This window comes from Hevea brasiliensis, chromosome 17 (assembly GCF_030052815.1).
Source record: "Hevea brasiliensis isolate MT/VB/25A 57/8 chromosome 17, ASM3005281v1, whole genome shotgun sequence".
Classification (NCBI taxonomy): Eukaryota; Viridiplantae; Streptophyta; class Magnoliopsida; order Malpighiales; family Euphorbiaceae; genus Hevea; species Hevea brasiliensis.
In genome coordinates this window covers 20,215,198-20,287,286 of record NC_079509.1, presented here as the reverse complement: position 1 = coordinate 20,287,286, position 72,089 = coordinate 20,215,198, and the positions used below count along the sequence as shown (strand labels likewise).

The 72,089-nt window shown below is 29.1% G+C and overlaps 5 protein-coding genes across 5 annotated transcripts; 3 read left to right on the top strand and 2 right to left on the bottom strand.

Annotated features, from left to right (window-relative positions):
- Positions 1 to 11,565: 11,565 nt before the first annotated feature.
- Positions 11,566 to 14,953, bottom strand: LOC110649771 (heat shock cognate protein 80). Its single transcript, XM_021804466.2, has 3 exons — positions 14,638 to 14,953; positions 13,680 to 13,821; positions 11,566 to 13,569 (listed from the first exon to the last, which is right to left on the bottom strand). Exons 1-3 carry the CDS (start codon positions 14,758 to 14,760, stop codon positions 11,729 to 11,731), a joined length of 2,106 nt encoding a protein of 701 aa, XP_021660158.2. The 5' UTR covers positions 14,761 to 14,953; the 3' UTR covers positions 11,566 to 11,728.
- Positions 14,954 to 34,857: 19,904 nt separating this feature from the next.
- LOC110649770 (calmodulin-like protein 3) lies at positions 34,858 to 36,010 on the top strand. The gene has a single exon (XM_021804465.2). The coding sequence runs from the start codon at positions 34,874 to 34,876 to the stop codon at positions 35,630 to 35,632; it is 759 nt and encodes a 252-aa protein (XP_021660157.2). The 5' UTR covers positions 34,858 to 34,873; the 3' UTR covers positions 35,633 to 36,010.
- Positions 36,011 to 43,672: 7,662 nt separating this feature from the next.
- On the bottom strand, positions 43,673 to 47,124 carry LOC110647600 (uncharacterized). The gene is made up of 5 exons (XM_021801518.2): positions 46,394 to 47,124; positions 45,818 to 45,965; positions 44,503 to 44,723; positions 44,163 to 44,336; positions 43,673 to 43,997 (listed from the first exon to the last, which is right to left on the bottom strand). Exons 1-5 carry the CDS (start codon positions 46,610 to 46,612, stop codon positions 43,911 to 43,913), a joined length of 849 nt encoding a protein of 282 aa, XP_021657210.2. The 5' UTR covers positions 46,613 to 47,124; the 3' UTR covers positions 43,673 to 43,910.
- Positions 47,125 to 50,246: 3,122 nt separating this feature from the next.
- Positions 50,247 to 51,490, top strand: LOC131175260 (uncharacterized). Its single transcript, XM_058138969.1, has 3 exons — positions 50,247 to 50,660; positions 50,819 to 50,969; positions 51,063 to 51,490. The coding sequence occupies exons 1-3, from the start codon at positions 50,247 to 50,249 to the stop codon at positions 51,488 to 51,490; spliced, it is 993 nt and encodes a 330-aa protein (XP_057994952.1).
- Positions 51,491 to 61,240: 9,750 nt separating this feature from the next.
- On the top strand, positions 61,241 to 64,843 carry LOC110647601 (serine/threonine-protein kinase PBL34). Its single transcript, XM_021801519.2, has 6 exons — positions 61,241 to 61,718; positions 62,378 to 62,697; positions 62,813 to 62,948; positions 63,423 to 63,556; positions 63,640 to 63,763; positions 64,084 to 64,843. The coding sequence occupies exons 1-6, from the start codon at positions 61,598 to 61,600 to the stop codon at positions 64,536 to 64,538; spliced, it is 1,290 nt and encodes a 429-aa protein (XP_021657211.1). The 5' UTR covers positions 61,241 to 61,597; the 3' UTR covers positions 64,539 to 64,843.
- Positions 64,844 to 72,089: the final 7,246 nt, after the last annotated feature.

The following is a 72,089-nucleotide window of genomic DNA, read 5'->3' as shown; positions in this document are numbered from 1 at the left end:
CTCTTAGGTTTCCAGAACAGTTTGGCTCATCCCATTTGGGATTTCCTAGCGGAAGACATGGTCTAAACACTGTTCTAGGATCAAGTGGTCACTTAGACAATTTTCAAGATTTGTATGCTAACTTTACCTAGCCAATTGACCTAGTTCTCTTAATTTCTGAGTTTTGGTCAAAATACCAATATTGTAGATCTATGTCTTTTAGAAAATTTTTCACTGGTTTCATGGAATTTGGATTTTTTTGGACCAAGTTATGGTGATTTTGCCAAAAATTGGTCGGGTAGGCTTATGTCCAGAAAATTCTGGGCAAAATGGATTCTGGTCAGTTTGGTGACCTCACTTAGGCCAGCAATTTCATTTGATTAGAGGCATTTCTGGGCTTGGTGTTCTCAATGAGAGTTATAGTCCTATATCTAAGCTTTTCAATGGTATAAAATTCAGGTCATTTGGATCTGTCTAGAGGGAGTTATGGCCAAATGAACATGTACTGTTCATTTGGTCATTTTTCTGGGTTTAGTGTATGGATATCCGAATTGGAACAGTAAAGTGGTCAAGATTTGGACAGATTTTGGGCATTATTTCTTCATAAAAAAATGAGGTATTTTGAGTATAGTTTCACCTCTAATTGGCCTCATACCAATTGGAGTCATACAATTTCAGTTATAACTCAAAGAAAACACTGGACTCATAGGTTTGAATTTCCTACAAAGAACATGCGCTCCCTATATTCATTACTCCTTACTCCCAAACTACAATTTGTTATTCATAGCACTTTAATTAAGTAACAATCAGTCTCAATTTGATCAATTTCAAGCACATAACATAAAAGCCCTAATAGTTAAGTCAAACCCTAACTCAATTGTCCAACTTATGCAACACACTTCATTCAACTTCTAATACACTTAATATCATTAATCATCATCACTAAACAAGTAAAGTAAATCAAAATAATCAAGATCTTATGGTCACCAAGGCTGCCGAAAATTTAAATTCCCAAATACTCAAAATTTTCTTTTAATTTCATAAAAATTATACTTAATTTAGCACGCTTCAACTAGTTAAGGAAGAAAGGAAGGATGTTTAGTGCACTAACCTTGATCAAGAAAATTCCAAACTCTCAAAACTTCAAAATTTTCACTTCTTTTTTGGTACTAGTAAACTCTTCAAGGTGTGAGGATGAATTTTTATGAATGACAATTAGGGTTTTGGGGTGAAGAAAGGAGAGATTTCAAGCTTTGAAAAGCTTGAAAATGGGAGAGCTTCTTTCCATGGAGTTTCGGCCACCTTAAAGAAAATGAAGAAGATGGCTTTTTAATTGTTAATTTGTCTCTTTCAACTCTTTCTTATCTCTTTATATGTATTTGTTGAATTTTCATTGGTCAAACTTTTTAATTTTTTTATATTTATGACATCATAAATCTTATTTCTTTTCTTTTCTTTTACTTTTTTTACCATCATTCATCATTTTAATTTATTTTATATATTTTTTTTAATTTCTCTCATTTTAATTGACATTTAGGTCAAAATTCAACTCTAGGGTTAAAATAACCAAAATGCCCCTTATTATACTTATCAAATTATAATTATCTGTACTGAATAATTAAATTTTCTTTAATTTTTTTCTTGGCATTTTTATTACCTTTTAAACCTCCTAAAGCCTTCAATTTAGTCATATTATTTATCTTACAGGGTTTTCCTACAAGTCTGGGGTCGGCAACTATCTTCGCTTCCCGACAAAGTCACCTATCGTTGTGACCTCGGCTCGTTTAACTCCTTTGCAATTCATTTCTTTTATTTTTTCTTAATTTTTCTTGGTCTTTATTCAGTTAATTTATGCCTCTTCACTCTAGTTGAAGTGTAGTTTCAGACATTCTAACTGTTCGGACAAACATTAGTCGTCGAAATAGTAGAATGTTCGGACTACCTAAAGTGAGGGCGTCACACCTTGTGATAGATAGGCACGCCACTTAGCCCCAAATTGACATAAACACAATATTTCATGGAGTATGTATCCCCACGGCGGACCTCAACATGTCTGCTAGCTCTAGTTCACATCACTATGTACTCTACGAAAATCGAGATACTAAACTGAAGCACTCTTACACTACCCAGGAATAATGCAAAATCTAGAAACAAGGAATCATAGAAGAAAATGAAACAGGATCCTATACTCCGTATGTGACAACTCTAGGCATACACTTTCCCATGAATCTAAAGCCTATGCTCTGATACTAATTTTGTCACGACCCAAATTCTGGGCCGGGCCAATACTAGGACTTGGGTCAGCATAAGGCCCCCAAAACCTATAGTAAGCCTAATTATTCCTAGCCCAACCATAAAGCCCATCACTGTAGTCTAAATCTAAGAAAACAAACGGATAGAGTTCGACCATAAATTGGGTTATCCAACGAGGAGCAATAGCTCACCCGATCTGTAATCACAATGTATCTCAATTTGGGGAGCTCAGCTCACCCTCACAATCCTCAAATAATACATATAATCCAATGGGAGCTCAGTTTCCTCATCCAAGCACAACCACATAATAACCTTTACAACATCCACCAGAAAAAGTTATCAGTAAATGTACGAGAAAGAAAGCAGGTTAAACTCAAAGAGCTCTCCTGTTACCTAAGGAAAGTTAATTGAACAGAAGTAAGCGTTTGACTCATAAAGTAAGATATTGATTTTTAAATACAATTTCTATAACTATCTAAACCTAGTGTATTCCTATGTATGAAATACAATATACACATATAATACCAAACAAGTCAAATAATATTCACACAAAAGATCATTTGGAGCACTTACACACCCGTGTGTCACATTAATCATATATATATATATATATGAAAGCTAATCCCCTACACAGCTTTCTTAATTCCAACCTCTGCCAGAGAGATTAACTTGAGCCAGACTTTCTCTTAATAATCTAAATGCGAGGGTCAGCGAGATTAACTCAAAGCTGTACTCATCCCGACTTATCCACAAAAAGGATCGGGTACCAACAAGTCAAGCTCCAGCCATTCTACCTGTCCTACCCATATACTTGTCCTAAGATTTAGCTATATATATATATATATATATATATATATATATATATATAAATGAATGCATGGACAAGCCTTGAATATATAATAATATTAAAATTATAAATAAAATTAATATCTACTCACAGATTATCCAAATATCATTAGAGCCATTGAGAAGATAAGGAAGGTTGACTCGGATCACCTAAACAATCATATTCAAGAAATTTATCAATATAAACTCAAAATAAAGAACTAAAGAGTAATAGAATTTTCCCTGTACCTAGGACCTACCCAACTTGCAAAATAACTCAACTGACACTTCTCAATCCAAAAGGCCTCAGGCCCATAACACAACGACACAATGCCCTTCCTAGGTCTGGTAAATTAGTTAATTCCCATATAAAATAATTATTTTAAAATCCAGGACGTTACAGTTATTGCAATATATTGATGCTCCTAAATTTTAATGTCATGGCAAAAAATTCAACCTAAACAGCAAAAATAAAAATCGTAATTAATAAATTTTATTTCACATAAAAAAAAATTATTCAAAGGTTTAAAACGCTTAACCCTTGTTGATCCAAATCTTCTCACTTCCAACCTAAAATCTAATTAAAGCAGCATTAATTTTTAGATTTTGCTAATTATGATTTTATTTAAGATTTTTAAATTTTTGTCTACTCTTTTAGTTTAATTTTATGTCAATTTAATTTTTTTTAGAACTTGAGACTGTTTACTACCTCAAACGAGGCCAGTGACGTTTTATGGTCAAAGAAAACTGTTTAGAGTCTTGCTTGACAATATTAATTATTCTAATAGTTGTTAATTATTTCGTAGCTGTTAGCTGCTTTATTAACTATTAGTTGTTAGATATTAGCCATTAGTAATTAGTTATTTATATAGCGATTCAAAATAGAAATATTTGGTCAAAATAAATGTTAGATTAGCTGTTTGATGTATAATAGTTGTATTATCTTGTTAACCCTAGTCAAAATCCCTTAACTTCTAAAATTTAGAAAGGAAACTTTTTATGAGATACTCTCCCAACGTACTACTATAAACATTATACTACTAAATAGTATAAATAAAAGAGATAATTTTTTTATTAAGATCAAAATATTAAACATTATATTAAAAACTGTTATCGAATAAAGTTTAAATTTCAACATAGTTATAGGACTAAACTATGAAACTAGCAATGTATAATAACTTAAAACTAGAATATGAATGGACCACAATTTCATTACCAAGAACTAAATGTAATTCTATCCGATAATTAAGGCTTGGTTTATTTTGCATAAAATATTTTCCTGAAAAATATATTTTTATATTTTTTAATATTTGAGTTACTTAGTAAATGGGTCAATGAAAAATATTTTATTAATTAAAGGAAAAATTAAGTCTTTTTTTTAAGCAAAATGACTTCTCCTCTTCAAAAGATGAAGTCATTTTTTAGACTTTAATAATCTTATTAAAATATAAAAATACTTATACATATATATCATAAACACTTATCATTAGTTTAATGTTACAATCAAATAATAGAAAATATTTTCATATTTTTTTAAAAAACAATTTTCAAATAAAATATTTTTTATGTATAATTTATTTGCTAAGAAATAAACGGAATCTTAATGTAATAAGGAAAACATTCTTTCTATCTATACCAAAAAAAAGATTGATTACAACTCTACCAAAAAAAAAAAAAATTAAATTCCCAGCATCATATTCATCCACAACTACCCTATCTAATAATAAAGATGTGCATGGTTCTTGGTCCTAAACCAAATTGATAAAAATTGTATCAAATTAAACTTATTTTAATGCTTTGATTCAATTTTATTTCTTCACTAGCAGGCAAATTGGAACTTTAACAAAACTAATTCATATCATACCAAACTATAAGAACCAAACTTATATATATGTTTTTCTATTATTTTGTTTGATGTATTATATACTTTCAATACCGAATATTATATTTCCTTTTTCTATGTTTTCTTAATAATTTTAATTATAAATATATTATATTACTTTATAATTCTTAATTATAAGTATACTATTATATATTATATATACTTAATTCATAATTATATTTGTTTCTTATGGTTAAAAATTACATAATTAATGAATAACTAAAAAAATTATATTATATGATATATTTGTACTATTATATTAAATAATATGCTCAATTTTAAAATTATATATTTTTCTTATAGTTAAATATTATATAATTTGAAAATGGAGAAAAGATATATTATATAATATCCTATGTATTAGTTAATAACCTACTCCAGAACTTAAAATGTTAATTAAATATGACTTTTGATGGTAAAGATTGTATAAAATTATTTTAAGAACTAAAAATCGAATTCACAATCGTATTGAATTAGAACTCAAATAAATAAAAATTGAATTGGAATCATACCAAAATTTCAATTCGATTTTGATTCTTAGGTAGACTCTGAATCGGAACCAAAATCAGACACCCCTATTAAATTAAAGCAATCATTGTTAGGATAATCTAACCACGATGAAAGGAGGCTACAAAAAACAAATAATTTACAACTGACTGAAACCGGTTGCTATTAGCAATTAATTTGTGATTTCAAAATTTTTTTTAATAAAGTAGTTATTTTTAAAAAAATTTAATGCCCGATTCAATGGCAATTGAATTATAATAAGTTGCTAAATGATAGGTTACTAATCGATATTAGAAAAAATTTGAATATATGATTAGCAACCAACTAAAAAATCGATTGCTAAATTATAAAACTTTCTTAATTCCCCTCTAAAAATTGACAACCGATTCGCAATCAATTACAAAGTTTAATTATCATTAACAACTGATTTAATTCGGTTACCGAGCAATGGATTGCGAACCGGTTGCAAAATTTTGAGCTTTTATAGAAAGCTCTAAACTTAGCAATAGATAAGGAATTGGTTGCAAATTTAAAAGCTCTAAAACTCTCTTAATTCCCCTCTAAAAATTGACAACTGATTCACAATCACTTGCAAAATTTGATTATCATTAATAACTGATTTAATTCAATTACCAAGCAAGGGATTGTGAACCGGTTGCAAAATTTTGAGCTTTTTATAGAAAGCTCTAAATTTAGCAATAGATAAGGAATTGGTTACAAATTTAAAAGCTCTAAATTTACAATCGATTCTCCATCAGTTATTAATAGCAATTTATTTTTGCAACTGACTTGTAAATTGATTGCTAAATTTTAGGGGGGAATTTTCCACTAAATTTTTTTTATTTGTAACTGATTTGAGAATCTATTACTAACAGCAACTAATTTTTAAAATCGAATAAAATCGGTTACTATTAACAACTACAATTTTTGTGAATATACAACACATCTATATCTATACAAAAAGCAAGAAGATATTTCTAAGAGAATGTCATGCGGCACTTTCCTTGAAGAGCTTGCCACGTGTTACCCTCCATAAATAAATTTTTTTATTATTTAATTCTTTTTTTTTAATTATCATTATTATTGACAATACTATTTTAACATTTCTAATTTAAATTATTGTTTTCTTCAAAATTTGATTTTTAAAAGTTAAGACCTTTTGTGATTAAATATAATATTTAAAAAATTATTTATATTATTTTTTTTAAAATTTCATATGTCACCCTTCATAATAATAATAATAATAATAATAATAATAATAATAATAATAAAATGTTACTGATGGCCATTAATTAAAAAAAAATTCATTAATTTATAATCTCATAATCAACTGTTATGTCATTTAATAATCTTTAAATTATTTTGTATATTTAATAAATATTTTTATTATATAATTATATTTTCTATTATTTTTATTATGAAATCTTTATTAAAAGTATAGTTTTCATAAAAAGTTATAGAAATAAATTATAGAGATTTGACTAATTTATAAATAGCATGTATTATTTGTATGCTAATAATTTAATATATATATTTTTTATTTTTCTAAGATTAATTAATACTTATTATTATTATTATTATTATTATTATTATTATTATTATTATTATTACCATTAAATTGAAATGATCAAGTAAATAAGAAACATTTTATTGTTATAAAAATTGAATTTGAATGCTTTGTTATCATTTTTCAATTAAAATATATTGTAACTTACCTTATAATAATAGCTACTTATTATAATATTAAGAGAGTAACTATTAAATAATTTATATTTTACATATACATAATTAGAAAATTAATAACTTAGTTATAATTTAAAACAATTGAATAACTAATTAATAAAAAATAAAAGAAATTTAATAAAATAAAAAAATTGTATTTTATAAATAAATTGTGAATATATATATATATATATATATATATATATATATATATATATATATATATGAACGTTAAATAAAATTATTATTATTATTATATCTAAAATTTAGCTATAAGCAAAAATAATTAAAAAAAATTTAAGTTACAATATCAAAATTATAGGTTGTGTCTTTTGAAAAATAGTATATATTTTTAATATTTATTATATTAATAAAAAATGGTGGTATTTTAAAATTTTAATTTTTATGAAATGTAAATATTTTATATCATAAATTTATGTATAGTGATAATCATTTTTATAAAAGAGTTAGTTTATAAAAAAAAATCAGATTAATAAAAAAAATTACACTTTACAAAAATTTAAAAATATAATATTTTAAAAAAATAATATAAAAAAAATGTTATTTTTAATTAATAATAATGTTTTTCATTATCATTAAAATTAAATAATTTAATTCCTTATTAGTAATTTAATATATTTTTTTATTATGTTAATAATAAAAAAATTATATTATATATTTTTAAAATAACATTATTTTTTTATTAGTCTAATATATTTTTCATAATCTAAAAAAATATTAATTTACATAAAATATAAGATAAAATATAAAAAAATTTATGAAACCTAAATTTTTTTTGAATAAAATAATTTTATTATATTTTAAAGAAAATAACCATGAAAATTAATATTAATATCTGTATAAAAAATAAATTGATATTTTAATTAATTACACCATAAATTAATTAAAATTCATTATTATAACAGGTAAAAATTTATTTTTATTAAATTAAATTAGAGAAAAATTTTAATTAAAAAGTAATTTAATAATAATAATTTATTTTTATTTAAAATACAATTTAAAATTAAATTTAAAAATAAAAATAATAAATTATTCATACATAATATTAGCATTATGCTTGTTTAAAAACTAAATGCAGACAATAACTTGACAGTGTCTTTGAAAGGGCCTAAATTAGTCTCTCGAATGCAACCTGCCATTGGTTCACAGCACAAGGGAAAATAAGAATCCATGTTTGCAGCTAGTCAAGCACCAAATGAATGCAAATACTCACAATCCGGGCGGAGCTAGAAATTTATGATTGAGGTCAAAATTTTAATATTATAAGAAAATTAAATGAAATTTTGATAAAATATAAAACATTAACAGAAAAAAATAAGATAATATTAAAAAATATAAATAAAAATGTAGAGACTAAAACAAAAATAAAATTATTAAGAAGGCCAATGATAATTTTTTAAAAATGCCCTAAAAATTATAGGTAAAATTTTCAATTTTAAAAATACTGGCACAAACAGTAATTTTAAAAAAATATTAAATTTTATGGGCAAGGGGGGGGGGGGCGCCGCGCATGACCCCTCATTTGAAATTTTAACCACTCCATTTATATTAATTAAATCGAATTAAAATTGAGAAAAAATTAAATTTAATTGAATTAATTATTAATTATAATTGAATTAACTAAAAAACATAATATATATTTATATTATTAATTAATTATCAATAAAAATACATTTTAAATATTTTTTACTTATTAAAATAATAAATAAGATTTATTATCAGTAAAAAATATTAAAAATTAAATATTATTAATAAAATTATAAAAAAATAATTATAAATAATATATTATTAATAAAAATATAATTAATATATTAACTAATATAAATATAGTTATTTCAACTGATTAGATTACTAAATTAAAATTAACTGAACCGATAATCAATCGTAAACTGAAAATTATTAAAATTATTAAATAAAAACTAAATTAAATGATACTAAATTTATTTTTATTAAAATAATTAAATTTTATTAATTTAATTTAATTATTTAATTATAATTAAATAATGCACTACTCGCGGGGACATATAGCTCCGTCCTGCTCACAGTGTGATGGGATCTTACCTATTCCATAATAGACAATGGTTTTTGGCTAGAAGACATCTGGGTGGAAACGGCCAGGGATTTGTTGAGCCTGATTCAGGAGCATTGTCAATGTACAGTTGTTCAGCTGATAGATCATTGCATCAAAAAAGAGTCATTGCAAACAGAGTTTAGAAATTGGAGGGTTATAAACCATAGAAAAATCAAAGCTACTTCGCTATCAGTGGAAAAGAAAAACGAAGAACTTTCCACCAAAAGCTTAGATTATACAAAAATTTCCCCCATGTACGACCCAAACTGGCGTTAATTTATATTATACCCGGAGTTTCATCCCCATTCGATAATATCCGTCAGCATAACAAGCTATAAAATCAATAATTTTTTTAAAAAAATAATAATTTTATTAATTATAATCATTTATTATTAAACTCAATTCGAAAATTAAATTGATGAAGAGATAAGATAAATGATTTAGCGGCTCAATTATTTAATCAGTGAGTTATTAAAAATTTATTAAATATAACACATATTTATATAAATAAATATAATTAATTAAATTTTAATTATCTAAAATAAAACTTTAATATTTATTAAGTTCTATTTAGTGAATTTTAATAATATTTTTAAATTTTATATAAAAGTATTAAGTAATATGATCTATAAAATTTTTTATAAATGTATAATTTTTTTTAGTATTTATGAAATATTAAGTATATCTTATAAAAATATATTGAAATAAAAAATACATAATTACTAAATTAATTCAATTAATTATGATTTTAAATACTTTTTATAAGGTTTTGAGTTTTATTTTTCATATTAACACTAAAAAAAAAAGATTTTATTAAATAATAGAATTTACCTAGGAATGACAATGAGTCAAGTCAGGACATTCCCCATCGGTGAGCAGGAAGGGACGGGTTTTTTGTAGGATTTTTTTTTATTTTAATTTATTAATATATAATATAAATTTATCTATTAAAAAATAAAATATATATTTTAATAATATATTTACGTATTTTATTAAAATTATAATATTTAAATATATAAATATATAATAAAAATTATTTTTAATAAAAAATAATAATATATTATTGTGCGAATGCTGGTTACGGGATTTCGTAGTAGAGGGAAAGTTATCATCCCCTCCCCGCATAAATCGGGATCGGAAAAAATTGATTGAGTTCGGAGCAGGATGAGTCGAGTTTAGAAATTTTTGTTATCCCTAAATTGACTGGATCAACTGGGTCACACTGATTTAACTATCTGATCAATTGGGTCACACTAAATCTCTTTCTTATCTAATTTAATTACAAATTCGAACTAATTTGAGTGCCAATTTACCAATTCAACCATCAGCTTCAATCCGAATTTAATAATTATAATTTTTACTTGATTCTGTGGGTCCCATCAAAAGACGAGTTAAAAAAATTATATATTATGAATTGTCAGTTAAATATTAATAATGTTTGATCATAGAGCATAAAAATGCCATAAAAAATCACAAATTACAAATAATAAAAACTTAAACACAGAACACTTCTTCATATTTTTACTTAAATGGATCTATGAAAAAATTTTAATAACAGTAGAAGTTTGGATAACACAAACCTCTAGTGAAAGCCGAAGCAAATATCATTCAATAGAATAATAATAATGACATAACAAATTAATGAATGGTTAGGAAGCCACTTATCAAGAGATGAACTAATCATGATATGTGGCTAAATTTTAATATTAGCTAAACTCAACTTATTATATATGCCAATTCATCCATACACTAAATAATAAAACTATTTTATATAATCACAATTCAATAAAAATTTAAGATGAATAACATATTTTTCAATAATTATATTCTTTTACATTATTTATATTTTAAAATTAATTAAAAATACATCACACATTCATCTGTCAATTTTCACGATTAAGGTCAAGCTCTAGAGATGTCGAGATACCTGGAGATGAAGAGTTTCAATATGAAATCATCTGTCCGTCTTCGAGTTCTTGCCGCCATCATCTCCCAACTTCTCTATTTCTGATTGCTCAAACTTTGGGGATCAAAGCAATATTTGCTTTAAGCTGTTTCGTAACGTCAAATACAAAACCAGAAGCCAGTGGCGTGGCTAGTATTCTCACATTTGTACCTCTGTTACGCTTACTTTAAATTGTTTATTCTAAAGGCCCGACTTTGTTTTTTTTTTTTTTAGCTACAGCCCACACCCCTTGTAAAGGATGTGCTGGGAATTTAGCCCTTTTGATGCAAATCAATTGCAATTGCAAAAAATAAAACAATAAAAAAAGACTAGACTTGACTGACAAGCAGTAGAAATTCGCTGACAAGGAGTAGAAATTCGCTGACCTTACTGCATAACAAGAGATAATATTTCAAATAAAAAAAAAGTCCAAACCATCTAAATAAGTTCCAAAACACTATCAGAATCAGTACCAAAACATAATCATATAAATTAAAAAGTTGATCGAAGTAAGGCTAAACTCTTAATCAACTTCCTCCATCTTGGAACCCTCAGCATCAGCATCAGCATCAGCTTCCTCCAGGGCTGGCATGTCAGCATCTCCCTCACCAGCATCCTCGTCGATGCTCAATCCCAGCTTCAACATCCTATGGATTCTGTTGCCGAAGGTATTGGGGTCATCAAGGCTGAAACCAGAAGTGAGAAGGGCAGTCTCGAATAGCAGCAGCACAAGATCCTTGACTGACTTGTCATTCTTGTCAGCATCTGCTCTCTTCCTCAGTTCATCCATGATAGGATTTTCAGGATTGATCTCCATGGTCTTCTTGCTTGACATGTACCCAGCCATGCTGTTGTCCCTTAGAGCTTGTGCTCTCATAATTCTTTCCATGTTGGCAGTCCACCCATATTCACCAGTGACCAAACAGCAGGGAGAATCAACAACACGGTCTGAGACCACAACCTTTTCTACCTTGTCTCCCAGCACATCCTTGATTACCTTGCAGAGACCCTCAAACTTCTGCTTCAGTTCTTCCTTCTTTTGCTTCTCATCTTCACTTTCATCAATTTTCAAACCTTCCTTGGTGGCAGAAACAAGCTTCTTGCCCTCAAACTCCTTGAGCTGACCAACAGCATACTCATCTATGGCATCAACCATGAAGAGGACTTCATAACCCTTCTTCTTCAACTTTTCAAGGAATGGAGAATTTTCAACTGCTTTCTTGCTTTCACCAGTGATGTAGTAAATATCGTTTTGGCCCTCCTTCATTCTGGTCACATAGTCCTTGAGACTAGTCAACTCATCACCACTCTTGGTGGAGTGGTACCGAAGCAATTCAGCAAGCTTTGACTTGTTTTGGGAGTCTTCATGGATGCCAAGCTTGAGGTTCTTAGAGAATGCCTCGTAGAATTTGTTGTAATCTTCCTTGTTCTCAGCAATCTCAAAGAAGAGTTCAATGCACTTCTTCACCAAGTTCTTGCGGATAACTTTGAGGATCTTGTTCTGTTGCAACATCTCTCTTGAGATGTTGAGGGGAAGGTCCTCAGAATCAACAATACCCTTCACAAATCCAAGATACTCGGGAATCAACTCCTCACAGTTGTCCATGATGAAAACACGCCGCACATAGAGCTTGATGTTGTTAGGCTTCTTCCTTGTGTCAAACAGATCAAAAGGAGCCCTCTTGGGAGCAAAAAGGATGGCCTTGAACTCAAGTTGGCCCTCCACTGAGAAGTGCTTCACAGCCAAATGCTCCTCCCAATCATTGGTAAGGCTCTTGTAGAAAGCAGCATACTCTTCCTTTGAGATTTCCTCTGGCTTCCTCATCCAGATTGGTTTCTGCTTGTTCACCAATGACCACTCATGGGACACCTCCTTGATCTTTTTCTTCTTCTTCTCTTCCTTCTCTTTCTCCTCATCAACATCCTCAACTTTCCCTTCCTCATCCTTCTTCTCCTCCTCATCCTCATCATCAGATATCTCCTTCTCAGTAGTCTTCTCAATCCAGAGAGAGATTGGATAGCTAATAAACTCAGAGTGCTTCTTGATCAGGTCCTTAAGGCGGCGCTCCTCAAGGTACTCAAGTTGGTCTTCCTTGAGGAATAGAGTAATTTTTGTACCTCTACCAAGGTTCTCGCCAGAAGTATCTCTGGTGACAGTGAATGACCCTCCAGCCTGGGACTCCCAGACATACTGTTCATCATCATTGTGCTTGGTGGTAACAATGACCTTCTCAGCAACCAAGTATGCTGAGTAGAAACCAACACCAAACTGCCCAATCATACTAACATCTGCTCCAGCAGCCAAGGCCTCCATAAATTCTTTGGTACCAGACCTGGCGATGGTACCAAGATTGTTTACCAAATCTAACAGGACAACATATTGAAACAATTAGCGACAGTAATTATCAGGCAATTATCTACAAGTGACAAAATCAATACATATAGAAACAGATAATGCCACCAGCAACACCTACCAGCCTTTGTCATGCCAATACCACTGTCAATGATGGACAATGTATTGTTACTTTTGTCAGGGACAATATGGATGAAGAGCTCAGGTTGAGCATCAAGCTTGCTTTTGTCTGTCAAGCTCTCAAATCTGATTTTATCCAGAGCCTGAAACGAAGGGAGAAAATACAAAGAATAACATTAGCAAATGATAATAACAAATTTACATAACTATTGATCTCTCTAATCAATCAACCAAACAAACTTCAACATTCAAAATCCACTTACATATTTGTATTTGTATCTAACAACGGCAAAAAATCAAAATGAAGAAATACTTGGTTAAATGAACACATAATTGGCCAAAGAGATATAGAAATGACATAAATCTCATCATGAACAGTTAAGAAATATTCTTAAATACCATAAACCAAATATATATATATATATATATATATATATATATATATATATATATATATAACCTTGTCTATTCACAGCTCAAAGATAATAACAATTTACTCTAAATGGCTTCAGATGACTTGAAAATCCTAATTCTTTAAACTCTATAAAAATATTAAAAATAAAAGCGAACAGAATAGTCATAAAACTCGACTACAAACCACAAAAACGCAGCGTACTATTTGATTTATTTTTTAAATTAAGAAAAATATCCAGCAAACGAAACTTCTGCATTTCCGGGACAAATTAAAGGACTCATCAGCATATTTAAATTAAAACCGAAGGTACAGAAACAACCATTCACAGATCCTGATAAAGAAAATACATATAAAGAACCAAACCCTGAGAAAATATAAAGTCGACAAACAGTCTATTCAATTTAAAAAAAAAGAAAAGAAAAACAAACAGATAATCATATTCATCACCACTAAAGTCTATAACTGAATTAGAAGCATATAAACGAAAACAAATCAAAGATCCAGAGAGAGGGCGAGAGAGAGAGAGAGAGAGAAGAAGCCTTACATCGGAGGCATTACTGATAAGCTCACGGAGAAAGATCTCCTTGTTGCTGTAGAAGGTGTTGATGATCAAACTGAGCAACTGATTGATCTCGGCCTGGAAAGCAAACGTCTCTGTCTCCGCCATTGCTGATCGATTACAGTATCCTACAGATCTAAAATCACAGACCTTTCAAGGGCAAGAGACGGAAAATCTAAGAGAGGCACAGAGACTGAGTCTGCAGAAATGGAGAAAGTGGGGCTTTTATACAGGGTTTCGCTAGGGTTTCTAGATCCTTCCATTTCTCCGTATTTTTTCTTCCGTTTTTCTTAATTTTTAAATTTTAGGGGATTTGTTGGGGTTTGATTAGGTGAGCCGCAGGAGGATGCCGGGATTGGAAGAGACTATGACACGTGGATGTGGGAACGGGAAGATAGGTGACGATTCGAGCCTTTTCCTGGGGTTTTCGTTGGCCAATCAGATTGTCTGGTTGACAAATTTTTATTATTATTTGTCCGTTGACAAATCGAGTGAATCTATTGAGAGAGCAGTGTTATTAAACCCGCCAGAAGTTAACTCAGTGCGGGGAAGAGATGGATAGCTCAGCAATTCCATAAGCAGATGAATAGTTTAATCAGCGAGTTATTAAGATATATATAATAATTAAAAATTAATTAAAATGTAACACAAGCTAATATAAATAAACATAATTAATTAATTTTCAATATTTATTAAATTATATTTAATATAAATTTTAATAGTATTTTTAAAGTATTTAATTTTAATTCTTATTATTATTGTTATATTTATAAGTAATAAATAATTTTTTTATAAATGTATAATTATATTTTTAATATTTATAAATTATTAACTATATATTGAAAAATAAATAAAACATATTATTTTATAAAATTTATTATCCTATCATAGAATAAGAGATATACATATACTTTTTGGATTAAAAAATATTTAATTATCAAACTAGCTCAACCAATTGTAGGTTTAAAAACTTTTTATGAGGTCTAGGGTTCAACTCCCTTCACCACCACTAAAAAAAAAAAAAAAATTTGGTCTCTTAATTGGCTGAACTGGCCTGGTTCACTGATCTGACTGGCTGATTCATTTAAGTCAAAGCAAATAAGCTCTTGATCTGATTAAACTACAAGTTTGAGGGAGTCTTTTTTTTTTTCATTAAAAGATAAATCTCGATTCAAGATTGATATACAAGGCCCACTAGCCAAATATAATATATCTACTAACAAAGTACTCTAAATACCCAAATCCCATAATGAGCCCATTAAAGAAGAGAGGATATGGCCCACTTAAAAAAACTTAGGGCAATAATGGATATTTGACCCGAAGAATTCCTCCATTACTCGGTAAACAAATGCAAACCCTCAACACACACCACAGCCAAGCCAATCCTTCAGCCATTGAGACATTTCCAACATATAGAGTAGCGCTAGAGAAGACTCTACGAAACACAAACAGCAACCATACACTCATTTGTGCCTGTCCATGCTCGGAGAAAGTTTTTCTTCTAGTCACGTCCCAAGAGCTTCCAGGTAGTCAAACAAGGAAGAAAATTCAAAAATTCCATTGCATGCAGCCAGATAGAATTAACAAGCACAAAGGATTAGCAAAGATTATGTTCTTTAGCATCCCACTTATGCCTTCCAAGCCAACCATGTTACCAAATCCCTATGAACAACCCATCACAGTTCATCCTCATAACCTACATCACCAAATCTTAACGCTTGCAAAAAGTAACAAGCAAGCAAACCCGACAAAAGAATAGAAATAGGTCACTCATGCAACCTTCTCCCTAAAGATCTAAGACCTATAAGCCTGAAACCAAATAATAATAATAATAATAATAATAATAATAATAATAATAATAATAATAATAATAATAATAATAATAATAATAAAAGCTATATACACTCTACACTGATGAGGGGAGGATTAACCCACAACCAGGGTATAGAGGAGGAGCTCCCCTCTGCTTGGTGGGGCAAAGGGAAACCATACATTGACGACAAAGAAAAGAGAAGCACTCTTAAAAGAAAGGCATTCCTAGAGAAAGTCCTCTCTCTAAAAAGCTTGAGAGAGACCCCAAGTTGGATTATAGATCAATATTCAACGGGTGAGTCCTCTCTAAAAAGTATTATATATATAAAAGACATATATAAAGCAGGCAAATTTTTATATATGGTGCTGCCATGTAACATTTTCCATGAAAAGATTATAGCATAGGATAGGATTATGAATTTATGTCAAGTGTCAAATTTTTTTCTCTCTCTTATTTGGCTCTCTCTATATTGATTATGCCTATTTTCTTAATTTTGATAGAATATATTGTAACACCCCTTATCTGTATACAGTGTAGTCAAACAAGGTATGCTAAATTCGGTGTCGGAGCACCCTATCATGTCTTGCCGTGTACAATATTAATTTAATTATATTATCTTAAGTGTAAATTTTTTTTTATCACATTTTATTTTTGTAGAGACCCAAACAGAGCCTCCTCTGTTTTATTAGTGCATGGCGGGTTCTATAATTTACTTGTTAAAATCTTATATCATTTTTCATAAATTATGTCATGTCCTCATAATACTCATAACCATTTCAAGTAAATAAAATACTTCATTTCATTCATATAAAATTTAGATACGATAATTTACAAATTATTTACAATCACAAAATGATTTACATCTTTTACTTATATACAATAATCAAAATGCAAAATCTAACTATACAAGAGCCCTACCAAAATAACTGACGAGGTAACACTCTACACTGTAGCAGATCTAACCAAAATCTTGTCTAAGCTCTGCGGCTACTGCTGTTGCTGTGGGTCCCCTGTACCTACGTGATAGAAAAACCAACGCTCTAAGCATAACGCTTAGTGGTGCATATATAAAGAAATATAACTAAACAATTTAAAAATAATTATTTTAAGTATAACCTTATAAGGTAACATACAATTATATGAATTTACAGCTCTTTTTTTTTTTCATGCTTATCAAACTTTAGAAGCAATTATATTAATCGGGATCTTTTCATTCATGTAATTTATATTCGGTCTTATATACTTTATATTAATGGATCTCTCATGTACTTGTTTGAATTTAAAATTTTATTTCTCATAACTGTGCCCAAGAAACCTATAACAGACTATAAAGACTGGATACACAAGAGTATACTAGTTAGACATCCGTATGTCTGCCCAGTATACAACGGTCATATCAGGCACAAGGCCAGCGGGTAGGCAAAAGCTAGAAATAATGAAAATTGGCACTATGGCCATCAGGCAGGTATAAAGCCAGTAGAACAATCATCTTAGACATATTTTGTTTGTCAATTATTATTTCTGTGGGCAGTACTATAATTTGTAGTCCCTAATTGGTATACCAATTGATCCAAGCTGTATAAATGAGTCTAGATGTACTTTGGGCAGAATAATATTATTACGTATTTATAATTTCATTAATTCATGTTATTTTTATATTTAACAATTTATTCTAATTCATTTCATCTCATATACTCAATTATTTTATGGACCTTTCTCAAGGTCTAGATTTAGTGTCTTCAATTCATCTAACCAATTGGCTAAGATGTAGCCACTGTTTGGTTATACTTCACTCATGGAAGTTGTCCCTCTATGTCTTGTCTTTGTTTTCCTTCTTGAATCATGTCATTTGAAGATTTAGAACTTAAGTTATGGTTAAATAACCATAACTGGTTTACTGTCTCTTTCTGGGTCTAGAATTAGGCAGATTCTGAAGTCTGTTTTGGTCTAATTGATTGGACATGTTACAGTAATTTTTAGGCCAAATATTCTTCATAAAAGTTATTACCCTATGTCTTGTGGTCACTCAAAAATTTTAATTATAATTTTTCAAATTTTGTAGAATTAGTTATGGCCAAATCACTGGCCTGGACTCAGGTACCCTGTGTCCTCAGGGTCCAGGTTCAGGTCAGTAAATTTGACCTCCATTTTAGGGTTTTTATGTTCATATTTTGAAGACCATATCTAAAACAAAGTTAGAGCCCTGTTTCTTAGAGTTCCAGATCAGTATGGCTCATCCTAATTGGAGTCTTCTAGTAGTAGATATGACTGAATAAGTGTTCTGGGGTCAAATGGTCACTTAGGTAATTTCCAGAATTCATATACTGACTTAACCTAGTAAGTTGACCTAGTTTCCTTAGTTTCTGGGTTTTGATAAAATCATCAATGTTGTAGATCTATGTCTTGTAGAAATTTTACCACTAGTTTCATTAGATTTGGGTTTTTATAGATCAAGTTATGGCCATTTTGCCAAAAACTGATCGGGTAGTCTATGTCCAGGAAATTCTGGACTAAATTGATTCTGGTCAGTTTGGTGACCTAATTTGGGTCAGTAATTTTATTCAATTAGAGGCATTTCTGGGTTTGGTGTTCTCAATAAAAGTTGTAGTCCTATGTCTAAGCTTTTCAACGATATAAAATTCAGGTCATTTGGACCTGTCTAGAGGGAGTTATGGCCAAATGAACATGTTCATTTGGTCATTTTTCTAGGTTTAGTGTATAGATATCTGGATTGGGACAGTAAATTGGTCAATTTATGGACAGAATTTGAGCATGGTTTTTTCATGAAAATTGGGGTATTTTGAGTCTAATTTCACCTCCAATTGGCCTCAGACCAATTAGAGTCATACAATTTCAATTATAGCTCAAAAAAGACAATGGACTCATAGGTCCGAATTTCTTGCAAAGAACATGCACTCCCAATATTCATTCCTCCTTACTCCCAAACTATAATTTTTCATTCATAGCACTTCAATTAAGCAATAATCAGTCTCAATTTGATCAATTCCAAACAATTCCACAAAAACCCTAATAGTTACGTTAACCTAACTCAAAGTCCAATTTTCAATCATATTCATGCAAATTTCACTTCCCTTGTATGTAAACATATCAATTAACCTGACTACTCAAGTTTAGGTAGACCAAAATTATCAAACTCCTAAATCTTTCAAGGCTGCCTAAAATTTTCTTTTATTTTCTTAAGAATTATTCTTCATTTAGCATACTTCAACTAGTTAAAGAAGAAAGAAGGTTGTTTAGTGCACTAACCTCTTTAATCACTTTCTCGGCTTGTTAAAACTTTGAGTTTTCTACTTCTTGTGGCTGCCTAAAGTTGCCTTGTGATGTGGGGATGAAATTTAGTGAAAGGATATTAGGATTTTATGGTGGGATTTAAGGAGAAATTTAGCTAAATTGAAAGAACAATGGAGGAAGACACTTTTTGAGGGGTGCCGGCCATGGGAGAAAAAAAATGAGGAAGATGACATTTTTTTTTATTAATTTGGTCTAATTTTATATATCCCTTATCCCTTTATAAGTGCTTGTTAATTTCTTATTGGCTATCACTTTTTATGATGTCATTATGACATCATACATATGCAATATATATATTATTTCTTTTCTTTTCTTTTCTTTTCTCATTTTTTCATTACATAATTCATGTTTTAATTTATTTTTAATATTTTGTTCTCTCTCATTTCACTTGGCATTTAGGTCAAAATTCATCACTAAGGGTGAATTGACCAAAATGTCATTCGTTGGACTTACCGGGTTATATTTGTCTGTACTGATTAATTAAATTCTCCTAGATTTTTTTTTGACATTTTTAATGTCATTTATACTTAAATAAATCTTTAATTAAGTTCTAAAAATTATTTCTTAGGGCTTCTCATGGCTCTAGAGTCAGCAATTGTCTTCACATTCGCTTCTCGTTAGGTCACCCATCGCTATGACCCCGGCTCGTTTAACTCATTTGAAATTCATTTCTTTTATTTTTTCTTTATTTTTCTTAGTCTTTATTCAGTCAATTTATGCCTCCTCACTCTAGTTTGAATGTAGTTCCAGACATTCTGACTGCCCGAACAGACGTTAGTCACCGAAACAGTAGAATGTACGGACTACCTAAAGTGAGGGCATTACATATATAGTGTAATTTTTTTTTCTCTTTCTCTTTTTTTTTTTTAAATTAGACATTTCATCAAATATCCTCTATTTTTTTAGTAATTAATTTTCTAATTGTTTTAAATTATGATAGAATTATTAATGCTCCAATTGTATCAATGTAAATTATAAATATTTAATTATTATTCTCTTAATACTATAATAACTAGCCATTATGGCTAGGTAAATTGCAATTTTCTTGTTATTATATACCCATGCAATATCATTAATAAAAAAAAATGTCTAGACTAGATAGAGTATAAATTAATTATAATGATCATTAGTTTTAAAACTACTGTTTGACCAAATAAAAGACTATATTATCCTAATAACTTTTAAAAATATCAACACTATTCTCATTCTGACAATTATAACACTCAATTACATATATATAATAAAATGAATAAAAATAATAAAATGAAAATAATAATAATAATATAAGTGTAAATAAAATTAATAAAAAATAAAATAATAATAATAATAATAATAATAATAATAATAATAATAATAATAATAATAAAAGACATATATATAAACATATATGATTACTTGTATCTTTCTTGCACTAAAAGAAATTTGATTTGAGATAAGAATTCTCTGATATAGAAAATAACATATATCATGGATTGGACTTATTATGAGGATTACTCATAGAAACAGATTTGAGAAACCAAAATCGCCAATAGGCCAATAAGCGTAAGAAAACCCGCTTTGACCAAAGTGTATAGCTAGCTGCATGAACTCCACTGATAAGTGATATAGCATGACCCAAATTTTGAACTAAAGGGCAAGCAGTTTGGTTCCTTAAGTTTGGAAAGGGATTGAGTATCCATAAAGATAAAGTAATCGATTATGAGACGAAGTATTATGATAAGATATCTAGTGCTCGGATAGGTCACAAGGTGTTTGGATGAAATAATTGCTTGAATAAAGGATGGGTATTCAGTAAGTGTTCGGACAAAGAAAATGATCAGGTCTGTCTTAAGAATCAGTTACATGCTAAAAGTATGCCCCGGAAATATAGAACATATTAAGTGGAACCTTCATAAAATATAGGAGGAAATGAGCTAATATGAGCTGGTCAAATCCTAATTAGAACTGTAACATCTCAAATATTTAAATAATTATTTTATGTGTAAATTTTGATATTTTAATGTATTAAATATTATGGTAGTTAATTTGAATTTTTCTAGGTTTTTGAAACCAGGTTTTATTTTTCAAGATAATTAAATTTAATAATTTTTAAAAATTAATTTAAACACTACGTCATAAGTTTAAAAATATATTTGGACTCAAAATTTTTTCTTTGAGTTTTCAGTAATTTTTTCAAAATTTTTGGGTCTCATTTTGGGTCTCATGGCCTAAATCGAATCGGCTGAATCGGACTGACCATTTTCTTTTCCCCTCCCTCTCCTTCACGTGATAGACCTCTCCTCTCTCTCTCTCTCTCTCTCTCTCTCTCTCTCTCTCTCTCTCTCTCTCTCTCTCTCTCTTCTTTTTCTCTTTCCTCCCTCAACACCATTGCTTGCCATTACTTCCCCCTCCTTCCTCCCTCCCTCGCTAGTGCACAACCGACCACCCTTCCCGCCACTGCTGCTTCTCCCTCTGGCCAGAATCACAGCCCAAAGTTTCCCTTCCTTCACGCACACCTTTTTATCTTCCTTCACCGTTTTTGGCGATTCCAGCTACCAATTGGATCGGGTCTTATCCCCATTATGTTATAATCCTCAAGAGTTTTCCATAGACACTAATTTTATTAATTTTCATCTAGCAGTTTGTGCAAATCAAGTCTGGAAAATTTTAGCTCTTTTCTAGATTTCTCCCAAACCATGAATGCCACTGAAATTCTGAGACCACCATTGCGTTCTACTCGTTGAGAGCTTTCCAATTACATCAATTTGAATTTTTCTAAAATAAAAAATTTGGTGAGTCCCATGAACTTGCCAGTGATTTTTCAAGTCTTAGATGAGTCTTTTTAATTAAATAAAAATTATATTCTAACTTTTGGTATTGTGGGTTTCGTGTAGGTATTTTCATTTAGAGAAAATTCCACCGGTGATTGGGATTGCAATTTCAGAGCAGACAATCGGTTGTTGGACTCACTTCAGAAGTGGGCCAATATTACAACACTTCTTACTATTTTTAGATGCCCCAGATGCATTTCAAGTGTTAAAATTGACATAGGTAAATCCGAACTCCAAATGTCCCATTTTACCTAAGGGTGAGTTTAGAATAAAAATTCATAAAATGTTTGTGAGCGGCTAGAAAATTATGATTCCAATCATATTAGTATAATAACATTGCTAAGGATTGTGGAGCATAATTATATAATTTTTGGGTAGTTTGAATAGTTTTTGCAAAATGTTAGTTTTAAACCTAATAGCTGAATAGTGTGAATATGTGAGATTTAGTTGTTTGGGCAGGCCCAGAAGGGGCATTATGATGTTGTTGTATTGTGGGCCTAAGGCCTTTGGATTAGAAAGTACTATTTGAGTTGTTTTGCAGGTTGGATAAGTCCTAGGTACGGGGAAAACTCCGTTGAATTTCTGGCATAAAATTTAGGGTGTCTTTAACTCTTTAAGTTCTTGTTTTGTTTTAATATTGATAAATTCATGAATATAATTGTTTAGGTGATCCGAGTTAACCTTCCTCCTCTTCTCAGCCACCTCAGTGATCTTCGTTAATTTGTGAGTTGATACTGATTTTATTTGTAATTTCAATATTATTAATTTATATTCCAGGCATGCTCATGCATTCACTTATAAATAAATATATATATATATATATATATATATATATATATATATATATATATATATATATAGTTAAATATTAGGCACATTCCTGTGTTACATATGTTAATGAACTTATTTGTGAATGTCGCCTTAAGGTAATTTGGAGCTGTGTATATGTGTTGGCGTGAGTACGGTATGGATATGGGTATGATAGGACATGTAGTCGCGATCAGAGCTTGACTCATTGGAACCCGATCCTTATATATATGGATATGTCAGGGTGAGTACAGCTTTGAGTTGATCTCGCTGTATTTGAGTACAGCATAAAATTATCTTTTGTGCGAATATTGTTTGAATTATTTAAAATTATGTGAATATGTTACATTTCATATATAGGAATGCATTAGGTTTAGATAGTTATAGAAATTATATTTAAAATCAATATCTTTCTCTATGAGTCGAACGCTCACCCATGTTTAACTATTTTTTCTTAAGTGACAGGTGGACTTATTGAGAATAACCTGCTTTCTTTTTTCGCAAGTTTGACTAGAAAAGTTTAGTTTTATTTTTATTATCTTTTGTTGAATTCTAGAACTCTGCATGAATCAGTTATTGTATTATTTTTATATGGGGTTGTAACAACTTAGTTTTTTTGAGTTGTAAACTTATTTTTGTAAAATTACTTGGATGCATGTGATATATATATATATATATATATATATATATATATATATATATATATATATATATATATATGGGGTTGTAACAACTTAGTTTTTTTGAGTTGTAAACTTATTTTTGTAAAATTACTTGGATGCATGTGATATATATATATATAACTATGGATGGAAGGAGCTGAGCTCCCAATGTTTATTTATTTATTTTTGAGGATTGTGAGGGTGAGCTGAGCTCCCTAGAATATTGATATTATGTGTTATAAGTTGAGTGAGTTAGTGCTCCCCGTTGGATAATCTAATTTATTATCACACTCTGTCCATTTATTTTCTTGAAGTTGGGCTACTTCCATGGGTTTAAGGTTTGGGTTAGAATAGTTAGGCTTAGTACGGACTTCGATAGCCTTATGCTGATCCAAGTCCTAGTGCCAGTCCTGCCCAAAAATCAAGTCCTGAAAAGAACAAAAAATGTGCCATCCTTTATAAAGGTAACATCTCTAGGATAGCAGCTCTTTTGAAATGGTTGACTCGAAAGAATGTCCCATTTTTCTAATTAGATGAGTGTGAGGAAAGCTTTTAAAAGCTGAAGGACTATTTAACTTTAACTCTTGTGTTAGCCTTACCTGTGAGTGGAGAATGATATACGGTATACTATGATGCTTTTAGAGTTAAGTTGGGGTGTGTTTTTATACAGCATGGTAAAGTGGGCTTATGCTTCTAGACAATTGAAGAAGCACGAGCAGAATTATCCCACTCATAATCTAGAAATGGCGGTTGTTGCCTTTGCACTAAAATTTAGAGGCACTACCTGTATGGTGAAACGTGCGAGATATACACTGAACATAAAAGCTTGAAGTGTATCTTTCAGCAGAGACATTTAAATTTGAGACAGATGAGATGGATAAAGCTTTTGAAGAACTATGACTGCACTATATAGTATCACCTTGGTAAAGCAAATGTGGCGACAGATGCTTTAAGCAGGAAGTCTTCTAGTAGCCTGGCTCATATAACAGCAGAGAGGAGGCCATTGATACAAGAGTTGCATGACCTAATGGATCAGGGTTTGATTTTGGATATAAGTTCTTCGAGTGCACTTTTGGCACATTTCAGAGTACGACCGGATTTAAAGGATAGAATTAGAGTTTCTTAGCATAGGGACCCACAATTAATGCGAATTGTGAAAAGGGTGCAACAGGGAGAAGATTGTGAATTTGGATTTGATAAAGATGGTACTCTTTAGGGGAGAGTGGATTTCGGTTTAAATCGAAAAATCGAATCGAATCGAGTCAATTCGGTTTGATTTATAAATTTTAATAATTTCGGATAATCGGTTCGATTTGGTTATTTTCATAAAAAATTAAAAAAAATCAAACGGAACCAAAATTACTATATATATATATAAAGGAAACCCTAAGATTTTTCAGTTTTGATTTCTAAGTTTTTTTTTATGTTTTTGTTATTGAGATTTAATATTGAAAATATAAAATTTTACAAAATTTGGTTTGATCAGTTTAAAACCGAATCGAATCGATATATATCGGTTTGGTTCGGTTTGGTTTTCTCTTAATAATCGGTTTGGTTAAGTTTTTAAAATTTTTTATTTTCGGTTTTCAGTTTTATTAGTTCAGTTCGGTTCGAAACCGAACCAACCATTTGCACACCCCTAGTACTCTTATGCAAGACTCCAAGTTATCTGTGCCTGATGTGGACAACTTAAAGAATGAGATTATGTAGGAGGCACACTCTACACCTTACAGTATTCACCCAGGATCTACAAAGATGTACTATGATATGAAGGATAGGTACTGGTGGAATGGTATGAAGAGGGACATAGCAGACTTTATGTCCTAGTGCTTGACTTGTCAAAGTAAAGTTTGAGCATCAGAAGTTGTCAAGGAAGTTGCAGGAGATTTCCATTCTAGAGTGAAAGTGGATAATCACTATGGACTTTGTGACTGGGTTGCCTCATATCACCCAAGGATATAATTCCATATGGGTAATTATGGACTGTTTGACCAAGTCAACTCACTTTTTGCCTGTACGGACCACCTTCTCTGTTACTCAGTACGCAAGGTTGTACATCCATTAGATAGTCAGATTGCATGGGGTTCCTATTTCGATAATATCTGATAGAGGGCCCTAATTCACTTCTCAGTTTTGGAGAAGCTACAAGAAGCACTTGGCAGAATTTTAGCACAACTTTTCACACACAGATAGATGGGTAGTCAGAAAAAACAATACAAACATTGGAAGATATGCTTCGTATGTGTGTCACAAATTTTGGTGGTCAGTGGGATGATCAGCTACCGTTGGTGGAGTTTACTTATAATAACAGCTATCATTCTAATATTAGAATGGCACCCTATGAAGCAATGTATGGCAGCAAGTGTGGATCCCCTCTATGTTGGATAGAAGTTAGAGAGGCGAGAGTACATGATGTAGATCTATTGTAGTACACTTCAAATATAGTTCTTTTGATTCGAGAACATTTAAGAACAACTTTTAGCCGACATAAAAGTTATGCAGACTCAAGGAGGAAAGATGTAGAATTTGCAGTGGATGATTAAGCGTTCTTAAATATTTCTCCTATGAAGGAGGTTATGAGATTTACAAAGAAAGGTAAGTTGGCACTCCATTACATATGACCTTTTGAGATCACAGATAGAGTGAGAGCAATTGCCTACTGGTTGGAGTTACCACCAAACCTTTCTTATGTCCACTTAGTGTTTCATATTTCTATGCTTAGGAAATATGTTCCCAACCCTTCTCATGTACTACAACCAGACACGGTGGAGTTAAATGAGAACTTGACCTTTGAGGAGCAACCAGTGGCTATAGTGGATTATCAAATGAGACAACTACGATCAAAATAAATCTCTATGGTTAAAGTTCTGTGGAGAAGTTAGTCTGTAAAGGAATGCACCTGGGAGTTAGAGCGGGATATGCGCAACAAGTACCTATACTTGTTTAGTATGTAAAGCACATCTCTTGAAGTTATGTAACTCAGTGATTTTGTTCTGCCTTATATAAAAAAAAATTTTGAGGATGAATTTTCTATAAGGAGGGAAGAATGTATTGTTCCGAATTTTTAAATAATTATTTTATGTGTAAATTTTGATATTTAATGTATTAAATATTGTGGTATATTAATCTTAATTTTCTAGGTTTTAAAATCAGGTTTTTATTTTTCAAGGTAATTAATTTTAATGATTTTTAAAAATTAATTTAAAGATCATGTGGCAAGATTGAAAATATTTTTAGATTTCATAAATTTTTCTGAGTTTTTTTGTAATTTTTTCAGAATTTTTGGGCTCATTTTGGGTCTCAGGGTAGTATAAAAATTAAATTTCGAGTATCCTGAATTAAACCGGTCCAAATCAAATCGACCGAATATAATCAACCTTTTTTTTTCTTCCTTCCCTCTTCCTTATGCACCCAATCACCCCTCCTTCTCTCTTCCTTTTCTCTCTCCTCCCTTTCCCCCACTGTCGGCCACCACTTCCCCCTTCCTCCCACGCCAGCTCACCTCTGGCACCCTTCTCCAGCCGCTAATGCCCCTTTTTCTAACTAGAAAATGCACCCCAACTTTTACCCCTTTCATGCGCACCGTTTCACCTTTTTTTGTCATTTTCAGCAATTCTGGCCACCAATCAGATTGGATCTTGTCTCCTTTTTGTTCTACACCTTGTAAGCTTCTAATAGACACCAATTTCATGAATTTTCATTGGGCGGTTTGTGCGAATTGAGCCCAGGAAGTTTTAGCCATTTTCAACTTTTGGGTCAGATTTCTCCCAAACCATAAATTCTACTAAAAATCCAAGACTACCAACATGTCCTACATGTCAAGAGCTTTGCAATGATACCAATTTTAAATTTATCCTACACCAAAAATTTGATAGGTCCCACTAGCTTGCCAGTGATTTTTTGGGTCTTTAAAGAGTGTTTTTAATTGAATAAGAATTATATTCTAACTCTTGGTGTTGTGGACTTCACGTAGGTGTTTTTGTTTCAAAGAAATTCCACCAACGATCGGGACTATAATTTCAAATCAGACACGCAGGCTGTGTAACACCCCTATGTTCGGTGGTGCGTTCTACTGTTCCAGTAACCATGTTGTCCGGACAGTTAGGATGCCTAGAACTACACTTTGATACGAGTGAGGAGACATAAAATAATGAAATACAAGAAAAGAAAATACAAGAAAAATAAAGGAAAAATCATAGCAATGAAATGTAACCAAGTTAAACGAGCAGAGAACCCTAGCGATGGGTGACCGCACCGGGAAGTCGCGGCGTGGACCGTTGACTAGCCCTAGACCGCGGGGAACCCTGGAAAATATTTTTAGGACTTAAATAAATGTCTATTGAAGTATAAATATCATTAGAAATATCAAAGAAAAATTAATTAATTAGTACAAAGAAAAGTGAGAAATCGAAAAACGGACAAAACCCAGTGTTACCGAAAAATCGAGAATGCAACCCGAACAGGGGCATTGTAGTCATTTGACACTCGAGTTGTCTTTTGACCTAAATGTCCATTAAAAATATATGATATTACACTTGGAAAATATCATAAAAAATTAAATTAGTGGTACCTAATTCAATTAGCAAAAATTAGGAGCTTAATGTGGGAATATGGAAAGTTTAACATTTATTTATTATTAAACTATGTTAGTGGACCATTATACAACATATTATATCATAAGTGGACAGAAATATCCACTAACAATCTGCAATCCATCTTCTTCACTTGAAAAGTTCCATTAGCCGCATGGAAGCTCTCAAACCTCTCCCATGGCCGCCCACCTTTAAGCCATTAAAACTCCATGATCAAGCCATCTTTTTCCACACTTGTCTTTATTAAAGTTTATCCTCACCTTGCAAGGAAGAGTTTGATAGCAATTTTAAGAAGTTTTGGTGAGGTTTTGAAGAATTTCCAAAGTGGTAAGTTTGTGTTTTTTATTATTGTTTCATTAAAGTTTGTAAGAATGTTATGGGTACTTGAATTGTGGAGAGATTTTTGAGGTTTGATGTTTAAAGGGAGATGTGTACTTTTGGCAGCCATGGAAACTCCTTGAGGACAGTTTATTCTTGCTTGTAAATGGTAGATTAAAGGGTTGATTAAATGTTTATGTGTGTAGGAATTAATTTGGGTGATGTATACTTAGTATATGTGAATGTGTACTTGAATTTGGAAGCTTGGAAATTAATGGAGAGATGTGTATGAATCGACAGCTTGATTTGGTGAACCATAAAAATGTTATTTCATGTTTGGTTTATGGAATATTAATGTTGAATTGTGGTACTTGTTATGGCAGCTTTTGTGTATGTATGATGGTGTGAGGTTGGACATATAAATGAGCTGGGTTAGGTGATTGAATTGTTGTAATTTGAGTTTGAAAAATTCTGTACTATATGGTTCATATTGAGTGTGATTGTAAGCTACCAAAATGACCAACAATATGTTGTGAATTGTGTTTAGGTTATGGTACAAACCAGAATTGGCATGAATGTGTAGTTTGGTAAGTGTTAAAAGTGTACTTTGATGAGTAATGAAAAAATTACAATAGGGTAGTTTATGTTTTGGGCCTAGAACCTTAAGTGTGTGGCTCCAATTGGTATGAGACCAATTGAAGGTAAAACTAGGCACAAAATGTGCCAACTTTTATGAGGGAAACTTACCAAAATTCTGCTTGTAAGGTAACTTGAAAAGTGACCAAATCTGGATTAGTGCAATTAAGGCCTGAAAATTGACTATTTGGGCAGCAGTTAGTGTTTAGGACATAACTCACTCAAAACAGGTCCAATTGACTTGAAATTTTGACCATGAATATTTAAGACCTATATCTACAAGTCTTTTGAAGACACCAAAGCCCATAAATGACCATAAGCAAGTCAAAAAGCTTGCACAAGTTTGGGTCCAAAAACTGGCCGAACCTAAAATGACCTAAAATGACCTAAAGTGACCAATTTTGATGCACTTTGACCAGCAATAGTAAAATGACCATAACTTGGTCTAGTAAACTCAGAATGACCTGAAATTTTGCCCTACGTGCAATAAGACATAGATCTACAAGTTTGTAGTTTCGACCGAAACCCAAAAATCGAGGGAATTAGGTCGTTCGGCTAGGTCAAATTAGTATACCGGGATCCGACAAATTGCAATAAAACGCAATATACATGGAAATGAATTTGGTAACATGTACCAACCCTAAAAGGCTACAAATGTGACATATTAGTAACACTAACACCTAATTTACCTAGAATGCATCGAAGGTCGACATATTAGGTTGACTAAGTAAATAACAGAATTCAATGAATTAATTATCAAGCATTATCATTAGAGACAGTTTAAATGAGTACTGAAACACTTCAAATTGTGTTTCTCAGTTAGCAAAGACTCAGGGAAAGGGAAGGAAACACTGAGTCAAGGCCAGAGACGATTATCGAGGTTTGTGCACTGTGATTATTTCTTTTGAATTTTTCAATTGAAATAAATTATGACTATTTGTATATTATTATTTTCAATTATGAAAATATGTTTGAATGGATACTTATTGCTTGAAAAGCATTGTAAATGGTTTGAAACTGTGAAAAATTATTTGAATGATATTTGATGGATACTTATTGATTGAAAAGCATTGTAAATGGTTTGAAACCACAGCGATCATGTATATTGATTGTATTCCTCGCTAGCTTATCTAGTGGGACGAATTGAATTCCCTCTCTAGCTGAAGTATTGAGGTGTGTGCCTGTTGAGGACGAATAGAATGAGTACTCATATTTTTGCTAGCTAGCTATGTTATACCTCATTAGCCATCGGCTTTTGGGACGAATTGAATACCTCATTAGCCATCAGCTCTTGGGACGAATTGAACTTTGGAACATGATTAAGTTGTGTGTGATATATTGAGATTCATTGTGATATTGTGAAATGGACTTTAAATTCTTATTGACATCCACTGTCTTTTGAATTTAATCATGTTTTGATTATTGAGATTTATTGTGATATTGTAAAATGGAGTTTAAATGCTTTATGACATTCATTGTCTTGAATTTAACTATGGTTTAAGTATCCACTCTTTATATGACTTATCATTTGTGATTTAAAATTTTATTTGGTTAATGTTGTGCATCACTGAGACATTGTCTCAGCGATAGCTTTATTCTTTGTCAGTAGGCGGTGATAGAGGCGTGAGACTAGGCTGCTAGTGCATTCAGCGAGAGATCACTGGGTATATTGAGTATACCATATTTTGCATTTTGTATTGTAATGTATGTTCACTGTATGTATATAGTATTCTTGGTTTTGAGCAGTTGTAATTTAAAATTGTACATTGAAGTTGTAAAAATAAATTATGAGTTATTTTGGTTTGTAAAATTTGTACTGTATTTCTTTTATCTTAGCCTTTGAAAAATTATTGTGGATTTGAGTTGAGAAACATATTGTGTTGAATTATGTTGAAGTTTGAGATTGAGAAATATATTTGAAGTGTTTTTTACAGGTTTTTGAAAAACTGTTTTATTCAAAATACAGAGGACACTCCACCAAAATTTTTACAGAAATTACCACTAATTCAAATGTATTAGCTGTTTCACTTCAGTTAAAAAAAAATTTAACATCTGTAAATAGTGCTCACCACTGTAAAAAGAAGTAAGAAAAGTTTTAAAATCCCTTGTAGTGTATTTAATGGATTATCAGTAGACGAAGTTGGTAATTCATTAGGTATACTACGGGATTATGTTATGTCTTATAGAGGGGTAGGGCGTGACAGGCTGCCAAGCCCATTTCAGAAGTGGGTCAATATTATAATGCTTCTCACTATTTTCAGATGCCTCGGACACGTTCCAAGTGTCAAAATTGGTGTAAGTAAATCCAAACTCCAAATTTCTCTTTTTACCTAATGTTGAGCTTAGAATAGAAATTCATAGAATATTTGTGAGTAGTTAGAAAATTTTAATTCCAATTGCAATAGTAGAATGACATTGTTAAGAATTGCAGGGAATAATTATAGAATTTTTGGGATGAATTTGGATAGTTTTTTCAAAATATTAACTTTAAACTTAATAGCTAAATTGTGTAATTATGTGTGAATTGGCTGGTTTGGTAGGCCCAAAAGGGGCATTGTGTTGTGATCGTGTTGTAGGCCTGAGGCCTTAGATTTAGAAGTGCTAGTTGAGTTACTTTGTAGGTTGAGTAGGTCCTAGGTACAGAAAAAACTGTATCAGATTTCCATTATAAACTTAGGATGCTTTAAACTCTTTAGTTCTTTGATTGGAGTTAATATTGATAAATTTCTTGAATATGATTATTTAGGTAATTAGAGTCAACCTTCCTCATCTTCTCAGCCGCCCTAGTGACATTTGGATAATTTGTGAGTTTGATGTTGATTTTATTTGTAATTTCAATATTATTAATTTATATTCAAGGCATACTTATACATTCACTTATATGTATATATATTATTAGTTAAATGCTAGGCATGCTCCTTTGCTACATATATTGTTGAAATTATTTGTGGATGTCGCCCTAAGATAACTTGGTGCTCTGTGTGTTTGTTGGCGTGAGTATGATATGTATATGGATATGGGTAGGATGAGTAGTCGCAGCTAGAGCTTGCCTTACTGGGACCCAATTCTTATACATGGATAAGTCAAGGTGAGCATGGCTTTAAGTTGATCTCACTAGCCCCCGCATTTGGATTATTAAGCGAAAGTCTAATTTGAGTTGACCTCGCTAGCAATGATTGGATTAAGAGAGCTATAAAGGGGATCAGCTCCCATATATGTATTGATGTGACATATAAGTATGTGCAGGCTCCAAATTATCTTTTGTACGAATATTGGTTGAATTGTTTTGAGCTATGTGAATGTGCTGTATTTCATATATAGGAATACATTAGTTTTAGATAGTTATAGAAATTATATTTAAAATCAATATCTTACTCTTTGAGTCGAACGCTCACCCCAGTTCAACTTTTTTTTCTCAGGTAACTTATGGCATATTTGAAAATTAACTTGCTTTCTTTCCTAGCAGATTTAAGCAGAAAACATTTTATTTGACCTTTATTGTCTTTTATTTAAATTTTAGAACTCCGCATGGACCAATAGTTGTATTTTTTTAATTTTAGTTGGATTTTATAACTTAATTCTGGAGTTGTAAAACTAATTATGTGAGATGTTTATTATTGATGATGGAGGGAGCTGAGCTCCCAGTATTACTATATGTGATTTGAATATTATGAGGGTGAACTAAGCTCCTTATATTGTTGATTTTATTTGTTTATAGGTCGGGTAAGTTAATATTCCCCGTTGGATAGTCCAATTATGGTCGAACTCTATCAATTTATTTTCTTAAAATTGGACTACCTTGTTGGGCTTTATAATCCGGTTAGAAATAGTTATGCTTACTACCAACTTCGAGGGCCATATGTTGACCCAAATCCTAGTATTAGTCTGGCTCAAAAATAGGATCGTGACAAGGTGTTTGGATGAAATAATTGCTCAAATAAAGGATGAGTGTTCAGTAAGTGTTCAGACAAAAAAGAATGATCAAGTCAGTCTTAAGAATCGGTTACATACTAAAAGTATGCCTTATATTTCCACCAGGAATGTAGAACATATTAAGTTGCACTTCTGCAAAATATGAAGGGAAATGAGCTGGTATAAGCTGGTGAAATCTCAATTAAAACGGAAAAGGTACCATCCTTTATAAATATGACTCATAACAATACTTAATTATTTTATTCTTCTTTTACTATTTGTTGGTATTTGCTCTCTCTCTTTAACATTTACTAACTTGAGCATCGGAGTGGCCTAGTTTAGGCAACCGACCTCATCTTTTTTCTCTGGTTACATGTAGTATTTCGATCATTCACTGACCCAAAAACTTCAGGCAACATCGATAGGACATTTTCCTCATATAATCATACCAAACAACTAATCACCTCCAACTAAACTCCGAAGCATACGCGTCAAGTCTTTTACTACGGATTTAGTTGGTCACATATAAGAATAGTTCCTAACAAATTAAAGGAACCTAATTAATTTCCATGAACTATCCTAGTATTAGGCTAGCAGATAGTTATTATTCAGAAATAGTCCATGTACCTGGAAGGCGATAGCTAGACGAATCACTGATGGAATCCTTAGGTATAAATACTATCAAATTGGTTTCCAAAACACAGTGCAAGAGAAATCCATTGTGGATTAAAACATTTTGAGGTCTCAAAGTCATTTTAAGTCCACACATAGTGATTCACGTGAACTCTGTGTGTTGTGATGGATAGGAAGAATATCTGTACGGCCACTTTGGCGAAGACAAATGTAGCATTTGGTTTAGCAAATTAAGCAAGCAATAGCAAAGCCTATAAATGGAATTTAGTGCAAGGGACTCTTCTTGGTGAGGCCTATAATTATCTTCCTTTCTTCTTTTTCCTTTTCTTTTTGTTTTTCCCCCGGTTGGAAGCACTATTCAAGCATAAAGGACATCAAGGTGCAACATTTTACATCATTTTGTCTCGGTCCTATTATTATTATTATTATTATTCGGTGCACGCAATCATTATACAACTATGCCATGCCGATCTGTAACAGGATGTTTCAACAGTTGAATATAATTTTTTTTAATTAAATTATTATGATTTATCTTTTTATTTTTTTTGTCTGAAATTAATATAAGTTGGACAAGTGTCACATAAATATCTAAAAACATGAAATTTTAATGTAACCTGATGTACTAGAGCAAATTTAATTAATAAAGTTTTACTGTTAATCTAATTCACGCGGTTTGTGGGGATATAAAAATACACCAAATACCGCGTTCTTCCGCCTTTAACCTAAATGCTCTACTACCTTTATTTGTCCTTTCTCGTTTCTCTCTTCTCTATCTTTATTCTTCCATTTCATCCAAACATGGTCTCATCAGCTGCTATGCTCTTACTTTTACTTCTTCCCTTCCTTGCTGGTCTTCTCAATATTTACTTCTATGCTGCTTCCAAGAAGCTGTATTCTTGGCTCCAGTCTTTTCTCTTCAAGAATCCTGCAGCTTCTTCGAAAGTCTCTCCACAGGTGGATATGAATACTACTTCTTGTAATAGCAAGAACAACGGAGAGCTGAAGAGTGTGTTTACTACCTTTGACAAGAATGGCGATGGGTTTATAACAAAGCAAGAACTGAGAGAGTCGCTCAAGAACGTGAGAATCTTCATGACGGAGAAGGAAGTTGAAGAAATGGTGGCAAAGGTTGATTCTAATGGAGATGGGTTGATAGATTATGAAGAGTTTTGCCTCTTGTGCGAGGACTTCATTGGATGTGGCGGTCAAGAATTGGGGGATGAAGGTGGGAATAATGGAAGAGCAGAAGGGGAGGGAGATTTGAAGGAAGCATTTGATGTGTTTGATAGAAATAAAGATGGGTTGATATCAATGGAAGAACTTGGATTGGTGTTGTCTTCTTTGGGATTAAACGAAGGAAAAAGAATAGAAGATTGCAAAGAAATGATTAGAAAGGTTGATATGGATGGAGATGGAATGGTTAATTTTAATGAATTTAAGAGGATGATGAGGAATGGAAGCACCAAGCTTATACCTGTCTGCTAATAACTACTTCTTTTCTCCAATTTCTCCATGCACACTTCCATGAAATTCCCTGGTAAGTCTATTAATTAAATTTCTCTGCATATATTCGTACTTTAATGAAACAGGAGCTAAGCTAGCTTAAATATGACTGCTTCCTGCCTAATTAACCAACCTCAGTTCAGCTACAAAGGCAAGGCATATAAATCATGTGTGTATGCATGAAGGTTCTTCTTCTGATCTAACCTCAACCAGAAGGAAATTTTTTTAATCAAACATCAGCTGTAAAGATACAGCAAGCTTGAAGCTTTTCATGTAGTGGTAGTAGATTAATATTATTGGACATTTATATATTTCACTTGTGCGTGCCTTTATATGCTCAATGTTTTTCCCTTTTGTAAATATTTCATTTGCGAGAAATTAAGACCATAATGTGATGTAATTAAAGGTATAATATTATTTAGCTAGTTATTTTATTCGCGCAAATGTGTGAATTATTTATTATTTTATTAATATAAATTATATGTATTTTTGTATTTTATATTTTTAAAATTATATTATAAAATTTTATTAATATAAAATTTTTAATTAATTATAATTTTATTTCAAATGTGAATAAATAAATAAGTTGATTAATATATTATTTTTAATTGTGAATAGAAGTTAGTATGATTTTTATGTTTTCTAGATATTAAATGATTTTACACTCTAAATCTTTTATAGGAGCATCTATTTTTTGAAGCATAATATGTGCTTATGCATATAAATAGATGAGATTTGACACACAGTTTATCAAATATAAATATTAAAATTTTGAAAATAAATAAATAAAAAAATATAATTATAAAAAGAACAATTAAATTATCAAAATCAAAGAATGAAAAAGGGAGATTTTAATAAATACTATATTTAATATCTAACAGAAGTGAGAATTGAATATATTTTCTAGTATTAATAAATCTTATTAAATTTGAAATTTAATAAATACTGGATTATTTATATTTTTTAATTAGTTCATTTATACTCATTATCGGATAGAAGAAGCAAAATTAATATTCAATATCATTTATTTGAAATTTAATAAATAATAGATTATTGGTATTTTTTAGTTAGTTCATATATACATATTATTGGATATAAAAAAGTAAAATTAATATTTAATATCTTTCTTTAGTCTGAATTTTAAAATTTAAAAAGATAAATTGACTCAAGTAAATTTTAAATAATCATCATATCTATAATAAATTAACTCAAGTAAATTTTAAATAATTATTATCTCTATATTATTCATATGAATTAATTAATATCTTTTACCGCATGACATATTAGTTAATTAATATCTTTTGCCAAATGGTATTCTTTGCTAGTTAGACTTATATAAATAAGCAGAAGACAATAATAATTGGCTAACAAATGGATTATTTTTAAGTTAGTTTCTTAAATAGGTTACATTCATTTGTAAGTTTATGTGTATGCTTCAACTTTAATATGTGTGTATTGATTATTTTATTTGACAACATAAAAAAAAATTATTCTTATTAATGTAATTAATTACACTTTATGCATAATGTAATAATCATTACATATATATCAAAATGAATATAATTATAATTATTTATTTTAGTTTATTTTATTAGTTGTCAACAATATTATTGTCACTGTAATTATCACTTGACCACCACTACCACCACCACCCATCGGCTACTACCACTCAATCACTATCACTTGACCACCACCACTACCATTATCTGCCTATTGCCACTATTATCTTAATCCCTACCATCCTCACATAGCTACAATCGTCAATATTATCACCACTCAGCCTCCACCACTATTATATATCCAATCACTAATCATTACTGTCATTATCACTTATTATTAATATAAAAAATAGACTAAATATTAAAATAAAATAAAATTTATCAATGCATTACTTACATTTTTATTCTATAATCAAATATAGAAATGTAACGATAATTACATTATAAAGCCTAAATTTTGAGTTTAATCGAATTAATTTCTATATTTTGAAATTCATGCTTAGCCAATAGTAGTATCCAAGTAAAGTCCTCTTAATAAATATAACTCTGGGATTTGAATTCTGAACCTCTCAGGTGAAATTTATTTGGGATCAACTCTATGCCACTAATCAAGCCACTGATCTAACTACTTGTTATTATCAATATTACATAGTAAATTTACATATTATTCATAAAATATTTATGGGGTAGGAAAAATAGATAGAAAGTCTATTTGTAGGCCAGGAGAAATGCTAAGAGGTATATATAAGTAGTGAGTAGGAATATTATCTGGGAATCAAGGACGAGGAAATTTTAGCATCCATAGAAAAAGTCTTCAAAGAATAATGCCTTGTGAAGGAAGCGCAGTTGTGTGGGCAAGTAATTAAAAAGCTCGCACGTGTAATGTGTCGTGTGGTGAGAAAATTCCCTGCTCCACAGGGAAATTATACTTCTGCATTTGCTGTCATCAAAACGACTGTGGATCCCACCATAAAAAGCATCCTTACTTGCGTAGAAAACAGAATTCACGTATTAGTATTTTTTCAATTTTACACAGAAAGTAATTTTATGATTTCAATTCTTGATGTCAAATTTAAAACTAATCGTGAATGATTTTGAAAGTGAATTAATGTGAAGATGTTGTTTGGTCTAAATTTTATAAATTTAAAATTTTAGACTTTATTTATTTTATAAAAAATAATTTATATATAAAAAATATTTTATTTTTTGTAAAAAAATAAAATATTTTTATTATTTAATTATAATATTAAAATAATAATATATATTTATTTTATATATATATAAATATTTTTATATTTTAATAAAATTATCAAAATTTAAAAAATTAAAATTACTTTCTCTTTTATAAAAAGAAAAAAAATTAATTTTTTAAAAAATGGCTTAATTTTTTCTTTGCTCAGGTGTTGATTAATTTTTTACATATTTCAAATATTAAAAAAATATAAAAAATAATTTTTATAAAACAAACGAAACCTAAATACCTAATTTAAATAAAAATCTATTTACAATTTTTATTTATATGTAACATTATAAAAATAGAATCTCGTTGCCTCTCTCTCTCCCTACGTATAATTCTAGTTGTATTTAAGATTTGAAATCTCACATTTTTTAATTATTCATTTTAATTTTTAATTAAATATTAAAAGTAACTTTGAATATTTTAAAAGTGCATTCATGTTAAGTAGTATGATTTTATTTATTTGTAATATTACAGCAAATAGAATGGTTGCCGCAATGGAGATGGAACAGCTAAAAATCCTGTCATTTCAATAATTCTGAACTACTAAAAATATATTTTCCCAATTTAATAACAATATATAAGAACATTTATAATTTCTATCTTCTAAATATAAATAAAATAAATATATTTTAAAAATTATATTGCATTCCATTTTCAGATCCAACCATGCATAACATAATATTAGTAATTTGGTGGAGGAAAAAAAATTGTAAAGAGAAAAAAAAATTGTAAAGAGGGTGAAATAAACATTATTTACCACATACCACCATAATAATAATAATAATAATAATAATAATAATAATAATAATAATAATAATAATCACTGATAACCATTAATTTAAAGAAAATTAGTGATTAATTATGATATTACATTCTTAAAATTAATACATATAGTAACATATATAATTAATAATTATTTTTGTCATAATATTAATTGTCATTCAATTATTATAATTATTGTTATCATTTAAAATAAAAATAATTTAGTTTAATATTATAATTATAGCTAAAATTTATAAAATATATAACTATATTTATTCAATTAAATTTAAATATTTTTAGGATTATTTATCTATTGGTACTTTTATATTTTTAACCTTTTTTATTTATTTATTTTTATAAATGATTATATATTTAAATTACTTATATTAACTAATTTTATTGAAATTTAAATTGAATATATAAATATTAAAAATAAAGTATTAAAGTGAGAGTATTATAATTACATTATGTAAATATTAATAATCAAAGTATCAAAAAATATTAAATAATTTTAATAAAAAATAAAATAATAAAATTTTAATCAGATGTATAGAAAGTTAATTTTTATTGAATTTGTGCAAAGTACAATTGTTAGATATGTTGCAAAGATTCAAATATATCCTTATTATTAATATTATTATCTTAATTTTTATTATTTAAATTATTATTTTATTTAAAAATTAATTTTTAAAAATTAAAACTTTTGCGAATAAATGTATTATTGAAAATTTTTTATATTATTTTTTTATAAATTTATTTATAAAAAATATTATGTGTTACTTTATACTTTATCTTTATATTTTATTTTTAATTAATCAAATATTTTTTCTTTTTATAAGAAAAATAAATTATTGAAATTTGTTTTATATTAATTAATTAATAAATATAAACTTTATATCATTTTATCATTTCACAATTTTATATTATTATTATAATATTATCTATTCAAATATTTCCTATATTAAATCTATTTACATATAATTAATGTATAAGCTAAAATCTTTCAAACACTTACCATGTGGCATTCTAATAAAAGACTTACTATGTAGGATTACAAGTGAAATTTATTTATAAAATATAATTAATTTAATTTCATTAAATTTTCTCTATTTTTTATTATAATTATTAAATTATTTTCAATTATGACAAAATTTTTAATTCTCTAATTAGAAAAAAAAAAATTCTTTCTCATATTTTGTTCTTAAATTCTTTCTCCAAATTGCTTTTTTTTATTATTTTTATTTAAAATTTATTAGTCTCAATAATAAAAAATTATTTATATTTATACTGATTTCTGATACCCTATAATATTTAAAAAAGGACACTAAATTATGAAAGATAGTGACTTGTACTATAATTATTTTAAGGATAATGTAACTACACCCCAAACTAATATTTTAATTATCCATCATTTATTATTTTTTTAACAAAATTATTTTTTTAATTTTAATTAATAAATATATTTTTATGCAGAAATTATTTATCAATTATATTTTTAAATAGTCATAGAATTTCAAAGATGAATAATAAATATGGTTACAACAAATGAAGTCATTTAAAAAAATAAGTTATAGAGTCAAAATTATAGTTATATCTTTGTAAAATTTGTTAGATTAATAGAAATAATGACATACATATATTGTATATTTATTTAAAAAATTAATTTTATGAAATTTTTATATTTTATATTATAAATTTATGTAACGCGATAATAATTTTTGTGAAAAATTATTTTACAAATCTATTTTTTATTACAATTATTCCATTGTTTTTTATTATGATAAATTTAATTATTTTTTAATTATAAAATATAATTAATTTAATTTCATTAAATTTTCACTATTTTTTATTATAATTATTCAATTGCTTTCAATTATGATAAAATTTTTAATTCTCTAATTAGAAAAAAACGTTTCTTCTCATATTTTATTCTTAAATTCTTTTCCTAAATTGTTTTATTTTTATTCAAAATTTATTAGTCTTAATTATAAAAAATTATTTATATTTCTACTGATTCCTAATTTCTTATAATATTAGAAAGAGTTCGTTAAATCTTGAAGGATAATGATTTGTTATTTCAAGGATAATGTAATTACACCCCAAACTAATATTTTGATTATCCATCATTTTATTATTTTTTAAACAAAATTATTTTCTTATTTTAGTTATTAATTATATTTTTATGCATAAATCATTTCTCAATTTTATTTTTATATATAGAATTTCAAAGATAAATGATAAATATAATTACAACAAGGAAAGGGATTGAAAAAATAAGTTACAGTATCAAAATTATGGGTATATCTTTACAAAATTTATTAGATTAATAGAAATGATGATATACATATGTTGTATATTTAGTTAAAAAAATTTAATTTTTATGAAATTTTTATATTTTATGTTATAAATTTATGTAAAGATAACAATTTTTGTGAAAAAATATTTTATAAATCTTTTTTTAATTATAATTATTCCATTGTTTTCGATTATGATAAAATTATCAATTCTTTAATTATAAAATATAATTAATTTAATTTCATTAAATTTTCTCTATTTTTTATTATAATTATTCAACTGCTTTCAATTATGCTAAAATTATTAATTCTCTAATTAGAAAAAAAAAAAATTCTTCTCATATTTTGTTCTTAAATTCTTTCTTTGACTTGCTTCATTTTTATTGTTTTTATTCAAAATTTATTAGTCATAATTATAAAAAATTATTTATATTTTTACCAATTTCTGATTCCTATGATATTAGAAAGAGTCTGTTAAACTTTTGAAAGATGATGACTTATGTCAAAATTATTTTAAGGACAGTGTAATTACATTCCAAACTAATATTTTAATTATCAATTATTTTATTATTTTTTCCAACAAAATTAATTTTTCATTTTAGTTAATAATTATATTATGTGTAAATTATTTTTCAACTGTATTTTTATATGGTTGAAGAATTTAAAAAATAGATGATAAATATGATTATAACTACAAGTAAAATTGATTGAAAAAAAAAGTTACAATATGGTATGTCTTCACAAAATTTATTAGATTAATAAAAATGATGATATACATATATTGTACATTTATTTAAAAATTTAATTTTTATGAAATTTTATTTTATTTTATATCATAAATTTATATAAAGTGACAATAATTTTCGTGAAAAAATTATTTTGCAAAAAAATATATCATATTAATAAAAAAATAGTTTAACACTTTACAAAAATAAAAGATATAGCATTTTTGAAAATAATATAATAAAAAATTATTTTTAATTAATAATAATGTTATATAATTTTATTATTATTAAATTTAAATAATTCAATTCATTATTATTAATTTAAAATAATTTTTTATTATATTAATTACAAAAAATATTATATATATATATTATTAGAAATAATATTATTTTTCATTAATTTAATATATTTTCTACAAAGGATTTAAAAAATAAATATCACTTTACATAAATTTATAAGATAAAATATAATAATTTCATAATATTTAAATTATTTTTGTGAATAAAATAATGATTATATTTTAAATAAAATAATCATAGAAATTATAATTAATTTACATATAACAAGAATTAAATAAGATATTTTAATTAACTATACCATAAATTAATTACAAAATTACCATACAGAAACGGTGAAAATTTATTAAATTAAATAAAAAAGAAATTTAATAAAAATTAATTTAAGAATAATAATAATAATAATAATAATAATAATAATAATAATAATAATAATAATAATAATAATTTATTATTTAGATAATAATTAAAAATTTAAAATTCATGGGCATTAGTTTTAATATGGAGCTCATTCAACGATCTTGTTTCTTTGCTTCGTGAAGCCAAGGGAAAAAATTCAGCATGAACAGTAATAATAAAAAATAATAATGTAATAATAAATACATAAATTTTATTTCATATGAGAAAAAAAAATTGGAGAAAAAGAGAAACTAATTATGTAAAGGTTTAAGACCCTGAACGACTGAACCCTTGTTGATCCAAAACTTACACCGTGCAACCTAAAATCTATTATTCTATAGATTAAATGCTGCAGCAAATTTTAGATTTTGCTAATTATGAATTTGTTTATTATTTTTAAAACTTTGTTTGCTATATCAGTTTAAATTTCTTGTTTAGAACTTGAGACTGTTTACCACCTCAAAATGAGGCCTGTGACGTTTTTAGGTCAAAACTGCTTAAATTTCAACTTATTTGTACAACTAAACTTGCATCGTGTATATGAATAGGTCATACGTTAATAACTTTGAACTTCGTTTAACAACGAAAGCATTTTCTGTCGATACCCAGAAAAAGAATACTGCAATTCAAAACAAGAAAAACAAGAAAAAAAGATCGACCGCGGTACCTAACAGCATCAAATCAAAGCGATCAGTAGCAGTTGGTGATCAGAGTGACTAGAAAGAAGTACGATATGCGAATTTAAATAACTTTGGCACCAAGAGCGCCTTTTTTCCTTTTGTATTTGCCATAAATCAATGCATATAAAAATTATTTGACAAATCTTTTGCATATAAAACCTATAATTTTTATGAACATACAACACATTTAAAAACTAAATCCAGACAATAAGTTTAGTTTGAAAGAGACTAAATTGGTCTTTTAATTTTGAATGCAGCCTGCCATTGGTTCACATAATCCACGTTTGCAGTCAAGCACCAAATGAATGCAAATACTCGCAGTGTAATAGGATCTTTTCATATTCCATAATAGACAACGGTTTCGCTAGAAGACATCTGGGTGGAAACGGCCAGGGATTGAGTTGCTTTGTTGAGCCTGCTTCAAGTGCATTGTCAATGCATAGTTGTTCAGCTGATAGGTCATTGCATCAAAAAAGAGTCATTGCATTAGAGTCCAGAAATTGGAGGGTTATAAACCATAGGAAAATCAAAACTTCAACTTTTTTACGATCACAATGTAAAAGATAAACCAAAAACTTAGATTATACAAAAACTTTCAGGAGTTAGCGAGCTCAACCTCCAAGGCTCTCAACTGCTCCTGGTATTGGGACACTAATTGCTTCAGATGCTGCAACTCCTGGTTCCTATCTCCAAACTCTTTTTGACGCTCATGCTGAATAGATACAGCTCGCTTGAGAATTGCATTTTCTTGAATCAGTGCTTGCACTTGTTCCTTCAACATCATATTTTCCTAGGAAGATCAAATAATTACCACATCACTACCCCTCAAAACAAAAATAATAATTCAGCTTTGCCACCCCCCTTTCTCCACACCAAAAAATTAATTAAATAAGTTAATAAAAATATAAATATAAATAGATTAAAAGGAAGAATAGTAATAGCAATGATTGAAAAACCTGTTTAAAACTTTTGGCTGCCTCTGCTCCAGCATGCGCACAGACAGACTTCTCCAGAACTTCCAGTGCTCTTGAAGCACGAGCTCTAGCATCATCCATGTTTGAGGCACTCGTCATTTCCCTAACAAATAGCTCTACCCACTCTGCACCATCCATTGGAAGTTGTGGTGTAGCTGATAGATCATCAGTTGATGGAGCTTCCATAATAGTTATTGTTATGCCTGAAACGAAAGATTGTTCTGCCCATTAAGAAAACATATGGAAATAAAATACAATATGATTTCCCCATGTTTTCTTTTGAAACTCAAAATGCAATTCTCACAATCACCATGTTCTATCTGATTGAAAGTGCAAATAAGATGAATGACACAGCAAGAAGAAAAAAGATAGCAAGGCACTTGTATCATGATTCACAAGTTAGAACAAAGCAAAGACAAGAGGGCAAGGAAAAATGCGGTCAAAATTGAAAATAGTAAAAAGTCTTGATGCCTCTATAGTACTGACCTAAATATATCTACTTATTTATGTATTTATATACAAACATAATCCAAAAATTGAATTTGATCCATCTATACATTACATGTTAGTATGTTACAGATTGAGGGGAACCTAACACAGGCCCCCTGAATTCTTATATATCAACAAACAAGATAGTTTTCTGGGAAGCCAATATGTACAAAGACTTGCTTATGTGGATACAAAACATATAAAGAGGAACAAAGATACATTGCAAAACAATTAGAGAAGGAAAGGTTGCAACGTGCAACACATCATTTGATTAGAATATTAATATAGCCTAGAGGTATAAACTGCCAAATAAAAATGTTTTAGACACGAAAAAATAATGGATGTGGTGTTTGGAGATGAGAAAACAAAAGAGATACAAAAGTGCTAAAGCTACAATAGAATGATATATATTATAGCATGAGTAATAAATCAAAATCAACCATCTATCAGAAGTTGAGTATGCATACAACATGCAGTATTATATTTATTGCATCCAATGCACCATATTGGAACAACTCATTCAGAGTATTAGGCAATGCAGATAAGTTTTTTCATGCAAGAAGGAAAATTTCATTTTTGTCATCTTGATTTCTCATTATCACAATGGAGCTAAACACCTAAGCTCACAGGAAAAAACTAATGAAACCGAAAAAATTACAATATTTTTCTTAATTCAGCCAATTGAATGAACATATTCCACACATACACACATACATACATATAAGAGCAGACAAGATCTCAGCCCATCCAAAAACAAGCTTGAAACGTCCAAGATATATGGATGATCCTAAAAGTTTCCTGTGCATACCTTGTTGGACATTAGACTCAAGGAGTACGTCTGATCTAAGTACATTGGATCCCACGTTGTTCTCAGCCGAAGCTAACCGAAGCTCATTCAAACTTCTGATAGCTGAATCTAAATCATCACCGCATTCTTCAAGTGCTCTCTCAAGAATCTACACACAAACAGTTAATAATATCCCTTGTTAATGATAGAATATATATGTTATGAACTCCAAAATGCAAAAGATAAGCAAAAAAGGGGGCAAAAAAATCAGACACTCCCAAATTAACAAATGGAAATGAAACAATCACATACAATTATGCTGAAAACACATCAAAATGTAGAGGTAAACCAATTAAACGAAAATATACATCATAAACAAAAATCAAATTCAACAAATAGTAAATTAAAAACGCAGTAAGAATTTTTTTTTTTTTTACCCTTTTTGAAGAAAAAAAAAAATCAATTCCTCAAAAAAAAAGTCCAATGATTTCGTTGCAATTCACAGCACTCATTCAATCAAAACTTCCAATCGATCAATACATCAATAAATCAAAATATAGAAAAAGTAAAATCATATATCTAGATTAAGAAGAGAACCTGCTTGTCCATATCAGGGAAAAGAGCAACGAGTTTCTCGATGAAAAGCAAAGACGATTGATTGAAGGAGGGGGAGGAGACAGAAACAGCGTTGTATGACCTTGGAGGAGAGAAATGAACAGGAGAGGAAGGGGAACAGCGGATTCTCTTGGAAACGGGAGGGCTTGTCACTGTCAATTCTTCAAAAAAGGATCTCTTCCCGCACACTATGGCAGACATAGTTTCTATTTCTCCTCGTCTCTTCTTCTTCTCTTCTCTCTCTCTCTTTCTCTCTCTCTCCTCTCTATCTACCTATCCTCTACCCTAATTTCCTCCTTCAACCACAGTTTCGTGTTCAAGCAGCACCGATCGGATCGATCTATCTATCCAAATTCAACAAAATCCCCAAAGAAAAAGAAAAAGAAAAAAAATCTCCTTCGATACTTGTCCTGATTGAATCGTTTTCTCTGAACCTAAGAATTTAGGAAATTTTATAAATTTGGATGGAATTAGGGTTTTTCTGTACCTAATTCATTTATTAATTAGTCTCCGAAATAGATAAGGGCCGAGAGGGGGTTCTCCATTTCCTCTGCTTTCCTCTTCTCGGCCTCGATTGTCATTATGTAAGCAATCGATTGCAAGGTGACGTGTCGGTCCATGAAAGGATCCGGCAGCAGTTTGATGTTGAGAGCTTGTTTATAAAGATGAATTACAGATTACGTATTTAAATTCAGAATGCGGCATCAATATCAGCTTTATTTTTTATTTATAATGGAAATTTTCTAATATTAATTTAATAAATATAAGAATTATAATTTTTTAAATAAACGATTTCACCATTAAAAAATTAGCCTAACACATTTAAAATTTTAAAATATCATGAATATCCTCCAATAAAATAGAATAATACTCTAATTAAGTTAATAATAGAAATTAAATTGAATTGAATATATTTATAAATATAAAGATAAAATAAAATATAATTTTAAATTAAATTAAATAAAATAATTTTATTATAATAAATAAAAGTTAAGTAAAAATTTACTAAATTTGTGGTGCAAGAGGAAGGGGCTTAAGTGTGACTCCGGGCAATTGAATTTCTTCAAATTTACGGAACCGTTTAAAACTTTTTTTTTATTTGTCGTTTTTTTCGTTTTAGTCGTTTGCAGGCGTTTTTATTCTAAAAAAGAAAAAAAAATGCACGTAGGTTTTTTATTTTTTAAATTAATAAATGAGAGAATTTATTCAAATTTAAAAGTACATTAGATAATGAATTTTTAAAATATAAGATATTATAATAAATTTATTTATTAAATATATAAATTTTATATATAAAATAAATTGAATTTAGATGAAAATATTATTATTATTATTTGCTTATTAAGATAATATTTAGATTAGGTGTTTGGAGTAGTTGATGAAAGTTTCATATCTAAACCCTGCGTTAAATTCATTTGGTAAACGTATCAAATGGTTGCTATTCAGCTGATAAATCTTTAAATTACAAAAGTTTAAAAAATTATAAAATTAGAGTTATTTTTAATCAGTTGTTGTTTTAAAATAAAAAATTATTTTACTTTTTTCATAATATATTTTTATATCATTAAGAATCTATATTACTCATACTACCTTATATTATTTAATTTTTATTTATATATTTTAATAATAAAATAAATTATATATATATATATGCCTTTAGTAATCATTTGACACATCAACAACAGCTGCTAGACAAAGTTTTACTAAACATGTAATATAAATCAGTTGTCATTAGCTATCAGTTATTAGTTAGCAGAAATAAATATTAGGAGATATTTGATACACCTATTAAGTGTAACTAATAGCTAATAGACACTCAAATAGGTGAACTGCAGTGTTTGGTAAACTTAAAAAAATAGAACTAATGACTGATAAGTAACTGATATGATACTCGTCAGTCGTAGTTTATGTCAGTTTTATTTTTAGAGTTGTTTTTCATCATATAACTAATTTAATTTTATTTTTTATTTAAACTGTAAAATCTTTTTTCATTTAACTCAAAAATTAATATTATTAATACTTTTATGCAGTGTTAGCAAAGGCGAGGCGAGGCGCCCCTTTGTCGCCTCGCCTGGAATTCCTAGCGGGACTTTGAAGAGGCAACACCTCAGGCCATAGAGGTGAGAGGAGACGAGGCGAGAGGTGACGCCTCTTCACAGCAACGGTAAGTTTTTTTTTTTTAAATTAAAAAAATCAATAAACCTACCATTTACTTACCTGATGCAGCCACACTACTTCCTCACGAAGACAACAGAGCCGTTTTTTTCCTCAACCTCACGAAGATAGCAGAGCAGAGCCTTCCTCGACTTCACGATGACAGGTACGCCCTCTCTCTCTCTCTCTCTCTCTCTCTCTCTCTTATCTTCTTCTTCTTCTTCTTCTTCTTCTTCTTTCCTCGCTCCGATTTCTCTCTCTCACGTCCCTTTCTTTTTTTTTTTTTTTCCCTCTCCACTTTTCTTCTTTCCTGCTGCTGCTCTGTTCGATCTCTCTCTCATGTCCCTTTTTTTTTTCTCCCTCTGCACTTTTCTTCTTTCCTGCTGCTGCTCTGTTCGATCTCTCTCTCACGTCCCTTTCCTGCTGCTGCTCTGTTTTTTATTTTTTCTTTTTTTTTTCCCTCTCCTCTCCTTCTTCTTTCAGCAGTCCCTTTTTATTTTTTCTTTTTTTTTTCCTTCTCCTCCTTATAATTAATTAGTTATTATTAATTAATTATTTATTTGTTAATTTAATTATTTTATTTTTGATTCTTGTTAATTAATTATTTAAATTTTATGGGTATTGGTAAATTGATTATTTTACTTTGTATTCTTGTTTAATTAGTTGATTAATTAATATGGGTATTGTTGATTTGTTGGTATTTAGTTTAATTTTTATTTGTTATTCTTGTTAATTTGATTCGTTTTACTTTTTACCTTATTAATCAGACATTATTTGTTAATTATTTATTTATTTTATATAGGTATTATTAATTTATTGTTAATTTGATTTTTTATCTTCTTATTATTGTTAATTAATTGTTTAATTTATATGGGTATTGTTAATTTGTTATTAATTAGTTTACCTTTTACTTGTTATTCTTGTTAATTAGTTTTAGTTTGATTAATTTTACTTTTTTTCTTGTTAATTAGTTATTAGATGTTTATTTTATATGAGTATTATTAATTTATTGTTAATTTGATTATTTTCTTTTTGTTCTTAGTAAGTAATTGTGTAATTTATATGGGCATTATTACTTTGTTGTTAATTAGTTTACTTTTTACTTCTTATTATTGTTAATTAGTTGTTAGATTAATTAGTTTTACTTTTATCTTGTTAATTAGACATTAGTTGTTTATTTTATATGGTATTATTAATTTATTATTAATTTGATGATTTTACTTTTTGTTCTTATTAATTAATTGTTTAATTTATATGGGCATTATTAATTTGTTGTTAATTAGTTTATTGTTTTACTTTTTACTTATTATTCTTGTTAATTACGTATTTAATTTATATTGGATATTGTTAATTTGTTGTTAATTTATTTATTTATTATTCTTGTTAATTATTTTGTTAGATTATAAATGGGTAATCAGAATAATGCATCTGGATCTTCTTCTAGTAGTAGAAGAACGGACCCAGGATGGGCGCATGTAATTCAAGTTAGTGAAAATAATACCAATGATTTTCAATGCATGTACTGTATGAAAAAGTTTATAAAGGAGGAATTAATAGAATCAAGCAACATATTGCTGGAGGTTACAAAAATGTAATTCGGTCTCCAAAATGTCTAGAAGATGTAAGGAATCAAATGCAGAAATTCATTGCTAAAAAAAGAGAGCAAAAATCAATTATGAATATGGAAAGACCACCTGAATTTGATGATGTTGAAGTACTGGGATTAGATGAAAATGAGAAAGAGGAAGAGTTGATGCAAGAAATTGGCAGTGAAAGAAGAAGGCAAGTACTAGAGGTTACAGGTAATAGTGCTTCAAAAAAACTAAAAGTTTTACCACCACAAAGTAGTAAAGGGCCTATTGACTGTTATTTTTCCCCTAGACCTACTGTTATGGGAAAAAATATAAGGCAAACTACCATTGATGAAAATAGTCTAGCTAAAAATGAGTTAAGGGAGCGTGCTTGTGTTGCCATAGCACGATGGATGTATGATGTGGGAATAGCTTTTAATGCTGTGAATTATGATAGCTTTGGGGAAATGATTCAAGCAATTGAAAATTATGGGAGAGAAATAAAACCTCCAAGTTTTCATGAGGTTAGAGTTCGGTTACTTAACAAAAAAGTGCAAATCATAAATGATCTTCTCGAGTCTCATAAAGAAGAATGAGAAAATTATGCATGTACATTGATGTGTGATGGATGGACGGATAGAAAAGGGAGAACCTTGATTAATTTCTTGGTAATAGTCCAAAGGGAAGTGTATTTATTAAATCAGTTGATGCAAGTGATGAATCAAAGACAGCGGCATTGTTGGCTAGTTTGATTGAGAAAGAATTGATGGAAATTAGTCTTGAAAAAGTAGTTCAAGTTGTTAAATATAATGCATCAAATAATGTTGCAGCAGGTAAAATTTTTATTTAATTTTTTCTATTACTAAAAAAAAATATCATTTTATTTTTATTATTAATGGAATGAATTTTCTACTTGTTTATGACAGGGAGAATATTGGAAGCAAATTTTCCTCATCTATACTGGACTCCATGTGCAGCCCATTGTATAGATTTGATGTTTGAGGATATCTTTAAGATCCATGTTTTCAAAGAAACATTCCGCAAAGCTGTTGAGCTTACTGGTTTCATATATGGCTCTTCAGGAGTTCTAAATATGTTGCAGAAGTTTACTAATGGAGTAGAATTGCTAAGGCCAGGGCAAACTAGATTTGCTACTGCTTTTATTACATTGGGAAGGATTCATCTTCAGAAAGCTAACATTAGAAAAATGTTTACTTCAGAAAGTTGGACAACTAGTAAATGGGCTAAAGAGGTAAAAGGCAAAAAGTGTGAAAGGACGATTTTGAGTCCTGCCTTCTGGAATCATGTTGTTTATGCTCTTAAGGTTTCCGGTCCTCTTGTTCGTGTGCTTTGACTTGTTAATAATGAAAAAAAACCAGCTATGGGATATATTTATGAAGCCATGGATAGGGCTAAAGAAGCCATTGCCAACTCACTCAATGGCAATGAAGAGAAATACAAGAGCATTTTTTAGATTATTGATGCGAGATGGTCACTTCAATTGCATCGTCCTTTGCATGCTGCCGGATACTTTTGAATCCTGAATTTTTTTATCTAAATAAGATGAGAATTGAATCTGATGAAGAGGTCAATACAGGATTGCTTTCGTGCATTCATAAAATGGAAAAAAAATTTAGCAAAAGTTGACATGATTCTTGATGAAATTGAGAGATACAAGGCAGCTGCAGGGACCTTTGGATTTCCTTCTGCTATTAGAGGAAGAACAACCAAATCTCCAGGTTATTAATTTAATTCTTATTAATTTTTCATTTTGCTCATTTATTAATTTATATCATGAATTTAACAATCATTGGTTCTATATTTTAATAGCTGCTTGTTGGAAAACATATGATACTTCAAGTCCAAATCTATAAAAGTTTGCTGTAAATGTTTTGAGTCTCACATGTAGTGCAAGTGGTTGCGAAAGAAATTGGAGTGTATTTGAACATGTAAGTAATATATATATATAAATATAAATTTCTTAATTTGTTATTTTATCTTGAGCCTTTTGAGTTTGAAGTTTAACTTATTTGTTACTGTAAAATAAATGACAGCTTCATAGTAAGAAAAGAAATCGGCTATTTCAAGAACGCTTGGACAATTTGGTATATGTGAAGTACAATAAAGCGTTGCTATGCCGACACACTTATGGGGATATCACAACACCTATTGATTTGGCAAATATTTATGAAAGTAATGAATGGTTGCTTGGTGAATTAGAAAAAGGCGATGGGGATGATGATGATGATGATTCTCTTATTTTCATGAATGACGTATTGACCTGGGGTGATGTTGGTAGAGCAGCTGGAGTTTCTGAATCTAGTTATGAATCGAGATCGGCTGCAAGATCAACACTACCAGTTGAAACTCCATCATTTCGAAGGCCTCGTGCAATGAGAGGTGCATTATCTTCGCAAGTTGATGAAAATGAAGATGATTTTGAAAATCTTTATGATGAGTAGTTTTAGTTATAAGTTTTTTATGTACTTCTTGCATTTTGTTTATTATGACTTACAACTTATTTTTATGTATTAAAGTCTGAACTTTTATAATTTACATTTTCTATTATGTGACTTATGACTTGTTTCTAATTTTTTATTTATTATGTATAATTTTATAGCATCACTTTTATACATCTGCTGAAAATTCAGGTATGAACTACTTCTTTTTTTAACATCTCTTATTATTATGTGTGTTTTTACTTATGCTATATATTTTAATTTTACAATCTCATACTTTCACTTGTATCTTATACTTAAGCTGGAAATACAGGTATACACTATTTTCAATTTCTCTTATTTTAGATATAAACATAGTGTAAATAATATTTTTTTTTCTTTTTAATATGTTTTTTTACTTATCAACTATTTAAAAGTGTGTGTGTGTGTGTGTATATATATATATATATCTTATACTTAAGCTGGAAATACAGGTATACACTATTTTCAATTTCTCTTATTTTAGATATAAACATAGTGTAAATAATATTTTTTTTTCTTTTTAATATGTTTTTTTACTTATCAACTATTTAAAAGTGTGTGTGTGTATATATATATATATATCTTATACTTAAGCTGGAAATACAGGTATATACTATTTTCAATTTCTCTTATTTTAGATATAAACATAGTGTAAATAATATTTTTTTTTCTTTTTAATATGTTTTTTTACTTATCAACTATTTAAAAGTGTGTGTGTGTGTGTGTATATATATATATATATATATATAATTTAAACAATTAAGGTTATGGCGCCTTGCTTCAAAAAGGCACTCGCCTCGCCTCTCGCCTCTCGCCTCTCGCCTCTTGCGTAAGGCCATAGAATACTCTATCGCCTTAGTGTCGCCTTTCGCCTTGATAACACTACTTTTATCTTTTTTATTTATAATTTTAACATCTTAATTAGTGCATTACAACTTTGTTAAAATATTTTTCATTAATAACATAAAATATAAAATATTTATTTATTATAAAAATACATCTTATGCATCTAAAAACTTAAAATTAATTATAAGTTTTTCCTTTATCAACAATAATAATTATTTTACTATTTTATAACTATATTTTTAAAGTTAGATAATAATTTTTTTAAAGAATTTAATTATTTTTTATTTTAATAATAAAATAAATTAATAATTATATATTTATTTTAATAATAGAGTAAATGATATAATATATAAATTAATAATTATATATTTAATTTAATAACAAAATAAATAATATAATATAATAAATTTATAATTTTATACTTATTTCAATAATAAATAAATTATATAGTATATACTATTATTGATCATTTTACATATTAACAATAATATTTAAGTATAATTTTACTAAACATTTAATATAAATAAACTATCATCAGCTACTAGTTATGAGCTATATATTAGCTAATAGTAACAGCTATCTATTAGCTAACAGTTATCAGCTCTATCCAACCGTTAAATCAAATAAGCCCTTAGTAATTAGCTATCAGTATTCAACAGTTAAATTAAATAGACCGTAAATAGGTTAGGTTAGAATTAGATTACGAGCCGGGTCATCATTGAAAATCAGTGCAGCAGTGCTGATATATTGAACCCATACAAAAGCAACCTGATCCAACAAAGACAATTTTAATATAAGCTATTTTGTAAGATGCATGAATTATAAAGACATAAATTTATTTCTAAAAAAATATGATGATTATCAATCTTCAATTCTAAAATTGAAAATTTTAAACTTAAATCAAACTGATGAAATCAGTTGGCTAAATTTTGTTTTCATACTTATCAACAGAATTAATTTAATTAGGAAAAACATAAATTTCTTATTTTTTTTAATTTAGATTCAACTCTATTAAAATATTTTAATATTATTTATTTTGAATGCATCAGATTAATGTTGGGAGTGTAATTTTAATAAATTTAATTTTAATGTGCAAAAATTGAACTCTAAAATATTCTAATTGTAAATAAAAAATAAAAAATAAATTTAAGTTTTTTAAAAAGACAAAAATAGGTTTTATGCAATCCATTTAGAATGCTTTAATTTAGAGATAAAAATATAATTATTTAAAATATCTCAAAAAAAAATTATTGTAAAATGAATAATATTTTATTGATTATAATTTTTCATATTGTCTAATTTAGGATATGATCAGAAGTTCATTAACCAAAGCCAAGGGAGGAAACAAAGGGAGATAGATCAACACCAAAAGTTACCAGAAACAATAGGGCTGGTTAACAAGTTCAAAACTGAGATTTCTTCCAAACTAGTGAGCAAGCTAACTAGTCAAAACGAAAGCATGCATATCTTCCCATCAATCACTAACAAAAGGGATTCTCATAAGATAACATATTTTCAACTACATCATGATGGTGACGCCAAATATGGAGCCTTGTTGCACAAGTGGTTCAATGTGTGGTGTGCATCATACAAAGAAAAAAAAAAAGAAGGAAAGAAAAATGATAAATTTTCCAGGCAAACAATCACTACTAGTCCAAATTGTAAATTGTGAGCTTTTGTATTTGGTTATGGGAGGAGATGAGATTGATTTGTCTTTAGAGTTTTGATCTTTTGGGCCTGTGTGAATGTGATGCCCAGTGTCTGTCCATTTAGGAAATGGTCCATCTCCAAAAGCATTTCACTTTCTCTCTCTCTCTCTCAGGCTATTTCATATGGAGCTCTCTACAACTCCAATTATATGGATTTGCACCTTTATGAGTTTGCCCATATGAAAATGATGACCTTCAGTGGACTAACACTGAAATCTCTCTGTTGTGTGCTTATATGTGCAGTGAGGTTCTTGATAAGGGACCCACACACATAGTGGGGGCAATGGGTATCTCTCTTTTCCAACCAGGGACCCTTGCCAAGTTGCCAGCACATGTAGAAGAAAAAGAATAGGATCTCTCCCTCATTTTGCTTTTCTTCAATCAAAGCATCATAGAATACCATTTTTTTTAATGGTTGTTGATGAAATGACCTCTCACCATGCAAGCCTCTCCTCTCCTCACCTCTCTTCCCAATCTCATCCCATACTTTTTTCCCCTTTTCTCTTCTTTTATTGAAAAACATAAAATAAAAAAATAAATTAAAACCTATTTACAATAAAATTGTAAAAGAAAATACAATTAATATCCCTTCTTAAAATATAAGAAGTGAAAAAAATTATGAATTCGTCTAATCTAATTCGATCTACTGGCTAAAGTTATAATACTACTTGCGGATAGTTGTTCAATTCAAGTGTTAACTCTCTCAAATTCTCAATAAAAAAAATATGAATTCAATTTTTTTTATTTATTAATTATAAGATTTATTATTTTTATAACAAAACTATTTATTCAGCTTATTAATTATTATTTAACTTGTTAAATTTCATTTAAATTAAAAAAAAAAATCTCTTATTTTTAAGATTTTTCAAAATTAAAGAAGAAGAAAAAAGAGTTGATGATAGTTCCATTTTCCTTCCATTTGGGAATGGACATAAGAGAGTGTGTGTGATGGAATTGCACTCAAATATGCTCTTTGACTATATATGAACCTTTATAAAAATATATATATATAAAAAAAAAACTTTCCTATTAGCTTTGACCAGACAATAATACAGACCAAGAATATTGTTTACTTAATGGAAACTCATATTGACCCTCAACCAGGAAACCTTTCAGGCACTAAATCTTACACATGACTGAATAACTCTTTGAAAGGAAGACATCTCATTGCCAAGCTCCCAAATTAACCCACTTAAATTAATCAACATAATTAATGCTGAATTTATGTTCTTAATTAGGTTCACAGACAAAATAGTCCCCACAATAAATTAACCAATGCTTAATTAATAAAAACTGCCCCCCATAACCTTTACATATATCATTGTGCTATCTTTTGACATTAAATTAAAAGCTTGGGGCCTCTAACTTCATTTGTATAATAAATTAATAATAATAGTAATAATAATAATAATCAACAATCCTTAATTGCAATATTAGAAGGCATATTAGAACTATGCATGTTCTGGAAATTAAAGGGCAACCCCACAAAAATTCTATTGTATATTTTTTTTTTAACTTTTTGTTGCTATTAGTCGTTATTTCTACGGGAACATTAATTATTCTTATTATTCCCTAATTATTTTATCATTTCTTTTATTTATTTATTTATTCAAAGCGTGAAACATCAGTTTTCAAGAAGGGTGTATTTTTTTTTTTAAGAGAATACACATGTAATAGACACTATACATATCTTTTAACAAAATTACTATAATTTTGTAATATATTATATATTTTATATACACATTTTTCACTAGCAATAAGAGATTTTGAAAAATCAACTTTCAAGCACCGAAAAAATAATAGAATATAGCACTACATCACACACAAACGTAAATATAATTTTAATATTTTTTTATAAAAAATATAGTGTCGAACACCCTTTAATAAAATTATAATAATTTTATAAAAAAAAATACTTAAAGAGTATATATCTTATATATAAAACCAGGGCAAGCTATTATTTTCCAAAATTTTGGGGTTATTGGTGGGTTCTGCTATTCTATCTTCTTTATCTTCCAATGTTAAAAGGGAGTTTTATTTATCAGTTTATATGTGCGCTTGCATTAATCCTCTCTTTCATCATATATATGCTTGCCTAGAAAATTCATTTATTTTATACTTAATTACAATCAGATAATCAATTTAAATTAATGATATGTAAATTCATATATACATATATTGTAATATTTGAATGCAAAAAATAAAAAATTTAAAATTTCATAAGCTTCTTTTCTATTTGAAAATATGTATTTGAAGCTATTAATTTAATTAATATAATTTTTTTAACGAATACCTTTAAAAAAAAAATCTAACAAGATTAGTTCCTTTATGGACATGAGCTCTCTTTTCTCATATATCAAAATTCAACCTCTCTAGAATTAATTATCCTAAATGCACTAGATTAATATAGGAGAATGCACCTTTAAAATTATTTAAAGAGAAAATTTAATCATGGTGTGCAAAATGTGTTGAGTAATGGCTCATATTCTGGGGAACTTTCTAGGGGATCTAAAGGCCCAAAGGATTGGCATCAAAGTATAGTTAGTCTGGTAGCTGCACAAGGGATACTGTGAAAAAGGCCCTTCTGCACAGGGGGTAGTGTGGAAAGTTAGTGTTCACTCTACACTAGGTGGTGGTGTAGAAAACCCCCTCCACATTGGGGGGTAGTGCAAAAAGTCTAACCTATTTTAAGTGGCGTTTCAACTGCGGATTGATGCAAAAATTCCTATTTTGGGTGGGATATTAATCATCGTGAAAATTATTATTTAATTTTTATATTTTAATAAAATTAATTATTTAATTTTTATATTTTAAAAAATAATTATTTAATAATTTATATTTATTTTCGTTAAACTATTTAATTTTTTTATTAAATTTTCTGTTAATCAATATATATTTAACAATTATTTAGTCTCTCTATTTTAATAAATTTAAGTAATTAGCTTCTATCTTTTAAAAAACACTACTATTTAGATTAGTTCATGCATTTTGAAATATAATATATATTCTTAGATGAAAATAAAAATTTTATTGTGTGGATACTAAATATAAATTTATATTTTTTTAAAAAAAAATTTTAAGTATTTTTATTTAATTCTCTAGGCATCATTTTTGTGTTCTTTTTATTAAAAAATTATTTTCCTAAATTATCATTCTGGTTACTTGGATTTCTTGAAAATTAATTAATCTTTTTATGCATACCACCTATATCATTTTCTATCAATAGATGAAAAATAGAGAGAGAATGAGGGGAAAAAGGTTGTGGGTGTAGAGGGGAAAAGACATGAGAAGAAAGAAATAAAGAAGAGAAAGTCAACATTTAAAAAAGTAACAAAAGGAAATCAAAAGCTAATAAAATCTGAATTAACTAATTTGTTTTTTAAAATATAAGAATCAATTTATTAATTTCACTAAAATAAAGAGATTAAATAGTAGTTTGATTAGCATTAAATCCTTTGACTAATGAAAATTTCGACGAAGATATTAAATAGTTTAATGAAAATAAAATATAGAGACTAAATAGTATATTTTTAAAATATAGAGACTAAGTAATAATTTTATTAAAATGCAGAGACTAAATAGTAGTTTTTCCTTAATTTTATGTGAAGCAATTAAGTTAAGGCTGATTTGAACTATGAAGAAAGGCTAAAAACATATAAATACTACTCTTATGAGTTGTATTGGTGATTTTTGCTTGAGGCTAGGTTTTTTAGAGAGATCTTGTTTTTAGCTTGTATCTAGGAGATTTCTTTCATAGTGAAACAAGAGAGCACAACCCCATGGATGTAGGCACATTGCCAAACCATGTAAATCGTGTCTCTTTTTTGTGGGTGTTTGTTCTTGTGATTTGCTTATTCCTTAAGTGTGAATGAGTGCGTGGTTATCATGCAATACAAGGCCAGCTTTCACAACAAAATGTTGGTTTGAGGATATCCTGATTGTAAATACTACAAAAGGAAAATAAAATTTTGTTTTCACTTGTTGAAGCAATAATTAATGCCCATTAGAAACTTTTCCCCTTTTTCATTTTTCTTCTCTCTATTCATTTTCTTCTTTAGATATATTTCTGGGCAGCCATAAGTGAGTTTCTCACCGGTCGACATATCCCATATTGGTTTTTAATCAATTTAATTTTTTTTTTGTTGTTTTCTGTTTTTTCTAATAAATTCTCATATCTATATTCATTTTTGGAACAAAAATTAGTTTTTCTCCTTTGTTTTGTGTCTTTTAGAAACAAATATGAGCTTCTCTATTCAATATTGAGGTCCTACTCTCCCATTACTAGCAGGTCTTATCTTCTCTTAAAATTTATTTATTTTTTTACTGTAGTATTTGATGGGATTTTTAGAATTTTAAAATATAGTCTGATCATTGACTCCTTTTAGTTAGAGACTTTAGATATTTAAGTAGAAGTAATTATTTTTTTTATTAATAGAGTTTGATAGTGTAGTGTAATCTTTTATTAAAATTTGGTAATTTAAACTCTTATGCGGAATATAAAAATAACAAATTCTAAAAGAGTAGTGTTGCAGAATATTTCTTTTATCTTTCAAAATGAAAAAAAGAGTTTTTTTTTTTTTTCCAAAAAAAATCAGTTACCAATCCAAAAATCATTATTCTCTGCAGAGTTTTTTTGAACAAAAATTTTTAATTATGTATTTATTTTTCTTATGAAAAAATTATATTATACTTACATTATGATGCTTACGAATGGATCATCAATTTTCTTAAAAAATTAATATTCATTAACTAATTTCATTTTCTAGGTATGGACATGGTATATTCTACTCCTTCGCAATTTATTATTGTTTTTACTATACAATGGAAAGTAGTGCAATTTATTTCATTGAGAAACAAGCTTACGGTGGAGAGATTACATCTGAAGTTTCTGAATTAAATATATTTATATGTGCAGATATTCATTTAAGAGAATCATTATTTTTCACTATTTATTTTTTGCAAATTTTAAATTATACTTGTTGTTTAAGCATATGCATTGTACAAGCATATGTGAATGAGTTTAACAATATAACCAGCAAGAATCTGCGTTTTACTTTTAGCTCCTTCAAAGCATAATTAACGGACACAAATAATGGAATTAATTAATATTAAATTAAAAAGAATAAAAGAATATTTATCTTAATTTATAAGCTAATTAAATCAATTTATAAATTTTAAATATAAAGTAATCTGCTTATTTATAATAATTTTTGAGTTTATAAATTAAACTTATAAATTAAAAATAAAAAGTTGGAGGACGCAGGTTCTTATTTTAGTGATTATAAGCTATGTATGCTTATAAACAATTTGATCAGGTATTTTACTATATTATTTTTATTTAATTTTTAAAATTTTATCATAAATCTCATTTAATATATTTTTTAATCATTTTAATAATAAATATAACTATAAAGTATTTTTTATAAAATATATTAATTATGTATCCATCACTTATACACTTTAAGTAAACATATAACTTTAAAATTTTAAATATTTATAATCATGAATTAACTTATAAACACTAAATGCTTGTAAACTGATTTGTATAAATTAAAATAAACACCCTTTAAGTTTAAGATTGATATATTGAAATAAGGGTATATATATATATATATATATATATATATATATATATATATATATAGTCTCACCTAATATATGGTCTTATCTCGTTGGTTAAGGGTTGATTTGGCATTAATGTTTAAACTAAAGTAGAGAATAACCCTTATTAAAATTAAAAATTAAACAAAATTATTTTTTTTTGTATTATGTTTAAAATATTCTCTTATCAATTTACACATATCAAATTATTTTTTTTTTTAAATTAATTTGGTATACATTTTTAATTAAATAGAATTATAAAAATTGAAAAGATAAAATTTTTTACGATTAATCCTAGAAAAAATAAAAATACTCTCTTGAAAGAAAAATTATACGATAAAATAATAATAATTTCATTGTAAATTATTAAACAGAAGTGTATTTTTTACCCCTTCTTCCGGTGAACTAATGTTTGGTGGGTTTGCTCAAGCTAGCAATAACTATGTAATAAGCAGAGAGTTTGGTAATTTTGCCCCCCTAAACAGAGAGAGAAAGAGAGATCCATTCTCCATCCCCACACAAAAGGTGGTGGAAAAAAAGTTCTTTTTGTACACACTGCGATAATGGTGATGATGATGCCTGCAATCTCCAACAGCAACACCAACACTAACTCAAACAACAGCATTTTCATTTCCTCTCTCTCTTCCTCTTCTCTTCTCTTCATAGTTCTCCCAATCTCTTCTTTTCTCTCAGGCTCTTAGTTTGTTTTTTCCTTCTTTACTATAACCATGACCAATCTCTGCTCACCTCCCTATCATATCCCATGCAATTATAGTGACAAACCATGTTAGACGGATAGAGCCACAACTCAAAAAGAAACTTGATATGGATAACAAGTGTGGGTGTTGGGCTCTTCTAAAACGGAGTGTTATAGGTTCCTGTAAACCCTCTGCCTCTAGAGACTCTGCTAAGACTATCCCTCGCACTAGTCTGGTTTATGATGCAGGTATATGTTATGTCCCCTTTTGTTGCTTGTTTCAATTTCTGATTGCAATTTTTTTGCCCTTTCCTTTTGTGATTTTCATTTTTTAAAAAATCTAAGTTATCTGCCAAAACGCTCCATGTGTATCTGCATAAGGGTCTCCTCTGTTTTTGTTCTGTGACATTGGTTTTTTCTGCTCTCTCTCTCTCTCTCTCTCTCCAATCTTTTTAATAGCTTCAATATAGAATATGTGATTTGATTTGAAAGTGGTTGAAATTCAGCTCCTATCAAGTCTTCTGAGAGTATGAGCTTGAAATAATCTCAAAAGCTTTTTGTGTGGCGTGAAATTATGGTAAAGTTGGCATTTGGGAACAGATCTCAAACTGGGTTTTCTCTGATGTTGCCAAAGAGATCAGCTTCCTGGGTAGCGGACAATGGAAAATGCTAGTCTAAATTTTTTCCTTTCTATTCGCAAGACAAACTTGGTAGCAGACTCAAATCCAAGTGCAAAATTTGAGTTTCTCATGTTTTCTCTTTATATTTAGCTCAAGCTGAGCCTCTGTTTCAATGCTTTCCGTCCAGGCTCAAAACTAAGCAAAATTGGAAATAAAGCATGTAAATTTTGTGTGAAATAGTTGTGTAAAGTATAGAAAGAGGTCTCACACTCAATTCTGTTGCTGCAGCTACTGAGACACGATACCTAAATGCTAGCAATCGAGAGTTATGCCCTCCAAATGAAGCACAATTATCTTCTGATAATCCTGATACACCACCAACTGATAACAAATCTCCATGCCAGTTACTCCAATTCACCTTTCAAGAACTAAAATCAGCAACAGGTAATTTTAGGCCTGATAGCATTCTTGGAGAGGGTGGATTTGGATATGTCTTCAAAGGATGGATAGAGGAGAACGGGACAGCACCAGCAAAACCAGGGTCAGGAATCACTGTTGCGGTAAAGAGTTTAAAGCCTGATGGTCTTCAAGGCCATAGAGAATGGGTGGTTAGTAAAATATCTGTTTTTCTTGGGTCAGACGATTGATGTTGAAGGAGACTGTCGTGTGAGACGATAAGAAGAGTGAGAGATTTAACATCATGACAACTTTTCTATGTTGCAGGCTGAAGTTGATTTTCTTGGACAGCTTCACCATTCCAATCTTGTTAAGCTTATTGGGTACTGCATTGAGGATGATCAGCGTCTGCTTGTTTATGAATTTATGACTCGAGGAAGTCTTGAAAATCATCTTTTTAGAAGTGAGTTAAGAGGTTTAATTGCCTTTTCTGGGTTATTTTTACTTAGCTAGATCACTTAAAAATGTGTTTTATATTTCAGGATCCTTCATCAATATGGTCAGTAGACATTCTCAGTTTTTTACCATTTGATCTTTCTTTGAAATTCACTTTCCCTCTTATTTCTTCCATTTTCCTTCCAAATTATTCTAGCCAAACAGTCCCATGGTGTGAATAGACCTTGTTGCTTATCCCAGAAAGATTTCCATTTCCATAAATTTAGACTATGCACCTTATTGGTTTGTTGAAAGATTATACATCATTTGCCTACTTTATTCATGAAGTAATGCTATTTCTGCATATTTTTGTTCAAGTGGACTGTGATTTTCTCTTTTGAACGCTTCCAATGATTTTTCTTTCATTAAATTTTTAATTGTTATGCTAGTACAACTTTTAACTGTATTGAAGCAAATGCTGATGTTGTCATAACTTTTGAAGGGACAATACCTCTTCCATGGTGCAGCAGGATTAAGATTGCACTTGGAGCAGCAAAAGGATTGGCGTTTCTTCATGGTGGTCCAAAACCAGTAATTTACAGGGATTTTAAGACATCAAACATCTTACTTGATTCAGTATGTAATAGTTGATGTCAGTGCACAATAGTGTTTTAATAATTTTCTTTAACTGAAGCCTAATACAAAGATTTCTTTAACAGGAATATAATGCAAAGCTTTCAGATTTTGGTCTAGCAAAAGCTGGTCCCCAAGGTGACAAAACTCATGTTTCTACCAGGGTGGTTGGAACATACGGCTATGCTGCTCCAGAATATGTGATGACAGGTACAGAAGTTGTAATATTTGGTTTGGACTTCTTGAAACCTTTTTTTAACTCTCACATACAGATCTTTGATTCAATGGAGAATTTAAGTCAACTAGAGAACAAGTTTATATATCTGTAGATGAATAGGATTGACTAACTACTGGCATTGATGATCTTCTGCTTAAGGAGAGTTTTTTATTAGCCCTGCGCTACTAAGAACTCTTTCTTCATCCAGTTTAGCTCCTTTGGAACATATTCTTCAAGGCTAGGGAATCAGATCATATTGTGAATCATCTGGTTGTGGATCTAATAAATTCTACACTTTTGGCTTTTCTCCCAGGACACTTGACATCTAAGAGTGATGTTTACAGCTTCGGAGTCGTGTTGCTTGAGATTTTGACGGGCAGAAGATCAATGGACAAGAAGCGCCCTACTGGTGAACAGAATCTTGTTGCATGGGCTCGGCCTTATTTAGCTGACAAGCGAAAGCTGTACCAGCTCGTGGATCCCCGATTGGAGCTGAATTTCTCCCTTAAAGGGGTCCAGAAAGTTTCTCAATTAGCTTACAACTGCCTGAGTAGGGACCCTAAGTCCCGCCCTACAATGGATGAAGTTGTGAAGGTTCTTACTCCATTGCAAGATCTAAATGATCTTGCCATCTTATCTTACCATTCTCGTTTGTCTCAACAAGCAAGGCGCAAGAAGAAATCCGAAGGAACTCAACAGCACACAAATGCCTCATCTAAAAGCATCAGAAATTCTCCCTTGAATACTGGAAAGCAGCGATGTAGATGATGGACAATCAACTCAGTCTCCTTGATTGACTCAAACTATGAAACAAAACAAAGGTTGGCATGTCCACCTTTGCTTATTGGTTATGTGAAGAGATTATATTTCAAGCTTGTGGTAGAACTTTTGGTTGTTTTAAGATTTTGCTTGAGCCAGAAAGATATCAGAAGAGGAAAGGCAAACCAGTTTCTATGAAACCTTACACTAGAAAGCTAACCATCTATTTGTACCTTCCTTGAGATTTGCCTGTGTTGTAATTGAGATATATCTTGTAATTAGATAAAAAAAAAAAAAAAAACTTCCATTTCTAAGATTGCTCTATGCAGCCACATGAATGTCAATTACTTGAGTTTTTGGAATCACATAATTGCTTATTTCAGGTAGTTTTGTCAGCACAGTGTACTTTCCAGGGTTGATTCATCTCCAGGAACCAAAAATTACAGTTTTTATCGATTTAGAGCTTGCTTTATGGGGAACCTCAAACACCCTTTGCAGTTGAAAACATTTATGGATATTTTGTGGTTGCGCTTGAATATAAAGGATACCAAGATTGGGCAGATCATTGTATGCACCAAGTGAAATACCCCTTCACCCACAAAAATGTGGGTGCTCCATAAATTAAGGAGAGTTGATCTCACATGAATGTGGGTGATGATGTATATGCGTCGATTACATTGAATAATTTCCCCATTGGCGGGCTCAAGGATGAGCACAGACACTGTCTTGGTTGGCTATAGATTCTCATGTATATATCTACACAAGTCTTGTCCAAGACAAGCCACTTCCAGCAAAATTAGAACATATACTATCGACAAAAATGCAAAGCATATTTATAGTGCATAAAAATCTTTGACAATATGCACTTTACAATCAGCTGTATTTATATCACATTCAAACTAGAATCTCATCTCATCTAGCTTTAACTTATTCTGCAAATCATTTCCCCTGAAAAGGTACAGTAAAGGTTTCTCATGACATATGTATTTCATCATCAATTGCATTTCTATCACAATCATATTAGAATCTGATCTAGCTTTAGATCCAAATGCAAATCATTTCTAAAAATGACGCAGTGAAATTCTCTTGTTGCGTGTGAGATTTCTGGGTGTCTCTAGTACAGCAGAGCTACTTTAAAGAATATGCCTGTCTTCAGCAAAGAACACTATGGCTCTGCCACCAACTTGTCTTTTCTTTCCCCTTTGTAACAAAGCACCCTGGATCTTTCAAGGCATCAAATTTCAAACAAGAATAAAGTAATTGTCCATGCTTTGAGCATAATTGCTGAATCATATTCAACATGTTTATTTCATGTAAGATCATAAAATTCATGAAAAAAACAACAGAATTTTTTTCCCTTTTTCGCTTAGTATCATAGAATAGTATTAAATCCCCATACAGATGGATTATAAGCTTACCATAATCACCCTGCATCTTCTAAAGTTAGAGTCACTTAAGAAAAATATTAATAGAAAAAATTTTCTTGGTTAAAGTAAAAACTAAGCTATTTTTAAAAAAAAAAGACTTTTTATTTTTAACAGAGAAAGTTATTTTATAGATTTTATCGGTCTTATTAAAATGTGAATACTTATACATATATAATATAAATACATATAATTAGTTTAATATTACAATCAAATATGAAAAGCAAATTTCATGAAAAATATTTTTCATATACAAGTTATTTCCTATTAAACAATATTTCGTAGCCTTGGTCTCCTATATTTTGTGGTATTGGCACTAATTCAGGCGCTACAATTTCTTGTCTCCAGCAGATCAAGAAGATGATGATCCAAGTTTCCAATATTCGTTATACCTACAGGTCCAAAAATCATTATAACTTCAAGTGATTGAGCAAGGGTTCATTATATTTTATTATTTTATTCTATTTTAATTTATCTATAATCACTTGAAGCATTTGACTATTCATTTGGAATCCATGGACTGTTCACAACCATCATTTTTTCCCTTTTCTTGTCGGTTGGCTGCAGGTGTACTGTTTCTATAGCTAAATCCCTGATGAAATAAAGCTGTGTGCGCCATCTAGAAATGATTACTGTAAGGCAAGAAATGAGTGGCAGATGACACTGAAATAGTAAGCATCCAAGAGGCACTTCAGTACTAAATTTTAACTGTAATATTACAATTAGCAAATGATGGACTAGAAATTATATATGTATACTATATGGATTACATATTTATAGATAAGGGAGTCACTGTTAAGGCCTTTGTAGAAATTTATGTCCCTCCTTCATAAGATCATTCATCATCATAATCCCCTTGAAAGAAAAAAAAAATTCAAAAACTAGCAATGATATAAAATTTTTTTTTATCAACACTCAAAGTATATATATATATATATTTCACTAACTAAGATAATCTCTTGTTTGGTTTGCATGATCACTCAAAATTCCTGGGAAGTTCATTAGTCCACTTTCTTAATTGTACAGGAAGTGACTTACCTGGGGCGATTGGTTTGGTGTAGCTTTTGAATACAAATGTAACGCAAAGCAGATGACCAATTTCACTTTCATCAATCCCAATAAAATAAGAATTTAATTTAATTAATTTTTTTTAATTTTTATATTTAAAATGAAAATTTTTAATTTTTTAATTTTAAAAAATAATTCACTTAAAAAAATCAAATTGTATAATTGTGTGAGAATTATTTTTAGTCCTTTTTTATAAATAATTTATTCAAAATTCATTTAAATTTGAGAAATTCGCTTGCGAAGAAATATATTATTGTATTCTAAATAAGGATAATTATCTAATTTTTATTTTCAATTGCCACCTCATGGAAACCCAAAACAGGTTGAAGGCAAAAGTAAAGGTAGGAAAACATAGAAAGTACATTTTCTGGCATTTCTTCAATGAAATTATATATATTTGCCAATAAATGGCTTCAAGGACCATCTTACTGTAAAATAATTCTTACTATGTTATAATAAATTATAAACATAATATAAATTATAAATATAAGATTTAACTATCGTTCTAATTGTAGATTTTGAATAAATAAATTTTTACAGATTTGGAAAGTGTACTTGATGTAAAGTTTAATTGAACCATAATAATAATTAAGAAAGACCCTTTGATTCAATAAACTAATTTCTCCCTCTTGATTTTTTTTTTATTCACACATAAAACTTTAGTGATGAAAGACTTTCTTAACATGACTTTAATATCTCTTACTTTATGAAAGAGAATGTGTGTGACGTTATGCGTAAAGAGGGGACCAATTTATATACATCTTTAAGATTTAATCTGGTAAGTCTATCAAGTATCATTATATAATTAGAATTAAGATTTATTTTAATTAAAGTAAATATTAATTAATATTGAGTCACATTAAAGGAATATATTTTGGTTTATACAGTAATTAATATTATCAGTCAAAATCTTACACTTATACCTTATATTCAGGATTAACTTTTCTCTCCAACCAACAATGATATGATTTCAGGCTACCAATAATAGATCAATGCTTTGATTGCAAATTTATGTGAACTAGATTTTCAAAGAACTTGAATTTCTAGAACTCACCTTATCACCATGACAAAAAAATCAATATTATAGGGAAATACTTACCTAGATGGTCCACCATAGATTTAAGATATATACATGACTCATATATTTAATATATATCCTTTGTCTTGGATCAATGATGAACCGAGTTTAGATAAGAAAACTCCTATATTTATTTATGCCTGTCATTGATTAACTTCTGACCTCCATAACATAAGCAAAATTGACTCCATACGTGCCACCTGCATATGTAAGTATGCAAATATCACAGTAGAATATAGATCAAAGGCAAGAAATCGATCTTTCCTTAATTAGCTCGCTATGCTTGATTGACTAGAGAAGTCATCAAATAGAAAAATACATAAAGGAAAAGGTTGAATATATGTAGGAATGAATTTAACATGGTTGTAACACGAAAGTTTTGCATATATTTATATACACCATGAAGTCTGAAGATGAATATCATCATAAGGTGAATAACTAAACACATCCTCCACTGATCGCTTAAGGTCCCCTCTGCTGGCCATCATTAATTGAAACTTCCACCTCTATCAACACCAAAGAAAGATGAAAAAAGAAAAAAAAAATTCAATTATTTCATCTAGAATATTTCCAAATATCTATAAATATACCAATGACGAATTCAATGAGGCTGGTAGGGCAGCATTCCCTTAAAATTTTAATTTTTGATTGGGACGACCTCAAATTAAAATCAGAAAAGAGGGTATAATTATGAGGTTACCAAATTAAAGTGAGAACCAATCAATTTGAGAATAGAAAGCCTGAAGTGATCTTGAGGTAGCCTTTCATATGCAAACTATATACCGGTAAGGGAACTACAAAGAGTAATTGACATTCTTATGAGCAAGCTAGCTAGTCTCTGTGTATCAGAAAACCCTAGCCCTGTTTTACTTATTACCTTTTGGAAGATATTTAACAAATAGAAGAATTAACCCTGGTTATAGCTATTTAAAATGCCAATCTAATGAGTTCATTCTTATTTTTATATATGGAAAGGAGTATATGTTAACCTGTAATATAAGAAACAAATTCTTCCTGTAACAAATTAGGGTTAGGGTTTTGAATGTACGTAGATCAGAATGAGGAGCTTGCAGCGGTTGGCTTGGTTTTCAAGGCGGAGAAATATTCATGGTTAACGTGGAGACTTTAAATAAAAAAAAAAAATAAAAAAGAAAACTGCGTCGTTTAGAGCAGAGAAATGTGGAATTCCTCCACTGTCCCCTCTTCTGATAGCTCCAAGTAATGGCTCTAAGTTGCCCGCCCGGACCCGGATCAGACAGCAGAAGTTGGGGCCATAGAATGTTGGAAATATTTTATTTTTGATTGATTATAAGTTTCTTCCAAATTTTGCTAATATCAAATAAAAATATAATCGCCAAAATTTATACTTTGAAATCACTGTTTTTTTTTTTTTTTTTTTTTTTTTTTTTTTAATAAAACAGAATTGTAAGTCATATAAGAATCACTTTTATCCAATATCTGATTGACTTGAATTTAACATATTTTTCTCACGCTCAAATTGAAGAACTTAAGTATGAAGTTTATAGAATTGGGGTTGTCTTTGATACCATATAATACAAATTGGGTTGAACTCCACTCTAAAAGGTAGTTTAATTATGAGAAAAAGATTGTCCAAATTATATATACATGTATATGAATAACTTTTATTTAATACTCGATGGATATGAGACTTGATAGTTGAAACGTAATAGTTGTAGATTTCAACTTTAATTTGTAAAATTGGATGAGGGGTACCTAGCTAGTTGAATTAATTTGGAGTTTCAAAGATCGATCATAATGGTTCAAATTCAGATACTCTTCTTGTTTTAGTGTTTTAAGAAATCAAAGAAAATCCTTAATGTGTCCCAATATATATACTGAAAAGAAAAATCATGTGGATCTCCCCATGCAGGGACGGAGTCAGATGGTTAAGTCAGTAGGGCCAAAAATATTCATTTTATTTAATTTTAAAACAAAATATTATATACAATAATAAATTATTTATTAAAAAATATAATAATATATATAAATATTCAATATATAATAATAATTGAATAAAAAAATAATTTCATAAAATAATAAATTCTCGTTATAATTTTTAAATTTATAATGATGCTCAACTAGTTATCATTTTCTGAAAGCACTATATGAATTTTTTTTGTTTAATTTATCTATGAATCTTTTATTGGATTGTTAAGTGGGATAATCTATTTGCATTTATAATTTATTCAAGCAAAATATATATATAGTCACGAGCCCCTTGTATAAAATTAAATTTAATTTTGATAGTGCAAAAACTCCATGCGTATGCACAGAGAGACCCAAATTTGCTATCAATTTTTTTATCAATAAAATTTATAGACAAACTGATAAAATTTTACTCCAATTTTTTTAAAAAAATTTCAGCTCAAAAATTGTGAATAATAATAAAAAAAATTCTTAAAATATTTTTCTTCTTGCTGAAAAAATTTTTGCATAATGAATCTACAAAAGAAAAAAAAAATCCTTTGAAAATAAATTGTGCCAGCATCTTCTTTTTTTTTTTTTTTTTTTTTTCTTTCTTCTCGTTTTAATTTGCCCATGTGAGTGTGAAATCATTTTATTGGACTTAAACCTCTTGTCATCTTCCTAAGATTGTGTACAAATGTCTCAATATTAAACTAACTCTATGCTTATTGTTATCATAATTATAGCAATTAGCATGATTATAGGAGATTTGTGTAGCATAATTATATCAATTATTATTTTTGTCTAAATTAGTTCATATTCTCATGTATAAATAGATGTAATATCTCTGTAAATAAGACACAGACAAATACACAATCATTTTCTTCATTACTTGTATTCTTTCTTCTAACATGATTAAAAATTTTAATTTTTATTTTAAATTTTTAATCATGTTAGAAGAAAGAATACAAGTAATGAAGGAAATGATTGTGTATTTGTCTGTGTCTTATTTACAGATATATTACATCTATTTATACATGAGAATATGAGCTAATTTAGATAAGAATAATAATTGCTGTAATTATGCTATACAAATCTCTTATAATCATGCTAATTGCTGTAATTATGCTAACACTTATGAAGGTAATTCAATATATGTTAGGATTTTTTTTTTTAATCGAGTGGAGTCAATTGACCCATTCACCAGCGCATAGATCTGCCATTGTCCACATGTGAGATTCACAAATCACAAACCTGATGAAAAGAGAGGAAGTATATAAATGGGAAGGGAATTTTAAATATTTTGTATAAATTAAATTAACATATCATATTATATAAGATATTTGCAAATGAGTTAATAATTATAATAAATTTGTCAATTAGGAGTAATCTAATTGGTCTTCTTTCATCCTTAAAATGTAGGAAGTAGAGAGATTTTGAATTCGAGTCTTACCAACTACCTATTTAATATAATTTACCTTTATGGTGAGAAGAGAGATGATGACCTCTCGTTATGTAACTCATCAATTATTACTTGGTCTATTGTGCCTCCATTGAATCTAAAAAATTAGCATCAAATTGAGATTAAAACTAAGTTCAAAGAAAGCTCATATCATGTTATCTTATCTGTTCTTATGAAATATTAGCTAGATACGTCATAATATCATTTCTTTACTCCTCTTAAAAAAAAATCATTTCTTCATCATAAGGAAGAGCAGAATCTTTCAATACTTCTTGATGATTTAACATTCTATATATTATAACTAATTAATTGAATTAACAAAACGTATATAAAGTTTGCATGCAACATATTAACTAATAAAAAAATCAATTATAGTCGAGTACTAGCTAGATATCAAGTATATATACGAATTATCATTGATTAAACATTTAGGAAATAAAAGAAACTATATATATATATATATATATACACACACACACACAATATCAATTTGGTATTCCCTTATATTGAACATTAAAGCATGCATGCAATCTCCAATTAACTGAAGGGATTATAAGAGACTGCAATACAGATTCTACAACTAAAATGTGCGGGCATCAAAA

Bases quoted from the DNA above. Each gene is read 5' to 3' on its own strand.
- LOC110647600 (XM_021801518.2), bottom strand. From the start codon at position 46,612: ATGTCTGCCATAGTGTGCGGGAAGAGATCCTTTTTTGAAGAATTGACA. The intron at 45,966-46,393 runs GTTCTCTTCTTA...GTTTGTGTGTAG, and splicing joins TCCCTGATATGGACAAGCAG to ATTCTTGAGAGAGCACTTGA. The intron at 43,998-44,162 runs GTTGAGCTCGCT...ATGACCTATCAG, and splicing joins AGCAGTTGAGAGCCTTGGAG to CTGAACAACTATGCATTGAC.
- LOC131175260 (XM_058138969.1), top strand. From the start codon at position 50,247: ATGGAAAGACCACCTGAATTTGATGATGTTGAAGTACTGGGATTAGAT. The intron at 50,661-50,818 runs GTTAGAGTTCGG...AATAGTCCAAAG, and splicing joins AACCTCCAAGTTTTCATGAG to GGAAGTGTATTTATTAAATC. The intron at 50,970-51,062 runs GTAAAATTTTTA...TGTTTATGACAG, and splicing joins ATCAAATAATGTTGCAGCAG to GGAGAATATTGGAAGCAAAT.
- LOC110649771 (XM_021804466.2), bottom strand. From the start codon at position 14,760: ATGGCGGAGACAGAGACGTTTGCTTTCCAGGCCGAGATCAATCAGTTG. The intron at 13,822-14,637 runs GTAAGGCTTCTT...CCTTCGTTTCAG, and splicing joins TTATCAGTAATGCCTCCGAT to GCTCTGGATAAAATCAGATT. The intron at 13,570-13,679 runs GTAGGTGTTGCT...TTGTCCTGTTAG, and splicing joins TATTGGCATGACAAAGGCTG to ATTTGGTAAACAATCTTGGT.
- LOC110649770 (XM_021804465.2), top strand. From the start codon at position 34,874: ATGCTCTACTACCTTTATTTGTCCTTTCTCGTTTCTCTCTTCTCTATC.
- LOC110647601 (XM_021801519.2), top strand. From the start codon at position 61,598: ATGGATAACAAGTGTGGGTGTTGGGCTCTTCTAAAACGGAGTGTTATA. The intron at 62,698-62,812 runs GTTAGTAAAATA...TCTATGTTGCAG, and splicing joins AAGGCCATAGAGAATGGGTG to GCTGAAGTTGATTTTCTTGG. The intron at 63,557-63,639 runs GTATGTAATAGT...TTTCTTTAACAG, and splicing joins CAAACATCTTACTTGATTCA to GAATATAATGCAAAGCTTTC.